At 30.9% G+C, this 72,089-nt stretch overlaps 5 protein-coding genes across 5 annotated transcripts; 4 read left to right on the top strand and 1 right to left on the bottom strand.

Moving 5' to 3' along the window:
• Positions 1-8,382: 8,382 nt before the first annotated feature.
• On the top strand, positions 8,383-10,711 carry LOC25501985 (bidirectional sugar transporter SWEET13). The gene is made up of 6 exons (XM_013591502.3): positions 8,383-8,587; positions 9,103-9,139; positions 9,224-9,437; positions 9,522-9,683; positions 9,771-9,890; positions 10,128-10,711. The coding sequence occupies exons 1-6, from the start codon at positions 8,542-8,544 to the stop codon at positions 10,314-10,316; spliced, it is 768 nt and encodes a 255-aa protein (XP_013446956.1). The 5' UTR covers positions 8,383-8,541; the 3' UTR covers positions 10,317-10,711.
• An 18,366-nt stretch (positions 10,712-29,077) lies between these two features.
• Positions 29,078-33,076, top strand: LOC25501988 (membrane-anchored ubiquitin-fold protein 3). Its single transcript, XM_013591506.3, has 4 exons — positions 29,078-29,225; positions 29,332-29,534; positions 31,791-31,961; positions 32,762-33,076. The coding sequence occupies exons 2-4, from the start codon at positions 29,405-29,407 to the stop codon at positions 32,815-32,817; spliced, it is 357 nt and encodes a 118-aa protein (XP_013446960.1). The 5' UTR covers positions 29,078-29,225; positions 29,332-29,404; the 3' UTR covers positions 32,818-33,076.
• Positions 33,077-34,460: 1,384 nt separating this feature from the next.
• Positions 34,461-36,702, top strand: LOC25501989 (membrane-anchored ubiquitin-fold protein 3). Its single transcript, XM_013591507.3, has 3 exons — positions 34,461-35,051; positions 36,230-36,406; positions 36,521-36,702. Exons 1-3 carry the CDS (start codon positions 34,922-34,924, stop codon positions 36,553-36,555), a joined length of 342 nt encoding a protein of 113 aa, XP_013446961.1. The 5' UTR covers positions 34,461-34,921; the 3' UTR covers positions 36,556-36,702.
• Positions 36,703-43,190: 6,488 nt separating this feature from the next.
• Positions 43,191-52,909, bottom strand: LOC25501991 (protein MICRORCHIDIA 7). Its single transcript, XM_039828777.1, has 19 exons — positions 52,294-52,909; positions 51,653-51,727; positions 51,504-51,538; positions 51,335-51,413; positions 50,729-50,821; positions 50,559-50,643; positions 49,971-50,046; positions 49,368-49,496; positions 48,366-48,464; positions 48,169-48,270; positions 47,723-47,887; positions 47,549-47,644; positions 47,093-47,144; positions 46,898-47,009; positions 46,316-46,796; positions 45,458-45,540; positions 45,264-45,348; positions 43,942-44,064; positions 43,191-43,589 (listed from the first exon to the last, which is right to left on the bottom strand). Exons 1-19 carry the CDS (start codon positions 52,724-52,726, stop codon positions 43,509-43,511), a joined length of 2,484 nt encoding a protein of 827 aa, XP_039684711.1. The 5' UTR covers positions 52,727-52,909; the 3' UTR covers positions 43,191-43,508.
• Positions 52,910-70,889: 17,980 nt separating this feature from the next.
• LOC25501993 (auxin-responsive protein SAUR32) lies at positions 70,890-71,664 on the top strand. Its single transcript, XM_013591514.3, has one exon. The coding sequence runs from the start codon at positions 71,015-71,017 to the stop codon at positions 71,444-71,446; it is 432 nt and encodes a 143-aa protein (XP_013446968.1). The 5' UTR covers positions 70,890-71,014; the 3' UTR covers positions 71,447-71,664.
• The last annotated feature ends 425 nt before the right edge of the window (positions 71,665-72,089 follow it).

Raw genomic sequence — 72,089 nt, forward strand, 5'->3', positions numbered from 1 at the left:
TTAAATTTATTCGGAGACAAGTCAACTAAGTCACTCATAGCTTTGCTAGAGTGGATTCGCGTCATGTTAGTTTCCATATTCATATTAGAATTTTATCTTGTATCTCTACTATTATTGAATGAAATACAATAAATTTCTTCTTATAAAAAAAAAAAAACTTTCGATATTAATTATACGAAATTTAGGCACACAATTGAATTCGCACATAAATCAGAGTAAGACAAGCAAGTACCTCTACCCTCCTTATAAATGAAGAACCCCCGTGACAAAGATTTAACATGAATATTATATCGAAATTATGTTACTCTTTTTTTTTGTCATGCTAACTTAGGTTCTTAGGGCACATGTTAAGAATTCCATTAATAATAAATATCTATTATAAAAAAATTAATCCTTAACTTCATGAAAAATAAATAGTCACAATTTCCAATACATAATTTTTATTTTGGATATCTTAACATGTATCCTAAGGACATAAGTTAACATTTTTTTTATTTTTTTTTATTGTAGATGGTACATTGATTCAAGGACGCACAGATTTTAAGTTTCCATACATTCAAAAATTATAATGATATTCTCAGAAAAGTCTATTATGGTCACAAATATAAGTGAATAATGTTTGGGCGCACACACATTAAAAGATTTTTTTTTTTAATAAAAAAAATTGTTATAGTAAAATGATTTGGTATTTTGAGAAAAAAGTTTTTTATATGTGTGACAAAACACTATTCATTTATGTTTGTGTCCATGCAAGAATGCCTCTGATATTCTCACACATTTAGGGATAAAATGATTGTTCACTCCTTGACAAAAAAAAAATTGTTCGCTGTTAATATTTGATTTCAATCACTCAAATATAAAGTAAAATGTAAAAATATTATTAAAACAAAAAAGTAAATGTTTCCTAAAACTACTTTAAGAAAGGGAAAAAAACATTAAACTTCAAAGTTCAAACAAATCTTTTTTTTTTTGAATTGATGTCGACCATGTGTTTTATAATGGTTACTAGGTTAAATATCCATTCAAAAATTATAATGACATTCTCATACATTTTGGGATAAAATGATTGTTCACTCCTTGACAAAAAAAAAAAGATTGTTCACTGTTTTTTTTTTCACTGTTAAAATTTGATTTCAATCACTCAAATATAAAGTAAAATTATAAATATTATTAAAACAAAAAAGTAAATGTTTCATAAAACTACTTTAAGAAAGGGAAAAAAACATTAAACTTCAAAGTTAAACAAATCGTTTTTTTTTTTTTTTATTGAATTGATGTCGACCATGTGTTTTATAATCTTTACTAGGTTAAATATCTAACATCCTTTTTGGAGAGGAAATATCCAACTACTTACATAATTTAATATAATATTCCTAGCTTTTATGCGAAGGTGGTGGAGAATATATATAAAAATGGTGATATGGATAAGGGACTGGTACACTTTTTGGAACAATATATAATATAACTTTTTCTTTAAAATGGAAATACGATTGCGAAATTACTGAAATAATGGCTAAGGCAAATTGCCACAAAACTCCAAGTTAATTCACACGGTGACACACACTACTCATTAGAAATTGAGTACTACTATTAGTAGTAGTAGTAGTAGAAGAGTGACTGAGATACCTAGGTCAAATTGCAAAGGTGTTCTTGTTTAAGCATGACAGCATATTCTCCATCATCAAACTCAACTTTCTTATCCACCGTTCATTCCCTTCTTTATTCCAAAGGAGTTAAGATCACAACCATCAAATGCGATTACACATCAAAAGGAATACTACTATAGTTAGTTAGCCAGTGTCATGAATTTTACCAATGGATATCCCAAAGAGTATCTCCCAAAACTTTTCGAGAATATTCATGTAAAAGTAATTAATTCATTAAATTAATGGAGGAGAGTAGTGGATTAAGTCTCCATCCATTGTAAGCTCGAAACATTTACACCTATGAAATTCGTGAATATATAAAAATGACCCTGATTTTGAATGACATCGATCGATTTTATCATTTTGTTAACTTGTAGTTAGAACTAATTTGACGATAAATGATGTAATTTAAGGATTAATTTGACAATAAATCATATACAAATTAATTGACGAGCCAACTTGCTAGACATAATTCAAAATTGAAGTTTTTATTTTTTTTTTATTTTTTTTATCTATTTGCAAATTTTAAGATTGTACATCTTTGACTCTTGCAAATTTGTGATTTATTCAATTTTTCAATATAAAAATCTTTTCGAAGCAAAGAAACTCAAAGGACTTAAAAATTGATTCTTTCATCGGCGTTGGTCTAGAGGTCTGTGTGATTTTGTTTCATTTTTGTTGGGTTATCCGTGGTGTTCGTTTGTTGTTGGATCATTGTCGCTGTCGGCTGTTTGGTTTCAAAAATCTAAAAGGGTTTGTTCTGATAACCTGAAAAGGGTTTGTTTGGTTACTGGCATATTAGACACATTCCTCGATTTGAGTTCTTACGCGTCTGCTTGAAATCCTTGTGCTTGGTGATCTGACCTTTTCAATTCTCTGATGTTCCGTATATGTTAAAATCTAAAGATTTCTATACGTTAGGTATGCCTCCACTTCGGTACCAACTTTTTTCCGTCTCAATCTCTGCGACTATTCATAGACTGTTAATGATCGAAGAATTTTAATACTTGCTTCATTATTCATGGAGTTGTTGGCACATGACTTTTGACACTGTATTGGCGTTCGAACCATTCAACATAATTAAACTCTTATGTGTTTTTGCAAAATTCCAATCTTCATCTTTTTGTAATTTGGTTTCGCGCCCGTATACGGGTTGTGTAACACCCCGTTTTCCCAACTTAAAAATTTCAAACATATTATCACAGTAAAACATCACATAAACGGGATATCACACTTCTTAAAGTCATAAAAGAGATAATTAACTAATTATCCTCGTCAGCATAAATCTTCAACATATTAGCAGCGGAATTAAATTCAACATCATAAAAAGTCTTGGCATGCAGGCCTCATCAAACACCTCATAAATTCAGTTCAAACAACTTAATCATAATTCAATAAATCAATACGTAAAGGAATAGAAGCATGCAATCAAAGACCTCATCCCGTTACGTATCAGAGCAACCTAAGACTCAGTGAGGAAAGGCCACCCACGACAGCAAACACAACAACCTATTCTCGATCACCTGCAAGTTACAACTCCTCATAAATCACATAAAATCACCTCAATCATACAAACCTCTTAAATCACACATATATCATATAAATATAATATAAACTCATCTTAATAACTTCTAGACTCAATTAAATAATTCAAAGAGGGCGTTACAGGTTGGCAGGGTTGCACTCGTGATGAATGATTATTTGTTAGAATAAATTAGGGTTGTTCCACTTGATCTAATTTATTACGATGTATTCTCGTTTAGGTTATACCTGAGTCAGGTCTCAAGTCCAGAGTCTTTGTATCTTTTTCTTTTTATTTAATATAATTTTTCTTTTGTTTAAAAAACAAAAATTCATTCTAAACTACAAAATCCTTTGTAAACATAAACAGTCTCATCAATAACTTTAACACATACTAGAACTTTTACCCAGGACAAAGGAGAAATTAATATATAGCAATATGATCCATTATATAGATAAGAAAACAATTCAACATAAACAATACATTTATTTTCTCATGTCAATTGCTCTCATTCAATTCTTCAATATGTAATGACAATGGAGCCTCTACTGTAATCATCTCATTCTTCAATTTATAACAACAATAGAGAGCTTGCAATAGTGTCATTTGAGGGAAGTAACAAAAACTCCTACAAATTAGGGTTAGTATTAGCCAAACCTAACAAACTAGGGTTAGTATTAGCTGTTAAAATAAAGGATTAGAAGAGGAAAAATAATCTGCAAAAATCAGAAAATAAAAATATATGGAGGAGAAGACATGCGAATTAGGGTTTAGGATTTGATTGGTATATAGTTGATAAATAGTAGTAAAATTTGTTGCTTGCTAATATATTTGAGGGAAGTAACAAAAACTCCTACAAATTAGGTTAAATTGTTGCACCTAATAAAATTAACAAATAAGGATAAGGATATTTCCTTAAAAAAGAAAGTGTACAAAAAAATTTCAAAAATAAAAAATTTTAAAAAAAAAGTATAAAATAAAAGGCATCAATCGTGATCATTGATATGCTCATACAAACGTGCATCATCAAATAAGTGTAGAAAATATTTCCTTCAAAATATTGATAGGAATGAAATTGGTGCGATGCATTTTTTTAGATGGAATTTGTTAGGTTAAATAATTACAAACCTAATAAAACAAATGAGCGGGAAAAAATTAGGTTAAATTGCTACATACATAAAAAAATTAATACATAAGGATGCATGTAAATAACAACAAAATATTTAATTTTTAGAAAATATCATACTTTTTTCAGTTTTACATTTTTTTTTAAGAAGTTCTACATTTTTAAACCATCAATATTACTCCTCCGCAGAATATCTATATACGGTTATGAATGAATCTTTTGCAACAAAATATCTATACAGTGTTGGTCCTAAAAAAAATACCCTCTCTGTTTCAAAATAAATGTCGTTTAAAGTTTTTACACATATATTAAGAAATGCATTAATTAAAAGAAAGAGATATGTTATTTTACCAAATTATCATAATCAACTATTAGTTTGTTTTTCATTAAAGAAAAAATAATACTTTGAAAGTAGTGTATATAATATTAATTGAAGGTACAATTGTCCTCGTGGGCATAACTCAGTTGGTTGGGACAATGCATAAAATATGCAAAGTTCGGGTTTCAAACCCCAGCCACCACCAAAAAAATTAAAGGTACAATTGAAAAGAAAAAATTATTGTTGCATTGGAAACTAAAAGTCACATTCATTTTAATTAAAATATTTTTATTTTTTTACTAAAACGGCAATATTTTGAAATAGAGGGAATAGGGTAAAAGTGATTACAAGGGAGCATTTACAAGGATCCTAACCCTAACTGACCCCTACTTATTTTCTAAACTAACACAGACAGCTATATCTTCAAGATATATGTATTTGCCTATTATACATAGTTGTCTGTGTTAGTTTAGAAAATAAGTAGGGGATCAGTTAGGGTTAGGATCTTGTAAATGCTCCCTTGTAATCACTTTTACCCTATTCCCTCTATTTCAAAATATTGTCGTTTTAGCAAAAAAATAAAAATAAAAATGTTTTAAAATGAATGTCACTTTTAGTTTCTAATATAATAATAATTTTTTCTTTTCAATTGTACCTTCAATTTCTTTAGGTAAAAGTGATTACAAGGGAGCATTTACAAGGATGAACCCTAAATTTTCTAAACTAACATAGTAATAACTGCACGTAACAATCCTTAAAAAAATGGTACACGTAATATATTTTGTTGTGTTGACCAACCTAATAGAACAAAACGTATAAAAATAAATAATTGCACAAAAAATAAACTGAATTATATAACTAAACTATTGTTTCTTAAAAAAAAAAATATATCTATTGAAAGTAAAACGTATAACTAACTTAAGGAACTAGGTTGAATTTTTTTCATGATTTTTACAGGCGTATTTAAGCCGTTAAACTATGGCTTTACGCCAAAAAAAAAAAATAGAATTTTTCGACTATGGACAAATTAATTATGAAGTTTTAAAGTGTCAAAAAAACTCAAAAAACAAAACAACGGAAATTTCAACTTAGAAATCAAATTTTGAGTTGATTGTTTGCAGAGACATATTTAAATTACATAAAAATATCTACAAAGTTTCATATCATTTTGAAGACGTTTCGATTTATTTTTATTTTTCAACCAAAACATACAAAATTGCAATTTTATTCCGAGTAAGCGTATACTCACAGCTCAAATTTCATTCCCTAATTTTACGGGCATAGTTAGAACATCATAAGAACCTTCAACATGACATTCTGGAGTTTTTGAACGAGAGACGAATTAATTATAAATTATTTTAGAAATTCATAATTACAGGGAACAAAAATTCATAATTAATCTATCCCAAGTCGGAAAAATCTAATATATTATGTAAAACCATATTTTAACATCTTAAACATGTATGGAAAAAATTATGAAAAAATTTAACCTCTACATCACTTTTTTGGACTACGCATATATTATAGGGTTAAAAATAAGAAGAATATCAATTTACAAGATTAGAATATGCGTTATTTATTTTCAAGTGTCATTTTTCAGTCATTACGTATGTTACTTGGTAAATTTAAACAATTAACCCTTTTATAATTTAAGATCTTGATTTGTACGTGGGTTTTTTTTTTTTTTTTTTGTTTACAAGAGAAAATTTGTAGGTTTGTATAAAATAGAGTATGAATGTCCTCGTGAGCGTAGCTCAATTGGTATGGACAATGCATAAAATATGTAAAGTCTGAGATTCAAACTCCGACCAAAAAAAAAAAAAAAAAGAGTATGAATGGTTCTTCTTAGCATTTTGTGCTTGTTAGTACTTAATGTTTGTTAGTTTCGTTGTTAAACCTTCTAAATCAAAATAAAATCTCTAAAACTCATTCTCTAAATTAGTATTAAATAGCAAATGAAGAAATATAACTAGAAAAGTCACTTTTTTTTTCAAATAAAAAAGTATTGTCAACTTACTACACAATTACACAAATTAGTGTATTACAATTTTTTTGACATATTAATGTATTATAGTGAATTAATCCTTTTGTATCATTGTGATCTTCTTTAGAGATAAATCTCTACAGTTGTGTATATATAATATTTAATTCATATAGGAAAAAAAATTAATCCATTTGAGGTAACATGTGGTCATTAAGAAGCAAAGGAACCTCTCCAAAAGAAAAAAAAAATAAAAAAAAAAGAAGCAAGGGGAAGCATATCAAACATTAATAATAATCCAATATGAAACTCCTCAAAAAAAAAAAAAAGTGATATGGAAGTTTACATCATTCTTCGCATTTTGAAACTTTTTGGTGGCAGGCTGCCCAATTATTAAAAAGAAAAAAAAAGAGGAAAAAAAAAGAAACACGTTTATTCATAGAAAATATGGACGTAAATTAAAGAGTTGTGGGAGTTCATTTGCCTGTCGCTAACCATAGTTCACAAGCTGGACCCGGAATCATTGTTCAAATAAAATAAATATTTATATAAAACAGAGATAAAAAAAAAATAGAAATGTGACGATTATTACATAAAAAAATTATAAAAAAAGTTATGCTTCCCTCATTGTCCCAAATGACAAAATCACACCAAAAGCAAACAATATGAAGCGGGATCATCTTAATGAGAATAGTTGTGTTTTTTACGGGTCTTTTTTACCTCGATAAATAGATTGGTTATTTGGTTACACAACATCTATTTCATTACCACCACTCCTATTCCTACTCATTCTCATCCTAAGATGAGCGTCAAAATAAAGCAAAAAAGTGCTATCCAACTAGGCCAACCTCTTCGACCCACCCTGGATCAGGAGATAAATTGTTACCCACAATATCGTTCTTAAACTCCTTCAATGTTCCAATTAATACGTACAGATTACACCGAAATAAAATTCCATACACTCAAAATCATTCACATAGTAATGATATGCGTAACCAAATTATTTAAGTTTAAGTGGTTAATTGACGATCGTTTGAGAAACCTTGAGTTTAAATTTTAGTTGAAATAATTTTTTGTCAGATTTTACCTATCTTCGAGTTGAACTCTAGATTATTGTAACGATTTTTCCTAAAAATTGAAGGATTAAGAGAAAAAGAATGTAATTATATGTGTGATTTGAATACATTTATATTACATACGAATGTTATTTTTATCGACGAATTTTACACACTCATATAAACTAAATTGTAGAGAAGAATATAGAAAAAGGTGTATATGATGCCAAAATGGATATCGAGGTAACCACCGTAACATTTTTAAGGTAAAAAAATCCGTATAGGAGAGTTAGAGGAGTCACAAGAGCACCCTGACCCTTTGGAATAGGAAGGAGGCAATGGAATTGGTTACACAAGTGTATTAGCACCTTGTATGAGCTGTAAGGCTTTAAACCACTTGGTGGGTGACACATAAGAAAGAAGATTGGTGGGCCCAACGTAATTTTGTGTATTGTAACTAGTAATGGCACGAGTTACCCCATGAGAGGGGTGTATGTTGAAATGGTTTAAACCAAATGAGGTAAAAGAGTGTAATAGGGTAAAAAAGTGTATTTGGACAAAGTGAATGGCATTTGGGATGAACAACTGGAAAGTAGTTTAGTGTTTTAAATTAAATTAAAGGTTCAAAAAAATAAATACTAAAGGTTCATTGATACTTCGCAATTTCGTTTGCAACTTGACCATGCTCAACTAGTGAGTACTTTTTTAGCACTATAAATACACTCTCATTCTATGCATATCGACTCGTGGAACTTAGAGAGAGAAAGAAAGAGAGCTTTTGAGATAGCTTGAATTGAGGGTTTTCACTTTGAGATAGAGAGATAGTGTTTGTGTGACACATATTTTTAACTATTCCAAAATTTACAAATAGTTTTATTATATTCAACAAGAAATGGCCATGACTCGTGAATCTTGGGCTTTTGTTTTCGGCATTATAGGTAGAATATACCACCAGCTCTAGCCATAAGCCATGCATGTATTATTGCTTTTCAATTTTTTTCATTAATTAGTGTTATATATACACTTTAAATTTTAATTTAATCCACTTCTTTCTTTATCACCCCCACCCTCATTTATATCATCATTTTCTTCTTCTCCTTATTCATCAATATCATCTTCTAGTTTCTTTTTATAAGCGGTTTTCTTCATCTAGTTTGTTATGCTTGTTGGATCATATACATCAAATTTAACGTTAGCTTTTGTTGTCCAAATATTCTTCTTAGAGTAAAAATTTATTTAGTTATAGAGCATGTTAATTGGAAACATATTAACATATTATATATATATATATATATATATATATATATATATATATATATATATATATATATATATATATATTGCATGGCGATATGTCATATTTTTATTTTCAACTCAAATGCTATAGTAAACAATAATAAAAGTAGTCATTTGTTAACAAGTGGTGATGGATATTTCTTGTTTGTTTTTACAGGCAACATCATTTCCTTTGCGGTGTTCCTCTCACCATTGTAAGTAACCATTTTGTTTTCTTGTAAATTAATTGAACAAAGTGAAGTGAAGTGATAATTTACTAAACGTATATATATTTGCAGGCCAACTTTTTACGTAATCTTCAAGAAGAAATCTGCTGAAGGATTTCAGGCACTTCCTTATGTTGTGGCACTTTTCAGTGCAATGCTTTGGATCTACTATGCATTTGTCAAAAGAGAATCTGCTCTTCTTCTCATCACCATTAACACTTTTGGAATTGTTGTTGAATCAGCTTACATTATAATGTTCCTAATTTATGCCCCAAAGAAACAAAGGGTATACATATTTCTTTTAAGCTCATAAATAAGTTTACACTAATTTTAAAATTGTACTAATTTATTTTTTTTTCATTTCTCACAGCTTTCAACCATAAAACTACTTCTCTTGCTGAATGTGTTTGGGTTTGGAGCCATGCTTCTATCAACTCTCTACCTTTCAAAGGGAGCAAAACGTCTTGCTATCATTGGATGGATTTGCCTTGTTTTCAACATAAGTGTATTTGCTGCACCTCTCTTCGTCATTGTAAGTATTCTTAATTTATTTTTTCCCAATTAAATGAGCAAATGATAATTAAATAAATAATTTTTATGATGATTTCCTTCCATGCAGAGCAAAGTCATAAGGTCAAGGAGCGTTGAATACATGCCATTTTTCTTGTCCTTCTTTTTAACTATCAATGCTGTTATGTGGTTCTTCTATGGCCTTCTCCTCAGGGATTACTATGTTGCTGTAAGTCAATATTCATAATCCACTTTCCCTTTAACTTTATATTTGATAATGTTGAAATAATTTTAGAAAAAAAGAAATTAAATTTGAATGTGCTTCATTAATGTGGAGTTTCCATGAAAAGAAACATCTAAGTGCTATATGGACCCCTACCAATTTTAATTAGAAAAATTTACATATAGGACAAGTTATTAAATAATTAATTGAATCTTTTCTTCTTTTTGGATGATATATATGCAGCTACCAAACACACTTGGATTTGTGTTCGGCATAATTCAGATGGTGGTGTATTTGATATATAGAAATGCTACACCAGTGGTAGAGGCACCAATGAAGGGTCAAGAGTTGAGTGGTGGTCATATAATTGATGTTGTGAAGATTGGAACAGATCCCAATCGTGCAGGTGGAGGTGCCGGTAGCAAAGTCTGATTTTAACATGGGATCCATGACCGGGAAAATAAAAATTGAAAAAGAAAAAATCTTAACCTAAACTATCAATTTCATATAATATTGTAAAATGCAAGAAGGGTGCTTAGTCTCTGGTATAAGTATTTAGCTTTATTAATTAATGTAAAGGTGTGTGATTTAAATTCGGTGTAATTGGCAAAAAAAATGGTCATATAAGCAAGCTATATAGCAATATTCCTAAGCTTTGGCCATGTATCATATCACTCCCATAATTGTACTACTACTACTACGTGTAACATAACGTAGTATATTCTCTCTTCTCTTAGTGTATCCCTCAGTCAAACTCATTTCAAGTTCACTTTTCCTTGTATACGTAATCGATGTTCCAGTATTAATGAAAACGAATTGTTTTAGTATTTTTGTTGTTTGGTACTATACAATGATTTACGTGATAGCTACACTTCTATTTTAATTTATATTTTTTTTAAGAAATATTTTAATCATAGCTATCTATACAACAAGTTAAGGAACACTCTTAACAAGCTCAACATATTTAGAGGCCTAAATCATGAGATTTTTTTTTATGTAAGAAAAATAACATAAAAACAACTATATGCATATCCCCAATTAGATATTCAAACTTGCAATCCCAAGGTAGGACAGTCCGTATCTGCGCCTAACAAACTGTGAGTTAGAAGTTATGGAAAATATCACTTGGCTTATTAGTGTCAAATAATTGTATTTTTTTTATTATTTTTTTGTTTAGAGGCCAAAGACCTTCAAAAAATGTATTTTTCAAACACCTAAAGTAAGGATTTGGGTTACCTTATGCACGGATCAGTTTAAAGGACATCGAATGAATTTTAAAAAGAAGATTTGAAATTCTTTTTTTTAAAGAGGTCGAAAGTTCTAACTCTGAAAACTAACATAACTATTTTTTTTTTAAGTAACCTAACATAACTATTAACTACTACTTATACTAATATATATGTCTATTCATACATAAAAATTATGTCAATTGCTATAGTCATCAAATCATCTATAGTTAAATATTTATCAAAAGTAAATCCATGATGTATAAATGTGAAGGGATGGGTACTCTTTGCTTTTTCATGTGTCATATACAAAGGGACAGATAAGCCCTCCCTAAAAGTGCTTCAATTTAAAAACAATTAATGTTCATCTTGATAACGGCATCGTTCTAATTAGAAGAAAAAAATAGCGAACACTATATTATTAAAGGATACTAATCTAATCTAGTCAAATCCCATTCCATCACAAAAGGAAAAGTGTTAAAAGCAATGCCATTATGCTAATAATTAGAAATTAATTAAATATTGAACATCTGGATTAGAACGCAATACAATGAAGATTGACTCTTAATTAAAATTTACTTACGAACGTTTGCTCAAAATATCAACCATTTGAGACATATAAGCCAACGTCAAAAACAGAATAAAAGTGCTGAAACGTGAATTGTTTAATGCCAAGGGAACCCACATGTTTATTTGTCTTTTCTTCCATCTCTTGCATTTTTTATTATAAAAAAGCACTTTTTCTCCTTTTTCACTATTGTCTAATCTACCAGTACCAGGTAGAATAGCTTGTTCTAACTGAAGTAGTAACCGTTACGATAGTGATTGGTCATTTGTGTAATTAGGTAATTGTTTGTATTGTACGTGTCCTATAGATTAATTAGGTTTAGTTTTTGGTAGGAAGGTACACATTTTTTAATCAATATGATATTAAAAACTGCCAGACAAAAAAAAATCACTATGATAAAATTGATTTTTTTTTTTCTCCATTAAGATTGTCTTGATATTTTGTATGAAATTATTATATACATAAGGTATTTTTATATGAAATAAAATGAAACCCCACCACTTCATATTTTGTGGTAGCCTCAATTGCAAGGTAGACATATCGTAGGTCTCAAAATAAAAGGTACATACTACTATAAAAAGAGCAAAGGGACGACAAAGGTTAGCTAGGATTTGTATATATTCTATTATTTAATTTACTTATCTTTCTATCAATTCTTCCACAGAAAAAAAAAAAAAAAAAAAAAAAAGCTTGATCAACCTTTTATGTATGTGTTGTTAATTCGTTTTGTGCTTTTAATTAAATGTCGCGTTCTGATGTAGAGACGAAAATTATGGATGATTTGTTTGAAATGGTTCAATTTTGTTGATTTATTTATTTAAGTTATATATTTTTGGAAGATAACCACAATTAATAAAGGGAAATGGTAGGCGGAGGAAAATGCACTAACGCAATATTGTGAAAGAAATGGGCCAACGCACCATAGGCATTATAGGATGAGTATGCGTCTCAAGATAAGTATTTGAAGGCTTTACGCAAATAAGTGAGCCAAAGGGTTGTTCTAAAAGTTGCCTATGATTGTGTTGAAAGATAACATTACCATGCATGCACAATACTTGGTTGGCTTGTTCCCATGTTAATTCAATCCTATAACGGATGTGCCACCATGCATATAGCTAGGTAGATGTAGATAAGGTGTGATGTAATAAACCACTTGTTAGGGTGTACCTTTAAAGACCTCACTTGGATTAATTATTTAATTAATCAATTAAATGAGTTGATATTAATAATTTGGACTATATATTATATGGATACAACAACAACAACAATAATTAAATCTTATCTCACTAAGTGGGATCGACAATATATTATATGGATGATCCGGGATGAGTTGGTATGTTCTTGGTTAGTCTGTCGAAAGGTCACTTGCCATCATCAAATGAATGCATTATACATAACTAACTTCTCATATAGGGCTTAACCCTAGCCACCACCTTTATCAAATAGAGGATCATAATACTCTAACACTATCTTCTATTCTCCAAAGACAAATATGGATTCAAAATACACATCATTAATTATTCTTATATATTTACTTAATTACATCTAAAAATAATCTAAGTTGTTAGGCGAAAAAACTAAGTTAAGAGTTAGAAGATGCCCATATAATCAACTGATGGATCAGTCGAACTATGGACAGGTGAATACAAAGGATTACGAAGGTCATGGGGTGTTAGAATTGATCAAAGGCATGAGGAATTGAAAATGATTGGTACTCAAAGACTCATGTTTTTAGCTCGAAGTAATAGAAATGAATACTATAAAACACTGTGAAATAACGGAAATAAGATCAAACGTGTAGGGTCCCACACACACACCTATCAACGGTAAAAAAAACACATTATCGTAAGAGTTTAGTCGAATAACGGAAGTCAGACTAGTCTTTGTAAGCCACATTCATAGCCAATAAAATTATGTGCTCTAACACATTATCAATAAATACCCCGTATAAATTTCATCTTAGACAAGCTACTTAATTAATAAAACTTTAATTTTTACTCACAATTTAATGTTTTTCATTTTAATTGTGTTTTTCTTAATTAAGTAGTTCTCGAAAACCCCAAAAGTATGTACTTAACAACAAACTCTTTAGATGAGTTAAGTAGCTTACAGTCGAGGGACAAAGTTCTTTACTTAATGTAATCGCCTGGAGAAAAATATACCACTATTAAGAGCTATTAGTCGAATCTTCAACTAACTTTCAAGTTCGATAACAATATCTACTGAAAAAAGTTAAAATTACAAGGAAAATCAAAGACTGAAAAAATAAAATCGTTCATCAAATTTGGCATCTCTAACGCTTTGCAATGAAATTAGAGATGAATTTATTTTCCTTTTTCCATCTCTAAATTTCTGTTGATATTCCAACTCTTTCTAGTAGTATATATTGTATCGATTTATACATAGTCGGCTCAAAGATAAGGTCATCAAAACAACACTAAATGATTAATAGGAACGCTTACAACCTTTAAAATTGATTGAGATATCATACACGAAATGTAGATTCATCTTACTTTTATTCAATTTGTATCCATAAAACCATTAGGATAATATTAAAATCATTCACTCTCCTAAAACCTCATTAGAGTATTTGTCAACTTGTATCCATATCAACTCTGTCTTCTTAATTAATTCGCGCTTTATATCAATGTCAATCAAATGATCAATGTTTATTACATGGGCATGGGGGGGTGCCAATTTCGACCACCTAGACCTAGATATGATTCCCCATTTCTCTGCTTTTTTATACATACGTACTTTTCAGTGGCTAACATCAAATGTATTAGCCAATGATTGCCCCATAATGGTGTCCTAGATATATGTATGATTTGGTTTATTATATGGTTGATTTGATTTATCGGAGACTGGTGCTGTACCTTGTGTCATGCATCAACTTTGTGGTGGACCTTGCTTAGCTCATTCTTTAATTCAATCATATCTTACTCTTCCTACTTTTTATTGTCTTTTCTCCTGTTAATAACGATTAATCATCAGTTCAGTTGCCAATTGCCAAAAAATTATCTTAATACGTGTTCTTTTCAACTCTATCATTTTGTGCCACATCACTCATTGAAGATTTTGTGTTCCCATCTTGGTCTTGATTTATTACCAGAATGGGGCAATTAAGTCCGCAAATTAATAGAGTGATACTGACTAGTACGTACAATATTGTGTGTACCCGCAACCAGAAGTTAAGTTGGTGGTGAAAATTTAGATTGAGGAAATTAAATTTGCTAATTTGTGTTTTCTTATCAGTGCGGTTTTTGCATACAATTTTTGGTTTATACTTTCCATTTAAATCAAACGCATAATTGGACGAGCTCTTCAACCCTTTGTAATTAGAAGATGAGATGAGTTTTTGAACTTTTATCATTGAAGCAAAATATGAATGAGTTGCATAGATATGACCTAGAATTGTAAGGATCTTTTGTCAATATAGTGTAAGAAATATGAAATACATTCCTTAAAAAGAAGACCATTAATTAAAGAAATTCTACTTTCGCCACTAATTTTAGTGATTATATCAAAATTTTAGTTACAATATAACTTTTTAATAGTGTAACTCATAGGTGGATTTTCCAAGTCACATTGAGCACCAAACCCTTAGATATTTCCTTACCTTCAGCTGGCATGCATGATAGCCACGCCACAACCCAAGCCATATTAATCAAGAAACTGTATGCTAAACAACGTACATAGAAACACCCCTAAAAAAAACGTACACAAAAAAAGTCACACCTAACACTAGATAGATAGAGTTACTGAGCCCTTGAACATTACCCTTCTCTAACTATTTATTAGTCAAGGAGAGTAGGATCCTTTGCCAAAATAGCTTCCATGAGAAGCCAAACTACCTTATTTAGAATCCCGTTGAATAATATGCACCATAATCTCTTTTGCAGATGCAATAAATTTGAGAGATAAAAGTATGACTTTTTAGTTGATAGCAAGACAAATTTGTTAGCTGGAATCAAAGTTTGGACTTCATTTTTAGTACTGATCAACATCATCTTGACAATATTAATAATATCAGTTAGCTACATATACTACCTCTGACAACGGATAAAAGGTATGATCTAACTTAGAACATACTTCCATATATTATTGCCCTCCCAACTATTAAATCATAGAGATGGCAACATGGATTCGGTTCGGTCCGATATATTATCGACCCAAAAAATGGCAAACATGAAAGGGTGAATGAAAGTATTTGATCTCTCCAACCTCACTCGCGAGTCGAGTTGAGGGCAAGGCAAATCATCCCTTCGACCCGATTATTTTTATAAAAACAAGACTAATAGGTCTTTACCCCCTGTAAAATAATTTTTTTTTATTTACCCCCTTGTAATTTTTTTTTGTTTTGATTTACTCCCTAATAGGCCAAACAAAAACGAAAAAATTCTTGAAAAAAAAAATCATTTTTGTTTGACCTATTAAAGAGTAAATCAAAACAAAAAGAAATTGAAGGGGGGTAAATCAAAACAAATATTTTATAGGGGAAAAACCTAAAATGACCTATATTGCAGGGGGTAAAGACCTATTAACCTTAAAATAAAAAATAAAAAAATGTTTTTATTTTTCACAATTCTTTTAGTACATGATATAAGCTGAATATATATAATTGCTTGCCGAATACTACTAGTACAAAGTGTACAACCTTGTTACATGATATATATAAACTGAATACGTACGTTGTCCTTCATGTCAGACTTTAGATACAACATTTTGTCATTATTATGTTGTATAACATCGTCACGTAATTAACATGATCGATGCAATATTTGTTACTTGACCAGAAACTCTAATTGAGCTTCCTCTTTAAAAAATGGTCCATACTTTAGAGTGGAGACAACTGTTACAAACATGCCTTAATGAACTTGACTTGCATAATTTGCAACTCACACCAATTATGTCGGCAAATGCAAAGCATTCACGTTTTAATCAACAATAGGTCTTGTTTGAATAGAAAAAGTTAACACATAAATGCACTACGAAAACATTATGTATAGTCTCTTCAAATGGAAATTTAACATCTAATCACTCTCTTCTATACAATTCCACCACACAAAATAAAATATAAAAGCAACCACAAAACTAAAGGATATTAGGGGAAAAGAAGAATAAGGACCATTTTGTTCTGTATCCCATGAATATTTGAACAAAATGAGTTGGCTCAGCCAGCAATGATCAATTCAAAGCACACCACTTGTAAGGCAGGGTTTGATTGCCACTTCTTAGTTAAAGAATTAAGACACACATATAAATTGAAAAGATTCAAAGATAAAATAATTGAATAATGTGATTAATATATATCTTTTTCATTTATATTTCTCAATTTATGTGAGTATGTCCAAACATTTTTTATTTGTATATTTATTCTGAAATAAGACTTTGTCGACGGTACAAGTTACTACCTCCAGTAATGAATATAAGATCTTTCGAGTTTTTTTTATTGTCCTTTTCAATAAGACTTCTTTCAAATTTTAAAGTGTATTAGTTTTTTCTTGTCAATATATTGTTATTTGTGAAGCCCCAATACTTCAAAATGGATGATGTATCGTATCCCCTGCGTATCCTGCACCGTTACCTGCCCGATACGTATCCGAATATTAAATTTTATTTTTTAAAAAAATAATTATCCGATACTTTTCGATACGTCCCGGATACGCGGATGATACTTCTATTTGTTCCGATACGCACGGATACGTGTGTTTTTTTATATTATTTTGATTTCTGTTTTTTTTTTTTTGTAATTGAGTTAGTAGAGTTATCTTTGGATGAACCAGATTTGGAAGCTGGTTTGTATCTTGTTGATGGAAATGAAGGAGAGGAGATTGAGACGACTAATGTTAACTAAAATAACTTAACTCTTGAGTACTGATGTGTTCTTTTTTTGATATAGTGCTTTTTTTTTAGATCGATATAGTATAGCACTAACAATGTTCTCTTTGGATATAGTATAGCACCGATGGTGCTCTTTTTGGTATATATTGTGTATGTAATTGACTAATCACCACTCTCTTAATCGTCAATATTATTTATATTTATGTTGATGTGCTACGAGCCTATGACTGGTTTCTTGTGTTTGTTAATATATTTGCATATTAAAAAATGATTATAATATGACACCTAGTCTAACATTCCTTGTGCTGGTTAGGATTCACTATGATTTTAATAAATTTCATTTTAGCTAGTATTTTTTACGTAGTCTAGCATTCCTAAAAAATTAATACAATAATCAACTTTTATTAATACATAGGTAGTATTTTTACGCGTCACTTCTAAAAAATCGCATATATATATAGTTTTTTTCTAACCATAAAATTTACGTTTTTTTTTTAAGAGTAGTGATATTTGAACAACCATTTGATACAACTTTTATGATAACTTCTTTTTTCTCTCTTTTCATTAGTCAAAAACAATGGAGAGAGAAAATAAGAGAATAACGTGAGTATGAGAGAGAAAGTTGTCACAAAATAATTGTACAAATATCATTTCTCTTTTTTTAAATGTAGAGTATGTATAGAGAAAATCATTTTTTATGTGTGATAACCCTCTGATTCTCATTGGATAGCAGTCATGGTAATCTGGAGTTAAGTATTGTAGTCTCTTATAACGATAATTCTATCAAACCACACATTTTATGTTTTCTTTTATACGTGCACATTTTAAGGTTCAAATCAGAGCTTTGACAGTGCAAACAGCTCTGCATAACTGGACCTCCAAAATTTTGGTGTCCAAAATATATATTTTTTATATATGTATTCATGGAAAAAATGATTATATACTAATAACACGGTAATAATTTTAAATATGTAGACTGGCCGAGTGGTAGTATTCGGTGTTGGTAATTTTATGATCATGTGTCCAACTCGCAGGCTTTATCCTCTTTCCCTTCAATTTTATTTTTCTTTTCAGCATGATAGGGCTTCATAATCATTTTTTTTTTCTTTTCAACAAGATAGGGCTTTAATTTGATAATACTGCTATTCACCCTGCACATTTTACTCGCGCCTTGCAGCCATGCCAAAAATGTCCTTGTGCTAGTTAACTAGCGCAAGTGTCAATCAGTGCGCCACTTAACATACGTTGCGTGAGTTAACTAGCGCGCGTTAGTTAACTTGCACTATGTGCTGTCTTAAACAAGGCAGAACACCTCATTTCCTCATTTCTCATCTAAAATCTCAAAAATCTCTTTCAAATCACCCAAATCCAAAATTCCTTCAAGTTCAAATCAAACAACACTCCAATAACAAGTAAGTTTTCATGATCAAACACCATTAACCTTTTATGTTTATATGTTATATTTTTATCATAAATTAGAAATTTTTTAGATTTAGAGTTTGTTTAAATTTTGGTGTTTTTGGCAAGAAATCATACAATGTTTTCATGTAAATGACTTGTGTTGCTTAAATGTTTAGATTTTCGGGTGTTTGGATGTTTGCATGTTAATGTTGTAGTTATGAGTTTTAGGGTTTATGTATAATTTGCACTCCAAGTGTTTTTTTGAATTGTTTGAATGAGTTTTTCATTGATTGTTTTTAATTTCTTATTGTGTAGATTTGAAGCAATGGTTGGGTGGATCGACGTTCATGCACAATTCAACGGCGGAGAACCGCAGAGGTTGAAAGTTCGGTGCCTTGGTGTAACGTTAAGAGGTCTAAAGGATGAAGTCGCTGAATTCAACCAAAGAGTCAACCCAGAGACACAAGGAAGGTGGAACACGTTCGGTATAAACGTCTAACACTCGACGAGGGGAGGGTATCATTCACTTGGGTGGAATTAAAGAACGACGAAAACGTGACGAGCATGTTTTGGGAGCACAACATGTTCCAGTGGATTGATATGCGGGTGACGTTGCTGAGATCAACTGAAGATATCATCAACAGCTTGATTCCACCAGAAGATCGTCATTAGAGGGTAAGGTGCATTCCAACTACAACAATTCTCTTACCTCTGAAATGGGGTAATTCAAACTTATCAAACGGCCAGGACTCAAGCATTTCGCTCGGCATTCATGTTTTTCCTTTGAAAAGATTAAATTCTTGTTATGCTGGTTTAGATGAAGGTATTAAGTGTCAAGGAATGAACCTCATTTCGTTGGCACTTGAATACCATCATCTAAAGCAAGCCTAACAAAAATTTATTCTTTTCAAAGGAAAACATGAATGTCGGGTGAAATGATTGAGTCCTGTTGTTTGGCAGGTTTGAATTTACCCTATTCAAAGGTAAGACAATTGTTGTTTGGCAACGGCGGAGAACCGCAGAGGTTGAAAGTTCGGTGCCTTGATGTAACGTTAAGAGGTCTAAAGGATGAACTCGCTGAATTCAACCAAGGAGTCAGCACCAGAGACACAAGGAGGGTGGAACACGTTCGGTATAAACGTCCAACGCTCGACGAGGGGAGGGTATCATTCACTTGGGTGGAATTAAAGAACGACGAAAACGTGACGAGCATGTTTTGGGAGCACAACATGTTCCCGTGGATCGATATGCAGGTGACGTTGTTGAGATCAACTTAAGATATCATCAACAGCTTGATTCCGTCAGAAGATCGTCATTAGTTAGGGTAAGGTGCATTTCAACTACAACAATTCTCTTACCTATGAAATGGGGTAATTCAAACTTACCAAACGGCCATAACTTAAGCATTTCGCTCGGCATTCATGTTTTTCCTTTGAAAAGATTAAATTCTTGTTAGACTGGTTTAGATGAAGGTATTAAGTGTCAAAGAATGAACCTCATTTCGTTGGCACTTGAATACCATCATCTAAAGCAAGCCTTACAAAAATTTATTCTTTTCAAAGAAAAACATGAATGCCGAGTGAAATGTTTGAGTGATGTTGTTTGGCAGGTTTGAATTTACCCTATTCAAAGGTAAGACAATTGTTGTAGTTGGAATGCACATTCCAAGTACAACAATTGTCTTACTCTGGATGGGGCAATTCAAACTTGTTAATCGGCAGGAGTCCAACATTCGATAAGCATCTTGAATTCTGATATTCAAGTGTCAAGGAATGCACCTCATTCTTTTGACACTTGAATACCATCATTCAAGATGTTGATCGTATGTTGGAGTCCTGCTGCTTAGCAAGTTTGAATTTCCCAATTCAGGGGCAAGACAATTGTTGTAGTTGGAAGGTGCATGTAATGTTTTCAAACTTGTTAATCGGCAGGAGTCCAACATTCGATAAGCATCTTGAATTCTGGTATTCAAGTGTCAAGGAATGCACCTCATTCTTTTGACACTTGAATACCATCATTCAAGATGTTGATCGTATGTTGGAGTCCTGCTGCTTAGCAAGTTTGAATTTCCCAATTCAGGGGCAAGACAATTGTTGTAGTTGGAAGGTGCATGTAATGTAATGTAATTGTTGACATACATGTCGTTTATGTAATGTAACGAAACCTTAATTAAACTTTTTATTTGAATTCACGTTGTTGCAATTTTTATTCGAATTCACGCGATCACAACTTTTATTTGATACGATATTATTCATTAAATAAATACAAATATAAATAAAATGAAATGAACTAAATTAATATTTATTCATTAAATACAAAATTAGAAAATAAAATAAAATATAAAATTAAAAGGAATGAACAAAAATTGATGAATATAACAATATCATCTCATTTTATTAATAGAATTCATACAATACAATAATTGATACAACAATTTATTCGAAATCACTAAATCTACTTATTTTCTCCCTCTTTGGGTTAAAAGATGACCAATCATCTTGGGATTAAAATAGTGAGCAGCCTTCATGGGGAAAATACATCATCAACCCTTGGGTAAAAAGTTTATGGAGTAAAAAAAAACAGATTTAAACTTATCCTAAATAGTTTACTTTTTCGCTTTTCCTTCTCTAAAAAAATTCAGCAAGTTTTAAATGTGAGCTTTTCTCTATCTATCAGCAAATTTTGTAACTAAAAAATAAAATCAGCAAATTTAACTATCTGTAATAATCTCATTTCAAAATTTGACTGTGGGTAACCTTTTCTTTGTTAATTTTGAAATTTTTTCTTTAATTGCAAATTTTTGGAATGCATTTTTCCAATGATTTTAATTAAATTTTACAAAAAAAATTTTTGTTTTGAAAAAAAAGGAGAGTTTTCTATTGATAATTATATAAGTTATCAATTTAAAAATTGTTAGGAATAAAATGAGAAATGGAAAATATAAGCAAAAAGTTTATTTGAAAAGTTGATCTATATAGTCTAAATTACATACATCAAATTCTCAAATATAAATTTGTTATATTTCTCATTTCGAAAGTAGTATACATATTTTTTCTAGGGGGAAAGAAAAAAATATACATAGATGGGGTGGAGGAGTATATAGGGAAAATTTTCCAAGTATAGTATCTCAATTAAAAAAATGCACAAAGTATAACTTTATTGGTTAACAATAACACTTTGTTAAGCATCATAAAAAAAATACTTTTTTTTAAAAAAAAAAAACACATTGTTAAGTCATATATAGCCTTCTAACAAAGTTAAAATTAATTGTGTGAAATAATTTAATTAAAGTTATGAAGAAGTCATACAAGTCATATATAATTTTTGAAAGAAAGGTCAAAAATATATTATTAAAAACTTGGCAATCAAAATATAAAGAGTGCTACGAGTGAAAAGTTACCGAGTCAGCAATTACATAAATAAAACATCAAACAACAGCACCAGTGAAAATTATGTTAGAGATAAAGTCATTCCTAGACATGTGAGTAGTTTAGTGTTCTTTGAATTAATTATCTAACTGATATCATAGTAGTGTGGTTATTGTTGGGTCACGAAGGGAGCCCAAGGGACCACCCACATTAAACATGAGCAACTATATAAGTGAAAAATATAGCACATTTTTATTCAAAACCTTAAGATAATTGGTTTATAGTTGGTTTATAGGTTCTATTATTTATAAAGTGTTCAACCTCCACTTTTCTAACAAATATAAAATATTCAACCTCAACTTTTCTAATTGATGTGGAACTTCTAATTCACTCTTGCTACACAACAATCTTTCCGACATTAGGCAAGAGCAATCACACAAGTGAGAGAGACACCACACTTTTATCCAAAATCTTAACGCAATGGATTTACGAGTCATCTTACTTATAAAGTATCCAACCTCCTTTTTTCTATCCAAGTAAAACTTTTAACTTACACTTGCTACACAACAATTAGGTATAACGCTATTGCATTTTTGTTTGAAGACCATCAATATATATTATTTTCTACATAACTGAGTTTAGCTTGATAGCCAAAAGGCTTAATACATTATGCAGTTAGTTCTTTATTTTATTTTAACAAGTTGTTCCGTTTACTGTTCAAAAGTGTAAATCATTAATATTTTAAATTTTGGTACAAAGAAGTAGGCGTGGATAAAGAAAATAGGATAGTGTCTATAAAATAGGATAATATAGTCTCATAAGTTCTAGCTCAACTGGTAAAAATGCTGAAATTGTTAGGCCAGACGTCATGACCGGAGTTCGAACCCCGATACCTCCACTTTATGTGTGTGAGTTTATGATGGTTGTACGATGTTATCTCTCACCCGCTCACGAGATGCCTCTGTCGAACCCCAACGAATCAACTTTCGGCCGCCGCAATAACTTCCTGAAGCATGTAACTGCACTGTTCCAGATTGCTGTAATGACCTACGCCACCTATGTCTCATTTGTTTCGATTGTTGTCGACAAGCGTTTGAAGGAAGCACTCACTCCTGCTGCTGATAGTTTGAAGAGAACCATTGCAACCACACCAGCTGGAGAGTTTTTTATCTACTTTTTGATAATTTTGAATACTACTTTTGTTGTTGTTTATGTTGTAATATCATATCTCAATCGGGGAAACATGATACCATCTGTCGTCATCATTGTATTTAATATGATGATAGATGGGTTTCTCTATTACGTGTGTTCGGATGCTGCATGAGTTGTTGTAGCTTTGGTTTGGGTTATTGTTTATCTTGCAGGCCTTTTACTATCGAAATACTTCAGACGCATCATTGTGAAGAGGTTCTAGTGCGTTGAAGTAGTTCGTAATCGTATTGCAGTTTGAGCCATGTAGGGTAAAAGTTGGCCACAGACGTCCACAAACCTAATATGTAGACATGTGGAACTGTTGTTGAAGGAGGTGCATATTGCAGTTTTTTCCTTTTATGAAAAAGATGCACTATGATGTTAATCCTTTTGTCCATCTTGTTTGACTTAACTTTGATACTTAATCTCAAGGTTTAGCGATAAATTTGACTGAATTGTTGGTAAATGTTCAAAATTGTTGGTTGTTGTGTTAAATATTGTTATGAATTTGTTCTATGCCAGATTTTTATTTGATTGTTTAATATATAAATATATATATATATATATATATATATATATATATATATATATATATATATAACCACTCTTTCTCGTCTTCAAAGAATATGAACTCGTATCCACACACATCAACTACGTTTTAACTATACAATGGAAAAAAGAAATGCTTAATGCAAAGATAAAAAAGAAATGCATAACAAATAGATAAATAAGACATCACTACATGATATATAGTACTATATATTTTTTTATTTTCTCGACAATGAGTTCTTAAATATATAATATTGTACATTAGCCAAAGTTTTTTAAACAACAAAAAGAATTTGAGCTAATTTATGGAAGAATCTGACATTAAGCTATTAGTTAAACACTCGTTATACTATTAAACAACATTAAACACTTATGAAAAATTAACACAACCATTATTTGTATAAAAATTCATAGAAATATCAATTTCTCGTAAAAACTCATATCCTTAAGCTTATTATAAACATTAAACACTCAGTCTTAACTTAATATGACATTAAAATCATAATAAACATATTAAAGATAATTTATATTATCATATCAGCGGTAATAAATTTGTTACTACCAAACTTGAATTCTAACAAATTGGTTCTCATCCCAAAAACTTTAAATGGTGACACAATTAGCCAATTCAGACCGATTACAATGTTTAACTTCAAATTCAAGATTATTTCTAAGATTCTTGCTTATATTATCTCAAATTTATATTATCATATCGGTGATAATAATGCATTTATTACAACTTATGTGTATGAGTTAAACCATTAATCCATTATATTATTTATGTCGTACAATACTATCATCATTTATTTGTATTGTCATATATATTTTTTTGTTTTGAATTAATCAACTCATTGAAAACTTTTTATTAAATACTCTAAAATTCGCACATTATTTTAGTTGTAGAACATATATTAACAAAATCATTATAAAGTTTTTGTTATAGTATATTTATTGTAAAATTTATTTTCTAATTATTGTTTGAATATTAAATATATTGTTGTTGTTATTTTTATTATTATAAAGTTTTAACATAATATGTGTTAAGGTACTTGTTCAAAAAAAATATATGTGTTAAGGTAAAATTTTGATGTAATATGTTTATTGTAGAACCCATAGTATTTGTATATTTCATCATTCTGATAAGATCATATATCTTTATTTGAAGAATAACAAAAAACAATAACGTTGTTCTATTTCCTCATACTGACAAGATCATATATCTCACTTAACAATGATATGGCACCTGTTATTATAGCTGAAACTAAATTTAGAAATGATATGGTTGACATATTTGAGGGTCTCCACCCGACCAATAAATGCATACTTGACTTAAGAGCGGCAATCTATGTGAAGTACGAACAAGTACAAGACGAAATCTTTCATCAGTTTAGAAAGGATGAGATGAAGGAGATGGATGTGAATCAAATTATTAAGCGGGAAAAATAGTTATACCGCAGAATAAAAAAATGTTATGAGTATTACTATAAGAAATTTAAAGATAGTCAACTGTTAACTAGGCAAATAATGGTACAGAAGGCTACGACTATTTTGATTTGACTGCCACGGCAAAGGCTAGGGATAAAGCCAAATTGTATATAGAAGTGAAATCGACGAAATCGACTTCAGTAAAGAATAGAAATTGGTTTATTCTTTCTAGGAAGTGGTTTAAACTTGCTCAAGAAATTATGGAGAACTACATGATCGCCCATGTTCTTGTAGATTTAGATGAGAAAGACAAAAATAAAAAATCTATGTTGATAGAATACTTCAATAATGATGTAAGTGAAAAAGAGCTAGATCTGTGCATAATTAGTAAAAATGTTTGTGAGTCAGGAATATTGATATCTTACAATTTAATTATTTTAGTTCAATATGGTGATTTCAGAAATAATTTATAAACTCTACTTCTGAATCTGTTGCAGCCCCGATGGTGGTACTATAAGAGGCCTCTGATTCTGAAGAATGTTGAAAACAAGATTAAAATTATCTTTAGTACATGGTTTTGCTTGTTTTCTAAAACTGATTATTAACCCAATTTTAAACCGGTTTTTAGTCCAAATTTTTAATTCAAATATTGTTTTGACTCAATTTCATAATTCAAACCGGTTTGATTTTTGCCATAAAAAATTGGTTTTCCAAATTGTTCAAACCTTACTCCAACATAAAAATTGGAGTTATAAATATGAATCATCCAAGTTATAAGCGAGAAAATTCATAGTTATCATAAACATGATACATTGCAAATCATATTTATGTGAACATCTACGTTTTAAACATTTTTTTTAAATAATCCACATCTTAAATATAGCAACAAACTAATAAATATTCCCCTAAAAAAACAAATAAATATTAATATTCAAATCAAATTTAAAAAACAAAAACTAAACAAAACTTGACTTTAAAGACGGTGTGAAGGACAACTGACTTTAACCTTGGATTAATTTCCTCAACGATATGAACTCATATCTACACACATCAACTACGTTGTAATTATACAATGGAAAAAAAATATTTAATACACAGATATAAAAGAAATGCATAACAAATAGATAAATAAGACATCACTACATGATATATAGTACTATATATTTGTCTATTTTCTCGACAATTATTTATATAAAAATTCATAGAAATATCAATCTCTCGAAGAAAAAAAACTCATATCCTTAAGCTTATTATAACATTAAACACTCGATCTTAACTTAATATGACATTAAAATCATAATAAACATATTAAAGATAATTTATATTATCATATCAACGGTAATAAATTGGTTACTACCAAACTTAAATTCCAACAATTTGGTTCTCATCCCAAAAACTTTAAATGGTGATACAATTAGCCAATTCAGACCTACTGCAATGGCTAACTTCAAATTCAAGATTATTTCTAAGATTCTAGCTTATATTATCTCAAATTTATATTATCATATAGGTGATAATAATGCATTTGTTACAACTCATTTGTATGAGTTAAACCATTATATTATTTATGTCGTACGATACTTTTTTTTGAACAAGCTTGTGTCGTACAATACTATAAATTAATATTATCATATCAGTGATAATAATGCATTTGTTACAACTCATTTGTATGAGTTAATCCATTATATTATTCAGGCTTAAATAGGTCTTTCGTCCCTGCAAATATAGGTCATATGAATTTTCGTCTCTGAAGTAACTAATCCTTCCAATCTGCCACTGCAAATATTAATCATTTGACTTTTGGTCCTAATTAGGTTTTTTTTGCTGAGATGGGCTGTCATTAGCGACGTGGTGCCCATGTTGCAATTGATGATTGGGAGAGGTGGTTGGCTTAAATAGGTCTTTGTCCCTGCAAATATAGGTCATTTGAATTTTCGTCCCTGAAGTTACTAATCAGATGTAATTAGGACCATTTTTCAAATGATTAATATTTGCAGTGGCAGATTTGAAGGATTAGTAACTTCAGGGACGAAAATTCAAATGACCTATATTTGCAGGGATGAAAGACCTATTTAAGCCTATTATTTATGTCGTACAATACTATAGTCATTTATTTGTATTGTCATTTTTTTTAATTAATCAACTCATTGAAAACTTTTAATTAAATACTGTAAAATTCGTCATATTATTTTTGTTGTAGAATATATATTAACAAATTCATTATAAAGTTTCTGCTAGAGTATATTTATTGTAAAATTTATTTTCTAGTTATTGTTTGAATATTAAATATATTATTGTTGTTGTTATTATTATTACAAAATTTTAACATAATATGTGTTAGAGTTTTTTGATGTAATATGTTTATCGTAGAATCCATACTATTTGTATATTTTATCATACTGGCAAGATCATATATTCATGTTTTAGGAATAACAAAAAACAATAACGTTGTTCTATTTCCTGATCCAGCAAACCTTATTCACGGGCTGCATGAACCCCAAGACTATCGGGTAGGGAGATACATCGATAACCAACTCACATCACTATATCATGCTATAGCTCAACATGGCATGAGTAATTTCCTTGTTGTCAAAGTTGATCCCCAATTTCTTTATGTATTTTGGGGTTGATCGGTCCATGCACTCACAATGAAGAGTCGTCGAGAGTTTGTCCACCTTCACATTGCTTAAAGGGTTCCACCATGGATTCAAATTAACGATGGTGCAAACCCACCAGCGCCGTTTTTTCAACCAGATTTGCTAGCCATTGTGCATAGTGTATCAACACTCGTGATTCAAATTAAAATCACTTTTTTTATTTTTAAGTGTTTGTTTAGGATTTTTAGAAAATTCCTTTAATAAAAAAAGATTATTTTGATCATAAAATGAAAAGCTAATCTCAAAATCTATTTTTTTCAACAAGAAGTAGGTAACACATATACAATTTTTTTTTCGACAATAACACATATACAATTTAAAACTCATTTTTGTTAAATGGATTTTATGGATAGTAGGTAAACAAAAATGACTTCAGATTTTTTTTTAAATCTCTAAATTCTTTTAACATAAAATCTATTTTTTTTAAAAACCGAAACAAACACACCTTGAAATAAACCCAAAATCACGTCTTCACGAACTTAGTTCAGTTGGTAGGGGACAATACATAATATATGTAAGATTCGGAGTTTAAATTCTATCAAAAAAAAAAAAAAAACCAAAATCACGCCATTATTACAATCCCAATTCAGAGTAACGGTACCGTTTGTCTTAACGTGAACAGAAGAACGGTGTCCGTGGACCGTGTTTTTTTGACTGGGTGTTCAGTGCCTACTACAACCTTGTAATAACTTAATTAAATAAATAAATAAATAATACTTTTTTTGTTAAAAAAATAAGAGTAAATGATACATAGACACCTTTTATTCCCATACACCCTTGTACACCTCATGTATTAGGAAGAGAGAAGAGGAGAGAAAAGAGAAAGTGTGCTTGTGCGGGGTCCACATGACTACGTGTCAGATTTTTGTGTGGATGTCAAAGGGTGTATTGCCACCTAAGGGTATCTATGTATCATTACTCAAAAAATAAATAATATTTTTATTATTGTTTAAATTAATTTTGTTGTTGAGTTAAACAGATACCACCAACCGAAGAAGAAAAAAAAGGGAAGAAAATAAAAACATTGAACGGAGCTAGCTAGCAAAAAATCGAAGTCAAAACAATCTTTGAAATGGTTTTACTGTAATCAAAATCAAATCAAACCCAATAAGGTAATATTCGATCTCTTTTAATTATACTACTATACAGATCTTTGATTTTGCGCGTGTATATGATTCAATTAATAAAAATCATTTCATTTTCGATTGAAAATTTTAGGAATCAAAAGAAAGATAAGATTAGGGTTTGAGTAAGGGAAGAGTTGAAGAGAGAAAAATCAAAGTGAATTGAAATGCCGGAAGAAGATTTGGTTGATATCAAGTTTAGGTTATACGATGGTTCTGATATTGGACCGTTTAGGTATTCATCTGCTGCTACTGTTGATATGCTTAAGCAAAGAATTGTCTCTGATTGGCCTAAAGGTTTGTTTTTTTTTTTTTTTTTTTTTTTGTGTTCAATTCAATTTTATTAACTTTATTTACTGTTTTTATTTTGGTTAGTTTGATTGTTGATTAGGGTGTGACTTTTTTTAGTTTTGGAACTTGTTTGCTTGGTTTAATGAGTTTGATTTACATGTTTGTCTATGAGATGTTAGTTTTGTGGTGAGAGTTTGACTTTAAATGTGTCACTTGAATTGATAATAATTTTTTCTTGCTATTTTCTCTTAAGTTGGATTTTCATATTTATATATGAAGTGGCCAAAGTAGGAGTTTCATTTTGAGTTTCGACATATTTATAGATTTTTGTGTTCTGTGTTTTTATTAGAAGATAACCAAGAATTTGGGGCTGTTGGATTTTTATGGTTGTGTCAATATGTGGTGTTGTTCATGGCTGACCCAAGAGTAAGGCCATAAACACAATCGTCTTAAGCCTCCAAAAAGATTTTAAAAAAACATATTTAATGAAAAGGTTTCAGATTCTATTACTTTCAAAACTAAAATCAATAAAATCTCACGTAACATTAATATTACCTCAACAAAGATTAAATTGATTGCTTTTTTGCTAACTCACCGAATTAGGATCTTTGACCCCGAGTAGGCGCCTCAAGGTATCCTGACGGCTTAGCCCCTTTGGGCCTTATGGGACTAATTCTCAAGTCGACAACGTCTTAAAAGAGAATCAGGTTCTTCTCCTAGAAGAGAATCAGGTTTTTTCGGGGTTAGACTGCCTCCCAAATGGGTGACTCAGAATCAAACCTGGGTTCTTTTCCTAGAAGAGAGTCATCCCAACACAGTGTTGGTTAGATCAAACTGATTACATTAGTTTAATAATGACTTTGTATTTTAAAACGTCTTAAAAATAAAGTTCAAACAAAAATTAGTGATTTTACTAAAACGCTATTATGAACTTTAAAAACTGAAATCACAATATTGATGATATTAAGAAAATCTTAGTTGTCTTGTGTTGAGCAAAATCTGAACTATGTCAAGCCCATTTTAGGTTTCTGCGTTCTTTTTATTGAGGACCGTATATTGTCTGCTGTTACAACCGTACATTCATAGCTGACTATTATGATTTATGATTGTTATTGTCATCAATGTTGCAAAAATACTTACTTTTTCTATTCTCGTCTGTGTTAGTTTCATGGGTAGGGGAATGTGGGTTTATTTGGTTGTGAAGACTGAATAATGACGAGAGGACATGGGTTTTCCATCATAATTTTCTTTTACACAGAAACGCAAGCACGGAGCACTTGGTTTTGCTTGAAACTTGTCTAAATAGAATAAAAGGTGATTAGATGGTGATAGTAACCATGTCCTTTTAGGTTTCTGCGTTCTAGACATGAAAGATTAGAGGGGAATGGCAAACAAAAGGAGTTTAAGATTTTTTGAAACTCAGCAATGGAGATTGTGACAGAATTAAACCATGAAAGATTATACTGCTCTGCTGCTATGTCAAAATTACACGGAAAAGGTGGAAACGAGAGGCATGCTATATCTCACAGATGATGAAATATGTGTTTGATGCAAAATCTAAATAATGAAAATCTGTGCTTGATACAAAAACTAAGATGTATAACGGTATGGTGCACAACACTGTCTAACATTATTAACGGTATATTGAAAGCTCAAACCAATACGATTCCTTGCATAAAAAGGTTCTTATAATAATAAGAACCCTATTATTTTAACGTTGCATCTGTCTTTGACCCCTTCCAATAATACATGGAATATAAGTTCTTTTTATCTCAATTTCCAGTCAACCCTGTTGACTTACTGTAAAATGATTGAGGACACCTGAATCATAGAAGGAATGACAACCAACATTAACTAGGTCTCCAGAGCATTTGAGAATCTTTTTTAATATGAAAAATATGTTCAACATGCTCGTTATAACATTTGGTGTATATAAATTGTCGTCAAACTCTCTGCAAGGAAAATTTTGGCCCTTCACTTACTCAGTTCAAACTACAATTTGGTTGTGTTTTTAGATGAATAGTAGAATAAACTTGATTTTTCGTTTTAATTAAGTTTATATTGAGTGATATATTATGGCCATATGATTGCTTATTGTTAATTCTAACAGGTTTTAAGCATCTACTTATTCAGTCAATTTGTTATGACGATTACTCATGTAGCTCCTTTAGGTTTTCTATTACAACTTATTGAGGATTATGTATACACGAATTCTCTCATGTATTCTTTCATGGTATTGTTGTACTTTTCCCCATAATGTAGGCAAAACGTTCCTGCCAAAGTCAGCAAATGAAGTGAAATTGATTAGTTCTGGTAAAATATTGGAAAACAACAAGACTGTTGGTCAGTGTAAAGCACCATTTGGTGATATTGCGGGTGGAGTTATAATCATGCATGTTGTCGTACAGCCATCTCTAGCAAAATCTAAGGCTGGTAAGATCCATAGTTTCTATTGTCAATGCATCTTTTTTTAGTGACATTAACATGTAATTTGGCCACCCGTCGATGAAATAGATGAGGTAGAAATGGCTGAAAAACAATTCGCAGCGACACTTGTAGATTAGATGAGTTAGCAGCCAGCTTTTCCCTTTAGAAAACTCTTTTTTCAATATTTTTACCTTGCGTAATAGGACTTTGTTACTCTGAGCAGTTCAATAAACATTCTATAGAAGTCGTTGAAATCCCAAAGTAATATAGGACTTGTAACCTATGAAGCACAGACACTGGATGCAACACTTACACAGACACAGATTATAATTTTGAGAAAATGAATTAGTTAAATGTAATCACAGGCCTCGTTGTCGGATGCCAACACATGTCGGACACCAACACATGTTAGACATTGGACACACCTTTGACCATAAGTGCCGGTGTTACAAAGTTTGTAACCGATAGACTTTTGAGAAGTTATCTGAGGCATCTCGTCAACTAAATATTTACATATTTACTAAAAAAACACATTTGTCCAAGATAAAACCAATTCTAATGATTTCTAACTTAAAACCATACATGTTTGGGGGAAGTAGTCCCACCTTGTAATTTAATTGTCTGATAGAGGGTAATATAATATGAACATAATAATGGTTGAAGGAGATACCTGGGTTAGAGTCACCATAAAGTATGAAGCATGTTATGGGCTATGTTCTATTTTGCAAAAATCCTACAATATCTTTGATTTAAAAGGTTGAAGAAATTATGAAGTTTGATATTTGCATTTTTCTTTTACTCAACAGAGAAGAAGGTTGATGATTCATCCAAGAAGGTTGTCTGTTCTTGTTCTATAATGTGAAGACAGTTTGTGAGTTGGAGATGCTTTCATCAATCACTTGTGAACCACAGAAAACCATCTGCTTGATCAAAATACTTCTATTTTCGGCATCCCTGTGTAAAATACGTATACAAGCAATTATATATTTATAGAAAAGTTTGGGTTAATGGTGTGACTTCTGAAGATGATGTCATTCTTTTTATTACAACGTCTAAAAGGATTGAAAACAATGTAATCATTGATTGCTACCATTATGCATGACGTTTTCACTTTGCATTTTCGTTCACGTGTCTGATAACATATGCATTTTTTTAATCATATGCATTTGAAAGTGCGTAAGTACTACTGTTGTAATTTAAGTGTCGTGGAAAAAGAGTAAAGTCGTTGGTTTTTTAATTTGCTGAACAGCCACTGCACCCTAAGAAAATCAGCCAAAACACACCGAAAACAAGCCACACGACACCCATCTGCTCTGAACAGAATCGCAGCGGAAGCGAAACAGAAAAACACCAACCCCTGCTCAAAAGCACAGTGACCCAAATACAACAAAGGTAACCAGAAAAACAACCTGCTGGTCATAAACACACCAAAGCAGAACCGAAACATCTGCTGATAAACACCCTTATATGAGGTGTTGCCGACCCTTCCAAGTTAAAGAGAAACTTGATCAACCAAATCCACACCAGACTGATATGAGCAAAACCACAACCCACCAAAGTATCTGGCGCGGTGGAAGCTGCCAGAAACATCTGGTTGAAAGCAACCTCAGTTGAGGTGGAAAGGTGGTGCGGAGGGATAGCTTGTTGCACCACCACAAGATCCACATCTTGAGGGGTGTTTGGACGTCCTTTCGAAAAAACCGCATAGAAAGGATTAAATTTTAGATTCATCTTTCAAAACATGCAGACATATTTTAATATTTCCTTTTAAAAAGACATTTTAATATTTTAGTATTATTAGTTGTTGGTTTTCGTTTGTTTTTTTTTAAGACTTTTCTTCTGAAGAATGCTTTGTTTTTTTATTCAGACTTTTGTTTAATTCATTTTTTTACTATTTCATATATTTTTAACATAATTCATCATTGTCATTATGTAATTCCATAATATTAACATTTAGTATATTATTATTTGTTATATTTTGCATTAATTCTATTACTCTTTTTTTGGTTCAATAAATGTTATTACTTTGTTCCGGTGAACATAACTCAGTTGGTAGGGATGTTGTGATATGCCAAGGCCAGAGTTCGATCTTCGTGATATGCCGAGGTCAGGGTTCGAACTTCGTGTTATTCACGTTAAATTTGAATTTTTAGCCATTAGTCTAATAGACAAAATTTTTTTATTACTTTACGTTGTATTTATAATATTAATGTAAATAAAAAAATTCACAATTGTATAATAATATCCTACATTAAATTTGTTTTTTACAATTTATTATCATGTGCACAAATATATATATATATATATATATATATATATATATATATATATATATATATATATATATATATATTTTTAATAAAATGGTATTTGGAATTTATAAAATTAATAAAAAAAATCTTTGATCATTGCAAAATATATAGATTTTTGACAACTAACAATAGCCTGGTTCGAGTGGTAATAGTATTGAACATTTTAAACAAGTTGAAAGAAGTTGATTACTCTTGCATATAGCCAAGGTTTGAATAGTAGATTCATACAAAATGTCATTTATTTTCAATTTTTGTTTTTGTTTATAAAGGAGGTTAAATAATTAAGCAACAAAATGGGGCACATTGATTTCGCTTCATGATGTATATTTTGAAAGGAAATGTTCCAGTCTGGAAGCTGGAATAGAGAATAAATGAATCACATCAATCAATGAGAGGAAGTTCTTTCTTGATTGTGCCATTCAAGTATAACATCATCGTGCAGGTGATTAAATCCAATAAGGTAATATTGGATTATACTATATCTCTTTTTCATTATTATCATTTATTACTATCAACCATTATTCTAGGAAACTACGTATCTTTGATTTTGCGCGTATATGTGATTGAACTGTAAAATTATATAATCATTTTCCAACAAGGATTATTAGGGTTTGAGTAGGGGAGAGAAAAAAAAAAAAACAAAGTGAGTTAAAAATGGCTGAAGAGGATTCGGTTGAAATCAGGTTTAGGTTAAACAATGGTTCTGATATTGGACCGTTTAAGTATTCTTCTGCTGCCACTGTTGATATGCTTAAGCAAAGGATTATCTCTCATTGGCCTCAAGGTTAATTTTTCTACACTTTTATGTTTGATAGAATTTCAATTTTATTTACTGTTTTTGTTTAGTTATGATTGTTGATATGTTTTTGAGAATATTAGTAGAAGTGTTTCTTTACAGTTTTAGAAGTTGCTTGTTTGATTTAATGAGTTGGATTTACATATTTGTCGAAGGTAAGAGTTTGACCATGTAATTATACTAAGAGTCAGAGTTTCAAAGAAAAAAATAACTAATTTTTAACTAATTTTTGACCCAGGGTTTGTGCCCCTCCCTCTCTTTTGATGGTTTCATTTGTTCTTAGGACGCTAATTTCACTTTTCAATCTTTAGGTTTTGTTTCAATTTGTTTGTTGTGTGTTGACTTTCACTCTTCACTTTTGTTCTTACATTTCACTCTTCTCTCATGGTTGTGATCTTATGGTTTAGAACTTAATTTGTTGTGATTTAGAATTTATTTTCTTCATATATGATATTTTTGTGTGTGTTTGTATACATTCAGTAGTAGTATAAGATCTTCCGATCCATGTTATGATCAATGATTTACGATCTCTTAACCTCCTATCGATCTTTTGTATACTCTCGAGTTTTAAAACATTGGACATAACATTAATATTATCTCAATAAAGATTAAATAGATTGCCTTTTTTTTGCTAACTCACCGTATTAGGATCGTTGACCCCCTGTAGGCGTCTCAAGTATCACTACGACTTAGTCTCTTTTGATCTTTTATGGGACTAATCCTTGAATCAACAACACAACATTTTATTTTTTATTTTTTTTATTTTAAAAGGGTTCGACTACCTCCCAAACATGCAACTGAAACGGGTCATTGAAGAGAGTCATGTTGCCATCTCTCGTATCTGAAATCATGATATTGATGATATTAAGAAAATCGTAGATGAGTAAATGATTACGGTAGATTCTAGATTTTCATTCGGCACTTATTGAGGTGTCCCAGGTTTTAGCTGATGATTTTTGAGGTGTCTCCTTACCTCGACTAGTAACACGGTAGTTATTCCCTTCTTTAATTTTGGATTTCGGCCCCTTTGTATTCCAAAAATAAATATAAAAAATCTGAACTGCGATCATACAATCTAAGTCAATCGTACATTAATAGCTGACAATTATGATTGTTATTGTTATCAATGTTGCGAATATGCTTACTTTTTCCCATAATGTATGTAGGCAAAAGGTTCCCACCATTGCCAAAGTCAGCAAATGAAGTGAAATTGATCAGTTCTGGTAAAATATTGGAAAACAACGTGACTGTTGGTCAGTGTAAAATACCATTTGGTGATATTGAGGAGGAAGTTATAACGATGCATGTCCATCACCTTTCACCTCTACCAAAATCTAAGGCTGGTAAGATCCATAGTTTAATTTCTATTGTCAATGCATCTTTTATGGGCTATGTTCTATTCTGCAAGAGTCCTTTGATTTGAAGTTTCATATTTGCATTTTTCTTTTCCTCAACAGGGAACAAGCTTGGCTGTTCTTGTTCGATAATGTGAAGACGATCGAGTTCGAGATGCTTTCATCAAACATGGAAGCACTTGTAGCTTCGAAGATGTTTTGCATTTTTATGCTTTCTAACCATTGATTGCTTTCATATTCATATGCATTTGATAGTTCTTAGTACTACCGTTGTCATTTAATTATCGTGGAAAAAGAGTTATTTCATGGTATTTTTTTTTTTTTTATTTTTGTTTTGGTTTTTCTAAAGTGAATATAAAGTGGTGAAATCAATGGATATTTAGAGTTATAGAGATAAGTAATCTCAACTCCATCTAATTCTCTAGCTTTATTATTTGATAACTATGGTGACATTGATTCATTTTATGGATAGACTAATCATTAAGATAAATTATTTACTTGAATTAAAAAGTTAAAAGAAAGATAGAAACAAAGTCATTTAAAGATATACAAACTCAATCTTATCTACGTACAAATCCAATCCTATCTGCATTAAAATCGAATCACTTTAGGTTCGTCTATATTTTTTTCTTACTGATCTAATGATTTTTTGTCTCATTTATAATTGAAAAAGTTACAAAAGTTTAAGATAGTAGTACTTATTACTTGAGTGATTTTTACCTTCGTTTAAAATATGTAACTCAAGATCATTTGCAACGTACAGAGGAAATAGATAGTGGATAACTGAAGGTATTGGCATACTTAAAGGAGATAGTGGCCCCATTAGCAAGAGTCTTACCACCATTAACAAGACAATCATTATACTTGAGGCGTTTGAAAATATTAGGGTTGATAAGACGTACAGAGCCGAACTTGCCACAAGCAACATGAATGTCAAAAATGTTGCATCCTCTCAAACATGTATTTGATATTTCAACTGTGTGTGTTGGAATGCCATTCATTGGGGCTGTGGGACTTTGGCTTATCGTAATAAAATACTTGCTGCATTGTTTACCAGCTGCATGAACAAAATTAAACTTTGAACTTACCACATTTTATTTGATGTGATGAATGTGAGACGTTGTTACATGTTTTTGGTTTTTCTATCATGCATAAATTTATCAGTATTGCTAAATGATGCGAAATATTTTCGCACATATCACACGATGGCTTGTGTCTATTGATGGAGCAAGGGCAGGCTTGTGTCTCAATTCTCAAGAATTGAAAAAGAACTAAAATTAAAACTAAAATATGTGACTCGGTGTTATATCATTGCACCGTCAAGAGTAATCATGATGGCTTTAAGGTTTAAATGATTTTATTTTTATTTTAATTTCAAAATTATAATAATAATAAGAGTTAAAATATCACGAGATTTTAAGTTTAATCCTTAAGAAAAATTATTCATTTTTAGTCTCTATTTATACTTTATGGGGACTATATTGAGGACTAAAAATATCCAATTTTATAAAAAATTATTAAAATAAAGACTATTCTTAAAATTGCAATGTTATGGAGGACTAAAGTTGTCAAAAAAATGGAGGATTAAAGTCATCGTTAAAATTTCATAGGGACTAATTTAAAAACTTGTAATTTTGTTGTGCTAAAGAGGTTCCACTGCCATTGTTAATATATTTTATTTTTTATTCTTAAAAAAAAAAAACTTGTAATTTTTTAGGAACTAAAAAAAGTAATCTTAATAATTCTAATAATATTAACAATAATTTTTTACAGGATAAATGTGGATTTGTAAACCCCTAAAAAAAAATGTGGATTTGTAAAAACAAAAACATTTAATTGTGCCCACGTGTGATATGTGCGAAAATATTTCATGGTATTTTTATTTAATAAAGGTTAAGAGTTTTATTCGTAAAAACAATCACCTTGATGAGTGCCATATTTTCCATGATTAGGGAGTGTAATTAGCTTCTGGCTGCGAATCCGGACCCAAAGCAGCAACATCCTTAATATAATCAAACCCACAACTCAAATCTGTAAGATTAATATATGAATGAAATCATTAGCTAAAGGAAACAAAACACAAGGAATAGAAAAACCAAAACTAAAACTAAAAAACTTAGATAATATTATATGAAAAAGAGAAACTATAAAGAATTGAAAAATGAGATAGTAATAATAGTAGTAATATATGATAGGAAAAAAAATATTTCATTAGTATTGTAAAATAATTTGTAATTTGTGACCTCTAAAAAAACTTGTAATTTATGGTAATATTTTTGTAATATGACTTATAATTTAAGATACAGTAGGCTTCTTAAAAAAAATTAAGATAGAGGAAGTATTATTAAGCAATTGATCACCTGCTATAATAATGAGCGACCCCAATAGGTACAAGGACAAGGTTAAGATTGAACGTGATTCCATTGAGATACAAATATAATTTAGAAATCCTAAAACACGAGAGATTATTATTATCTAACTAATTGGACATATCAATATATTTGATGAAAAATAACAGAAACACACATGGTTTATATAAAACAGGATAACATATAACGTTAATTAATTAATTAATTAATTAAAAACAATAACTAACATATTCAAGGGAGATAAAGAAACATGTGTAAAAATGTAAAACAGAAGGAGAAATTGATAAAAGAAACGTAGAAGAAAATATTGAGTTTTTTTTTTTTTATAGAACTATAACAACTTATATATAAGTTTTTATTTTGTTACAAACTTATATATATTTTTTAAGGAAAACTTATATTATAAGTTTTATTACTTGGAATGAATTCTTTTAACTCTATTAATTTTTATAAAAAGTTAACCCTCCGATTTCTCACTTAAATTAAAAAATGTTGAGTCAAAAGTTAGATAACCCTCCGATTTAAGAAAAAGACAGGTAACCCTCCTATTTTTATAAAGTTAACTGTTTTATATGTTTTATCAGCATCTAAGGGTATAACGGTTCGATTTGGATCGATTTTTAGCAAAAAAAATATGTTTGAATTGATGAAGTCTTCATCGGTTTGGTTTGGTTTGATTTTTACTGTTTTTTGAAAAAAAGGACTGAACCGAACTAATCAGATTGGTTTGATTTGGATCAGTTCGGTTGATTGGTTTATTTGAAAATACAATTAAAAAAAAATCTTATTCTCAAAAATTTGTATTTCATACATACATACAACATACTCAAATATATCATGGAACTTTGTTTCCATATTTTCTTTTCCACGCTCTCTGTTTTTTAAACAACTTTGTATAACTAACATGAATAACTAACCGAGAGATGGACAATCTTAGTGGTAATGAGGAATTATGGGTTAGATGTGGCTGGTGGTTAGGGTTTATTTTTTAATAGAAATAAAATAGAGTATGAGTGATGAGATGATGATGGGAGAAAGTGAGTGAGAGTATTTTATGTTGGGATTTCATTTTAAGCCTAATCATAAATGTGTATGAGGAGAGATAATGTTAGTAAAATGAAGAGTGGGTTAGATCGAGATCGGTTTATCGGTTCTTTGGATCTAAAAATAAAAAATTGAGAACCGAGCCAAAATAAATTGGTTTACATTTGTTTGGTTCGATTTTGAACTCAACTAGACAAAGTCGGATACTTTCTCAGTTTGGTTCGGGTTGGGTGGGTGTATTGACTTGGATACCATTTCTTGTTTTTACTTTTAGTTAATGTAATACGGTGACAACTAGGGTACTCATGGAAGAATGGTGGGTAATTTACCCCAACCAATACACATTAGCCACATAAGCACATTTTTAAGTGGTATCCATGAACTATCTTGACCTCACCAACAAATTGCTCATTTTCATTGGTTGGTGGGTAAGTTACCCACCATTCTTCAAAGGTAATCTAGAAAAAACGATGTAATACACAAGTTTATTGGTAGCACATCCGCGGAGGTAACTTACCCCCAATTTTGCAAAGGATAATCTCGGGAAGAAAAAAAAACCAATATATTTGGTGATTACAATGCATGATAAAAGATTATTTAAGAAAAATACCAATCTATCTCATTCATTTATATACTGTTTCAAGATATCTAATTTCATATGCAAGTGCTAACCTATGGTACCATTTTATGGAAAACCTTCCCACAAAAAAAAAAAAAAAATACAATAATTCAATGGTAATTTCTATTAGAAAATGCTAACATCTGCACTTAAAAAGTCCATGTTAATGAACTTAATAGAGAGATATTCATCAAACTAATGTTTTTTCAATACAAAGTTAGTTCAATGTCCCTTAACATGATCATTTGGTATTCTTCTTAAAGCAATTGCAACTAGATGAAGTGAAGAATTTTGCAAAATCTAACCGATAGGAAACATAATTGAAGATCAATTGCAGCGTACAGAAGAAACAGATAGTGGATAACGAATCCTGTTGGCATACTGAAAAGAAACAATGCCTCCATTTTGAAGAATCTTGCCATTATTAACAAGACATTCATTTTTATTGAGGCGTTTGAAAATTGTTGGTTTGATAAAATGTGCAGAGCTTAAACCACCACAAGCAACATGAATGTTAGAGATTTTGCATCCTCTCACACATGTATTTGCTATCTCAACTATGTATGTTGTAATGCCATTAATTGATCTAGCTGAACTTTGGTTTATCTGAACAATAATCATTAACCAAATAAAACAAAACAAATTGATTGCAACACAAGCAATAAAAAAATTCTATGTGTTCTGAGAATTTATATTAATTCATTGATCACCTGCAACAAAAAGGAGCAATCCCAGTAGGAACAATAACGAGGTTACGATCGAATGTGATTCCATTGAGATACAAATCAACTTAGAAATCTTAATACTGATTATGATTATTATCTATCTAACTAATCTAACTAAATAGATATGATGAAAAAGAAAAGAAACTCGCATGGTTTATATAAAAAATAGGGGTGTTCGCGGTGCGGTTTGGTTCGGTTTTGAGGGTAAAAGTGATCCAAATTGCAAGATAAAAAAAACATGCCGTTTGGTTTGGTTCGGTTGACTTTAAAAATAAAATTTGAACCGAACCAAACCAATGCGGTTTGGGTTGGATCGGTTGGTGCGGTTTTTTCGTGACGATACAATTTTTTTTTCAACATTAAAATTAAGTTAAAAAACTGAAACACAACATATTTCAGCAATGTTTTAAATTTCATCAAATATTACAATTTCATTTTCATTTTACAATGTTTTCAACAACATAGACCAAGTTAAAAACATGGACAAAATGTAATCATATTTTATAAGAAATGAAAAAGACTAAGATTTTATCATTCTCTAAAATTTTAAATAGCACATAAATACGTTTTTTAAATAAAAAGCAAAGAAGGAATCTAACAAAAGAAAAAATATGTCATTTTATAAAAATTTCCATTGAGTTTCTATAAGTATTTGTCTAGATGAGATTTGTTTAATTAAAAAATTTCTTATGTTGCAATTTGGTTTGGTTGGTAAAATGAAAACCGCAAACTAAATAAAACTATGCGGTTGAGCAAGACAATGATCTGATTACATCCGAACCAAATGCGGTTTTTTGCAGTTTCATTTTGGGTTGATTTGATTTGCAGTTTTTCTATTGGATTGGTTCGGTTTTAAACACCTCTAATAAAAAAGGTGACATAAGAAATAACGCTAGGACTATAGTGATAAATGATAACATTAACGTATTCTCCTTAAAAGAACAGCTACATATTCAATGTCATTTACGTTTGTCCTTCGTTTTGAGTATGTGACAAAGGAATACATAAAGCAGCATAATATGGATTCTCTCAAATTGAAACCATTTTTCTCAATTGTTGCATCTACAGGAAGAAAAGGGAAATGCTAACTTCTCAATTGTTGATGGTGCATAATTATTATGGAATTTTTATTTTTTTCTGGATTTTTTTATGAACGTTGGTGAAGAAGATATGAAGATGATGAAGAAGTTGAGTGACGAAGATGAAGAAAAGGGAAAAAAGTTAGGCGTTGGTTGTACATCGTAGGTAAAATAGACATGCGTGATCTAATGTCATCTTTTAAAAAAATAAATATCAAACAGTTTAAATTAAAATAATTAATAGGATCTACGGTGGACCACTTTTAAGGTTGGTCTAGATTAAAGTGAATTGTCAGTGATTTATTTGAATAACTGAGACAAACATAAGGGATCAAAACGTTGATTTTGTGAAATATGGGACGAAAATAAAAACTGAAAAATTAATATTATTGTTGACTGTCGAAAAAATTAGTTTTATTGTTCTGAAGTTATATAAATCATATATACTTAAACAAGTTACACCGTTTAAAACTTAAAATTTTCAGCTTTTCATTTTGCATTTCACCCATAAACAAGGTAGAATGGAGGAATATGAACAAAATTCTAGTAACCTTTAAGTTAAGTTGACTTGTCTTGGAACCAACTAGTCTTATTCTTTTTAGTAAAAAAAAAAAAAACTAATCTTATTCTTATATCGTCTCGTCTTTATTGAATGCGTATTAGATTAGAGTATTAGACTAATGCATGATTGGGTTCAGACCTAAACCGATCCGATCTAAGTTAGGACCAGATTCAGGTCTAGCCAAAGAGGGTTTATCACACTATTTTTTTCAATAAGGTGATGGATACTGGATAGCACACTGATACTAATACTCAACGATAAGCATTTAATTATATAAATTATATATCAATAAATCACAATCGTCCAATCATTTTAAACACATGCAGATGGTTGTATTACGTTGGCAAAATAGACCTTTTAACAATGAAAGAAGATTAATATTGAACTCTTAGTTTAAGTGAATATAGTTTCTACAGTTAAGGAAAGATCCAACTATTCCAAGAATATTGTTCAATTAGCCAACAAGTCATTACTATCTACTGGGCCAGAAAATTTTAGTGTTAGTAGTAAAATGTCAAGCAGAAAACATATACAGTAATATTATTCTAAATGGTTTCATCCTACATATCTCTCTCTAGTGAGGAACTTCCTAAAAAATTAAACTAGCAAACCAAAAAAATTAGGCTCCCAATGCCACCATAGATGCACCACTCGGAGGCCAAATGAATGCAGTTAACAAGGCTTTCATCGTTCTACTTTGCCATTTGACTTGAAGACTTCCTTTCAAGTGATCTAACCTTCTCAAGCAGCTCTTGGATGGTATTTGATGCTTCCTAAAACAAAAAACAAATATTGTGAACAACAATACTAAAAAATAAAAAACATTTGATTTAAAGCATTTGTAGTGCTGAGTGTTAACCAGATTTACAGACATTCAATGAAAATCTACTATTTTATCATGTCACCTCACTTTTGCAAGAGTATTTCGAAACGAATAATATCACATGGAGAATGGTAGTTTCTCATTGACACTTATGATGTATGCCCATTAAACTCAAAATTTGTAGCACTTTTTAATTGACTAATTTACATGCACTAATGCTGTAAACAATTTTACACATGACACGTAGATATTTGTAGATTAGATATTTGGAAAAAAAGGGGCATAGGATAAGAACGACAAACCTGAAGCTTCTTTCGCAAACTTTTTTCTTCAGCATTACGTCTATCCCTCTCTTCGGAGAAAACATCAATAAGAGTTTCTTGTTCCGTGTTCAAGTCTTCTAACTTCTGTTCTGACTCACGGAGCTGATAAAAAATAAATTTTAAGAAATATGTTAAAATTAACCAAGAAAAAGCAAACTTAGTTGTTACATGAATCTATCAGGTGCCGTATTCAATGTCCTCAAATCATGTTTCGATTTAATCTAGAACGCTATTTCTATTCACCCCAACCATAAATTGGACACAACTTGTAAACAACGTAAGCATAAGATGGCGTAAATGGTAAACAGAAATATGAAAAAAGCTTTGGGATCACATGGTGTAGTTACAAGTAAAATGAGTGTATAAAAGCAAGCTCAACAATATGCGCCCTAGCATTAGCTTCAGGGTGAAAATTGAGATCAGACCATATTACATATCACGCAATTTAGCCATTCCTAACCATCTAAATTGTTGACAAAATTTGATGTCAATTGTGGTTCTAAATAACACAACTCAATATGGAAATGACTTTTTATGGTCGGTTTGGTTCAGAGGGCAAGAGAGGAGGGGAGGGATTTTAGATATGTGGTGTTTTGATTGGAGTAGAGTGGAGAAGGATTTTAACGGAGGGGAAGAACGCGCTTACTTTTTCACCATTGTTATATATACTCCCTCCGTTCCAAACTATATGTCACTAGCAATTTCACGTAGAATAAGAAATGTAGTTAATGTTGTATAGAAAAGAGTAATTGTGAGTTGTTTTACAAAAATATCCTTCACTAATGGTATGGAAAACATAAATTAAAAGAATTGGAAAAAGATAAAGTAATAAGTAGTAAGGGGCATAATAGGAAAATTAACATTAAAGATTAACATTAATGATTCCTTGATATATTTTAAAGTGATGTGTAATTTGGAACAAACAGAGTTTGCTAGAATGACATAATTTAGAACGGATTGAGTATTTAATATCATATTTAATATAATCATGAACCAACTTGGGTTGGCTTGGTGACCTTGAGTGTACTCCTCCTCAAGGTGGCAATAAAGGTGGGCTAGTTTAGCTTCTTTAAAAATAAAAAAAAAATTGTTACAATAAATCATATTTAACTTAAGGATATTTAGTCCAATTTTTGAATAAATTTCTCTACGCATTTTGTTTGGCCATCTCGCCTTTTCCTATTCCAACAGTTGATTGCCCACAATGTAGAAAAAAAACGGTACAAAAGAAAGTGAAAAAAGGTGGGTGAAAGGCTGAGATTAAGGCAGAATTGACAGCATAAAAGGTCATTTGCTCATACCTGGGTTTCCAGAGATTTGCACTTATCTTTCTCCGCGTCTAAAGCTTGCAATACTTCACCTATTTCTTCCTCTTTCTTCTCTAATCTAGAATCCAGAAACATTTAAAATGGAGAAGGATAAGAGTGAATGAATTATAATTATATTCAATCAATAAACCAGTATATACGGTTAGATTTCTAAAATTACAAAATACCTCTCCTTCAACTCGTGGTTCTCTTTTCTTAGCTGTTCTAGAGATGATAAATCGGCCATTGGTTGCTCACGAACATCTTTTCCCTGAAATTCAACTACTGATTCTGTGACATTTTCAAACATTACAAAACAAGAAAATTCTCAAGATACAGTGTCTTTTAAGCTCATAGCCATCTTGGCCATTGTCACAATACAGTTTTATTAATCAGTTCTACCAAAAGTCATTTTGAGATATCTATATTGTTGACAATTTCATTAAATTAAAATCATGAACGCCTTGAATTACACATTATGGCTGATGGTTTACCTCATAGGATATTATCAAAAAAATCCTCCAACATAACATCCAGTACAATTACACTAAAATGCTCTACAGATTAAACTTATGTGTTTAAATATCCTAACAGCACTAGTTATAACCTGGACATTAAATAGTTTAAAATGCAAACCGCATACCACAATGAGCTGGTATCTGTTTCAGCATGCTTGTGTATCTAGAGTATTGTGATATTAAGACATATAATCCTCAACTCTCATTGCTTAATGTTTAAAATGACTTAAGGCCACTAATGTTTAAAATGACTTAAGGCCACTGCTTTAACCTGAAACCCATGTTCTACCCACCCCCTCAGAAATAAGACCTAAGCTCTGCAGGTTTGGATGTTAAAAAACACCTCGCTTTTACTTTTGATGTTTTAATTTTCTGGCACTCTTCATTCATTCGTCTGGATAAATGCAGCACATTTACTTGGAAATTATAAATTACCAAATCCACCCTTAATCAAGTTGCAAAACATAGATGTATACTAGCAGAAACAGAGAGACAACAGAGAAATAGAGATATGGCAATATGAACAACCTTTGGGTTAGATCCTTGTGTAGACTCCTTCCCAAATGACTTTCCAGCACTGGATATCTTTTGACTATCACCCTTTGCTTGGTTCTTTGATGAGACATTACAATCTTGATCACTTTCATCATCAGCATATGATGATTGTTCTGATGAACTTTGGTTCCTACTTATAGGGGAAACTGATGAGTGGCCATTTCTGTGTTCACTGTATCTTTTTGTTTCTGTTCGTAAACGTTTCTCTTTCAAGTGTGAATCGTCTGATGTGAATGTTGTTGCCTTGCCATTTGTAGCCGAACTTTTCCTTTTCAATTGAGATGATTCTGGAACAGAATCGGGAGATGCCTCTACAAAACAAGTTACATTGTTGAGCAAGCATGATATGAAAGATTCTACAGCAAATAAAGTCCACAAACCTTTACCAGCAGAACTACCGTTTTGCTTTCTATTTCGATGCGAAGTATATCCAATTTTATCGCAGTTAGCTCCCCTAAATAAAGTACAAAAAAACAAATTGGTAAAACAGCAACTCATAGTTTATGCAGGTAATATATTGATTCATGAATAACCCAATGACAAATAAAGAATCACCAGTAAGTTTTCTGCATTTGTATAAGCCGTTGCTCCAGTCTTGATAAAACTAATGTACGTTCAAAGCCTTGCTTGTCATGGGCAGGTTCAACAAAGTTGGCTTCCAACACACCTGTAAATACAAATGACCATTATGTTAAATATGCATAATCGATTTGATAAGAGGACCTCAAAAGAACAAAGAAAATGCCCCACCTATGACCCCACGGCCACCACTTCCTGCTGGATTCCAGATCCTCCAGAATGGCTGAAAATCATTAAAACTATAAGTAAGCGTAAGTTCCAATTACAAATACAGAAATATCAGAACAGATCCCAACAGACACAGAAGATTAATAAACCTTAACAACAACACATGAGACAAACTGCAAAATGATGATGATAAGAAAACAGTACAGATTATTATTATATATTGTTTCCCGCAAGAACAATGATAAAATTATGCAAGTATATAAAACTTGTGTTCTAAAGTCACAAATGGCATAGTAGATTGAATCAGCATAGACACTCTGAAATGGTTTTTTCTAAATAATCACGCATGCACTTAAACCACATAAATTTTAAAGGGGGCAGGGGCGGGGACGTAGGGATAAACCCTAAAAGGGAAAATAATAGTGTTCCTCATCCTTTGCTAATCATAATAAACTCTACCTTGATGAGTCGATTCTTATGATAAACATTAAACCCTGAAACATCAATATGATGTTTTGCATCCTTGACAAATCCGATAGTAACAGTAGCAACCATCTGTCACAAAAATTTCATGAAATCACACTGCTGTACAGGTTATGAAAAATTACTTCAAATTAATTTAATGGACAGTACATTTGAATCCTTTAGAAGCCCGTCAGCAACTCCAGATTGAGGCCTGTACGTGACCTCCTGAGAATACATCATATCATTGACTATATTGTGATGCAAAACATCTTTCCCACGAAGAATAATTCGGAAACCTTGAGGAATCCTCAGATATAAAATTGAAGCGTAACTCTGCATTGACAATGATAAAAATAATATTATTAATAATAGTGAGAAACATTGTAAAACACACACATACACAGACACACAAGTCAAATACAAGCCTATACTGAATATGAAATTGGACTAAAATCTGTTTGTTCATTATTTCAAATAGATTTCTTCACAGATTAATTCTCTATTTTCAACTTCTGGTTAATTTAAACGTACAGCAGACCAGGAATGTGGGAATCAGATTAATGTGCTATTTTTCTTAAACAACTACCAATGACAGTTACTTGTATAGTACTTACCCTCAGTGAATGTCGATAAGTTAAGAAGTGAGTGGAGTTGGGATAATCTTGGGCCATCTTTATGTTTTTCTCATCTCGATTTACACCTTGTATTTGAATATCCTGAAATAAAAACAAACAAAAATGTACATGGAATTTATTTAGTAAAAATATATTTTGGAGGGACAAGGAGCATGTGTATCAGTTGGTGGACATACATGTGGATCTTCATCAAAATTGAGTTCCAGCTGACCTTGGTCATCCTCCCAGAGATTGTATATAATTACCCGTGTACCTTGGTTTTTCAACAGGTTGAACTAAAAATTGGATAGGAGTAAGAACAACAGTTAATTGACATACAAACATATAACTTGATGACATAGTGATATTGAGTATTAAGGACAGAGAAAAAGAAATGTCAAAACATACTACTCCCTCCGTTCCTAAAAAGTCAATTTTGCTTATATTTTGATACGGAGGAAGTATTTTTTTTTTCATTTTTATGTTATTACCTCCCAACTGAAGCCATTGCAAAATATAAACCAAATATTAATACTAACGGTATTAACTACCTAATTTTTTCCTCAAAAAAAACTACCTAATTTTATTTACGTTATCTGAACCCCATCTGCACACACCTCAAATTGGCCCGACCCAATTTTTTAATGAACCTGTATACTCTTTTACTAACTTAACACATGTTTTTAGTTTGTATACCCTATTAGCTGTAATCTTTACATTTTTACTTTTTTCAATCTTTGTAACTTATCATAACGTTTATCATTGTTTCCTTCTTTTATTATTACTCACAAAATACCTATATATCTTAATAATTGTTATATTTTCAACTATACAACAATTTATCCGAAAAATATCATAATTATATCTATTACAATTACCATTCAAAATTTAACAATATAAACATATTAATTGCAAAGTTCCAACTGCCAAAATTGTCCTCGACCAACCAGTACCTGTGCGGATGCACGGGTATGTTACTAGTAAATTCCATAAAGATGTAAATCAAGTACTTAGTGGAGATATTGAAAGTTGTGACTATTTAGTTTTAACTCCACTAGTCATTGTATTGATTGTATTGATTAATCTTCCTTATTAATTAGGGGTTAACTAGGAGACTCCTACCTATATAAATGTACACTCTCACAACATAATATCATATAATAAACATATTTTCAGTTCTAATACCCCCCTCTAAATACCTGACAAAGAAGGTCGGCCTCATCAGAAAATGGTGACCACTGAACTACTGTTTCAACATTATTGTTCCAGTCATCCAGAGAAGTTCGCAACATCTTTTTCCATCCCTGTCCATCTTTTTCGTAGTCCAGCTTTTGTTTTCAGCATAAGCAACAATTAGATGCATAATAGAGAATAAAACTTCGAATGATCAAATTCAATAAGAAAACACTTAGTCCATGAATGTCATGTCTAGCAGAGAATTAACGATTAATCTTGATGCTACTAAGTGAGATATCAAATAGTAACTTCAGATTGTCCACGTGAGCTTAGCTCACTTGGTAAGGGATAATGCATAATATATGCAGGTGTACGAGGTTCGAACATCGGACACCACCAAAAAAAAAATAGTAACTTCAAATTTATGTAAAATTTACAGAAACAATTATTGAGATAGTGGGACAGGGACCCCTTGCCGGACCCTGCGTATGTTGGAGCTTTAGTGCACCGAGCTGCCCTTTTGTTTATAAGCTTTTAATCCAGAAATGAGTTTTGTAAAACATGTACTCAGTAAAAACTTATTTCGCAATGCAAGTGTTACACTGGTGTAAGACAGAACAAATTACCATGGGCACTACAATGTCTTCCTTCCCTGTATTCCTCAAAAATGTATAAGACAGCAAGCCTATGCTCCGTGTAGGCCTAATAAAAATTTCCAGGTCACCTAGTTAGATACAGAAGCATGCCAAGAAAAGCGAGGATTATGAAATATGAATATAATAGAGTAGACGCATAAGCCAGACAAGGAGAAGCACGCCTAGTTCGGAGGTGAATTGGGTTCATTGTACAAAATGATGAAGATATAGAGGGAGAAGTAAAGCATTAGATTCAAGTGGGGTGGATAAAATGGAGGAGAGCCTTAGGGGTTTTATGTGATTAAAAGTACAGCTCCAGTTAAAAGTAAAGTTTTATCGACCAAAATTGAGAAACCTGAGAATTTTGTAAACTCATGGAACCTCCATAAACTCAATAATATCCACAAAAAAAAAAAATACAAAACAAAATTAAATACTATGTTCAAAGTAACTATCTAACATTCTAGTTAAGTAACAAATTCTAAAAAACTAATTCAGAATTCAATTCTCCCTATATGCAGAGCACATCTCAAACTTGTAGGCAAAATTGAATGAAGCAGTGAGAAAAATCAAACAAACCTCTTCCCATCTTTTCCTTGACAACAGGAGAACACAATAACATCTGCTCCAAGCCTCATGGTACTTGTTTTAAAGCCATTTCCATCTATCACATGAAGACGTGAGCAAGAAAAAATCAGTATGCCCTCTAAAATGAAATACTTAACAATTATCTTCTATTAAAGATTTACATTGTCCAATTGTATTTGCCATCTTGCTTTTCTCGGAATATCCCAGTGACATGCATTGACGTATTTTATCAGGATCCATCCCACCGCCGTTATCTGAAATAAGAATGAACGATCAAACTTTGAAATTTTTTAATGCAGAAACAGAAAATAAGGCAAGCACGAAACAATTTTGTAAGGTTTATATTATGTGCAAGTTGTGCTACGTAAAGTTCGGTTCTGTTATTCTGTGTTGCCAACTAAGTTAGAAGCAACTTAAGCTTGCATAGTCAGGTTATGAAAACCTGTCATTGCCCGCCGTACTTCATAACAAAATATGACAATTTCAGAAATCTAATGATTTCTGTAACTTTCTCTCTCCACATTGGTTCTTATCATGGTATCCTGTCCAGAGCTTATTGTTGTCGTTAACAAGTCGTTTTCTGGGCCAAGATCTTTGATATTTCACGTGCACTTGTTCACTCTCTAGAGTCACTCTCTAGATGTTCAGTCATCTGCGTGAGGGGTGTGTTCACTCTCTAGATGTTCTAAGAACACTATGAACTATCACCCTTTTTCATTTTCGTTCCCATAGATTGAAATAAGTAAATGATTGATAGATTAAAATACCTTCTACTAGCAACATCCTGGAGCCATCTTTCTTACTCGCAAGCATATCTACATTTACATATGTGGCACCATTACAAACCTGAAGTCCAACTCAAGTAAGTAAAGGAGGAAAATAGTCACAAATTCACAATCAGTGCTTTATTGAAAAGATGTGAAAAGCAAGGCATACCTCATCCAATGCATTGTCCAAAAGCTCAGCAAAAGCTGCAGAAAAACAGCAAAGGTTAATGGTGATTAGTCTCTAAAGGCTAGGCGGAATAGAAGTTTACTCAAAATTATGTAAATGTCTAACAACGGTTACAAATATGCTCGGTTTACCTCCAAGAGCCCACTTATGACTTGTGGCATTAGAATGTAGAAACTTCGGGTGAACCCTGACATGATCCATACCAACTGCAGATTTTACAAGAAATGTCAGTCTACTGTTGCATTCTCAAGAGCATGATCTAATTCAAAGCACCAGGCCCCCTTGTGTTTGAAAGCCATACAAAAAACCAATTTTTAACCAAACTCCGGATTATCAGGCCCCCTTCCCCTGGTAAGGGGAGGGCTAACTAACACAGACACCAAAACACACACAAAAATTACAAAAGGAGTAAAAAAACAAACCAAAAACATAAAAACAAGAAAAATATTTAGAACAATTGAAGATAACTTGCATTCTGAAACAATGCCATATAAGATCCATACAAAATTTCCTTTCTCAAAAGTCTTCCAAGAATAAACACTAACATGCATGATATGGATCTGTTTGGCTGAGTCATCAAATCAATTGTAAAACTGAACCTTCTAAAGTTATTGTTACCTAAAGAAAATGCAATGTGGTAAAATTCATTCAAAAAAAAATGCAATGAAACACAAGATTCAAATCAAAAGTACGACAAAACAACATAAAAAAAATAAATAAATAAAAAAACATAAACAACAACAAAAACCCTAGAAGGGAAAAAAAAAGTTACCGGTTGAAGATTCGAAGGCACGAGCAGGAGAACCACCATAATCACCGGCTTTCCAAAACTGCTTACAACCCTTAAGACTAAAGCTAACACTTTTATTCAACCGGTTCGATGTAGAAGCCCATTCAGGCGCAGGCAAAGACAAAACACCATTATTCACCGGCGTCGACGCCGGAGAAGGAGAAGGAGCAAGAGGACTGAGAAATCCCGCCGGTAAAATAGCACCACCTTTGTCATTAACCTTTCTTTTCTTAGAAGGACTTTCCGCCGTAGCGGTAGCAACAACCGAATCTAAATCAACATCGGAATCGGAATCACTGAGTTCGATGACCGAGTCAGGTATCGGAGCGGGTGAATTTGAGTTTCTTCTTTGTCTTCTTCTTTCAGAAGTTGTGTCGAATTGTTGTTGTTCTTGTTTGACAGAAACTTGTTCCATGGTTGTGGAGAGGGATACGAGAATCGAGAATATTCTCAAAGATTTAGCAACGTTTGAAAAGTGAAACTGAAAGCGAATTTTCGACGTTAGAAAATAAAACGAAGGTTGAACGATTCGTAATGAAAACCTTTGATTTGTCGAAGAAAAACAAGCGAATTATGGTTTAGGTTTTAATAATGTTTGGGTTGCTTCTAATAAAATTGGGATGCATTTATTATCAAAAAAAAAATTATTTAGTTGAAATTTAATTGTTTAGGTGGTCAATGGAGTGTATATATGGGAAATTAGGTAGAATATGTTGAGACTATTTAGGAATAGGATTTTTTACATATAAAGATTTGGGAGTTTTTTTTAGGATTTTGTTTTATTTTATTTTATATATAAAGATTTCGGAATTTTTTTTATTCTATATAGAAAATAAGGAAATCCATAAGTCAAAATAAGTTAATAATTTGAGTTAAGTCATTAGTTTTGTTTTTTTTTTTACTATTAAGAAAGTCAACGGTGGATAAATAAATCAAATAATTTATAATTGTTTGGATGAAAAAGTACATGTTTGCTAACTTGAACCTTCGTATTTTTGTGATACCTGCTCTTATCAAAATATAAGCTATTAATTCATATTAATTATTAGAAAACCATTTTTATTCATATAATTACCAATCATAAAAAGACAATTAACACATATTAATGTTAATTATTGAATAATTATTTTTTCCTTTCGACTAATCATTAATAATATAACATAATAATTAACATTAATAGTCTTCATATAATTGGAGAAAAAATCAATTATATTAAAAAAGAACAATGTTACAACAACCATTTTATTATGTGACAACTTGTGGAAAAATTAAAATTACAAAAAAATGTAGGTTTTAACACAAAAACCAAAGCAATAGAAAGAAGAAAAAAATGAAAATATGATGTAAGTATGAGAGAGAAAGTTGTCATAAAAAGGTTTTAAAGCTCTTTTGGTCCATTAAGTATTTAATTGGTATCGCTTTGGTCCCTTAACTAAAAAAAAGATTGTTTGAGCACTTTAAGTTTTTTTTTTTAGTCTCGTTTTGGTCTCTTCTGTTAGGTTTTCGTTAGGTTTAATAAAAAACGTTAAGTGTGGACACGTGTCACCTTGTCATTGGCTCTGAATTTTTTTTTTACAAAAAAAATATATACTTATTTTATAAAAAAAATGTATTTTTTTTATATATATTTTATTTTTTTGTAAAAAATTCCTAGAACTAATGACAAGGTGACACGTGTTAACTCTGGACACGTGTCACTTTGTCATTGGCTTTGGGATTTTTTTTTAAATATATATATATTTTTAAAAAATATTTTTTTTATAAAAAAAAAAAAAAAAAACTCAGAGCCAATGACAAGGTGATACATGTCCAAAAAAAATTTAAACCCTAACAGAAACCTAACATAAGAGATCAAAACGAGACTAAAAAAAAACTTAAAAAACTCAGACAATCTTTTTTTTAGTTAAGAGACCAAAGCGATACCAATTAAATACTTAAGGGACCAAAATAGCATTTAAGCCTCATAAAAATTATCACAAAATAGTTATTCAAATATTATTACTAATTATTAAAAAACAAGCCCAGAAAAAAAAAAAAAAAAAAAAAAAAAAAAAAAAAAAACAACCTTCATCATCACATGTTTACGAACTTTTCTTACACTTTCACACAACTTCTCTTACAGGTGAAGTATAGTATGGGAAAGCAGAGTTGTTTCCTACCATGGAAAAGTAAATTTTAACCATTAAATTAAATGAGGAACGCACTCTTATTTTATTCCCTCAACACTAGATTATTTCCTACACTATCTTCATTCTTCCATCTTCTCTCTTTTATGTCTCCATTCACCCACCACCACCACAACGCAGTGTTTTCTTCAACAGCAGTATTACCTGCTATTGTCTCTACAGCTCGCATGTCAGCCGTGCCATATTCTCTATTTGCTTTTTTCCGAAGCATTTTTCTTCACTGCCTCTTTCCGACGTGTTCATCCACGCTTATTTCTACAAACTCATTAAAACACTCTAATTTGTTGTAGGAGTAAATAGTCAATTACCCCCCTGAAATTGTAAGTTTCGTCAATTACCCCTTTGAAATTAACAAAACGTCAATTACCCCCCTGAAATCGCACAACGTTAATCAATTTACCCCCTCCGTCAAATTCTTCTGTTAGTGAATATGAAGTTTTGCAAATACCCCCCCTGAAGTTGTGCACTTATGTGCAAAATGCCCCCCAAACTTAAAAACTTATATGTTTTTTTCTTATCTTGATTCAAAAGATATTAAAGACAAACAATTAACAGTTAACTTAAATATTTAAGCTTAAAATAAGAATATATCCTCTAAAAATAACGCATGATTAATAACTTCATATTACTTTAGCAAATGCATGTTTAGTTCAATTTTTAAGATAGAATAATTTTATTCAAACTTATCTTAAGAAACTGTTAGAATTAATTATTCATGAGGAATGAGTGTCTCTAGCTTACTTTGTTATGAATTTGCGTGTCTCTATCTAAATAAGTCATAATTTATGGAGAATTGAACAACCAAATGGCATAACATAAACAAAATAAAATAACAAACCCCTTTAAGAATGAAAGAGCCATGTAAAGTATTAAAGTTAACGTTAATTGCTTGTCTTTAATATCTTTGAGTTACTGATAAGAAAAAAATATATAAATTTTCAAGTTCGGGGGGCATTTTGCACATAAGTGTAAAACTTCAGGGGGGTATTTGCAAAACGTCATGTTTACTAACAGAAAAATTTGACGGATGGGGTAAATTGATTAACGTTGTGCAATTTTAGGGGGGTAATTGACTATTTACTCTTTGTTGTAGTGTTCTCAAATTCAATTCATTTCAATCGTATTCGGTAAATTAAGACAAATCAAAAGAAAGATGCGATCGTGATATTTGTTGTAGTGTCTACAACTTCATTAGATATGAAAATTCATTAGATTTGGAGGATAAATAAATTTAATTATTGTTTGTGATTTAATCATCTTTTGCAATTCAAGAAGAATTGAAGAGTGTTGATGAGAGCTTGGACGGAAACAGTGGCCTTATGCTGGTGGTGGGTGAGTGACCATGGAGGAGAGAGAGTGATGGTAGAAGATAGTGTGGAAAAATATAGTGTTGAGACTTGAGAGAATAGGATTAAAATGTGTTCCTCATTTGATCTAATGGTTAAAATTTACTTTCCCATGGTGGGAAACAACTTACATTTCCCATACTAAACCCCACCTCTCTTACACTACACTTTAACTTCTCTTACACTCTTAGAGTTTCACATAACTTCTCTTACACTACACTTTCACAATCAGGTTTCTATAAGTCACATCAAGTCACTATCATTTTGTTTAACTTAAATCAAATATATTTTAACTCAAATCAAATCCACTTTTAGCCACATCATGTTTTCTTATTACCAACTCTTGTAAATATCAAATTTCAATATGGATTTCGTATTAAGATCATCCTCAACGGGAAGAGTCTTAAACTTTTAAAACTTGATACCTATCATGCACCCTTATTGAGGAAAAAAGTTGTTGGAGTCTTATAAGATTCAAGTTCTCATTTAATACATTCAATCTTAAGTAGAACTTATGATTTTTTAATATTAAAAAATTGAAATAAAATGATGTAAAGTTGTTGATGGTGGATCCAATTTAAGAAATTTGTGTTTGATATTAGGTTTGAGGGTTTTAATAATGTTTGGGTTGCTTATAAAATTGGGATGCATTTATTAACAAAAGAAAATTATTTAATTGAAATTTAATTGTTTAGGTGGTCAATGGAGTGTATATATGGGAAATTAGGTAGAATATGTTGAGAATGTTTAGGAATAGAATTTTTTTATATATAAAGATTTGGGAGTTTTTTTTAGGATTTTGTTTTATTTTATTTTATATATGAAGATTTGGGATTTTTTTTTTATTCTACAGAGAAAATAAGTAAATCCATAGGTCAAAATAAGTTAATAATGTGAGTAAAGTCGTTGGTTTTTTTTTTTTTTTTTTTTTTATGGTTAGGAAAGTCAATGGTGGATATACATACCAAATAATTCATGGTATTATTAACCAATGTCCTTAGGGAAATTGTTAAGATAATCAAAATTAGTAGTTTTAAGTTGGAAACAACAATTTATAAATTTTTTACAAGTTGATTTGATTACTTTTTATCACTTTCCAACACAAAATTTCCATTTTTGTTCCTTTATCCAATGCCCAAAGGGCACTCTTAGCATTTTTCAATAATTTATAATTGTTCGAATGAAGATGTGTACACTTGTTAACTTGGATATTCATATTTTTGTGTTACATACTCTCATTGAAATATACGCCATTAACTCATTAATTATTAGACACCCATTTTTATTCATATGATCACCAATCATAAAAAGACAATTAACACATATTAATATTAATTATTGAAAAAATAGTTTATAGGTCAGAATAAGTTAGTAATGTGAGTAAAGTCAATGGTTTTATATTTTTTACGGGTAGGAAAGTCAATGGTGGAAGACAAACAAATAATTTATAATTGTTCAAATAAAAATGTGAACACTTGCTAACTTTTTTTGACAAACATTTGTTAACTTAGACCTTCATATTTTTGTGATACATACTTTCATCGAAATATAAGCTATTAACTCGTAATAATTATTAGAAAATCATTTTTATTCATATGATCACCAATCATAAAAAGATATTTAACACAAAATTAATGTTAATAATTGAGAAAAATATTTTTTTTCCTTTCAAATGATTTGTTACTCTCATCAAAATATAAGCTATTAACTCTTCTTAATTTCTTTAAAAAAAACTCATATTAATTATTAGAAAACAATTTTTATTCGTATGATCACCAATCATAAAAAGACAATTAACACATATTAATGTTAATGATTGAAAAATATTTTCTTCCTCTTAGATGATCATTGATAATATAACGTAATAATTGACATTAATATCTTATACACATAGTATCTTCGTATAATTGGAGAATTTTTTTTATTGTATTAAAAAACAAGCTCAAAACAAAATAAATTTCAACTTTCATCATCACGTGCTTACTAACTTCTCTTACACTTTTTCAATCAAATCATTTCAAGTCTCTTTCAGTCACTTTTATTTTGTCTAACTTAAATCAAATGTATTTTTTGCACACCATGTTCCCTCGTTACCAACTCATGGAAATATACAATTTCAATATGGATTTCATGCTAAGATTGGAGTTCTACAAGACTCAAGATCTCACTTAAGACCAACAATCTTAAGTGGAACCCATAATTTTTTAATATTAAAAAATTAAAATAAAATGATACAAAGTTATTGAGAGGGGATCTTATTTAAGAAATTTGTGTTAGAACTTAGGTTGAAGAGATATAATGTCTATTAGGTACCACAATTAAAAAATTATAATGAGTGATGTGTACAAGTGATACACATATTTATGTACCCGAAAATGGATGTCTTCATTGTAGAAGCTCTAACATATACTCGTCTTAATGATTTTATTAAAAAAAATAGAATATATTATGTGTTTTTGTAATAAAAATCAATTTATTTTAAAAAGAATTAGTTTGTTTGGATATAACTATGTAAAAAGGATTTTTTTCTCATTAAGAAAATAAAATAGAATTTTTGTTACAAAAATACCACAATTTTAAGACCAATTGTTTTCACTCCCCTCTAAAAGGGATTTTTTACAGAGACATAAAAGAGTAAAAAAATATTGAGATGTCAAATGAATAGAATCAGACATAATTGTGTTTTATGTGAAAATTAAGTTTTCATAATTAGTGAATAGACCGTGTATTTTCTGACAAATGAGTTTCATAATTAGATAATAGATTATCAAATTTTATTGGAGATTGCTTTTTACTCTAGATATTTAGAAGTGAAAAGTGAGTTATGATGGAAAAATTTAGTTGGAAAGTGATTGTTTTGATTGTGAGGAAGTTTGTTTGATTTGGTATAATTCGTCGTAGTTTGTTTTAATTAGTGGATTTTAAAGAGAGAAATAATAGGAGTTTTAGCAAAAGACATTAAAAGATATAATTTTGATGACGTGTTAAATAATTAAAATGGGATGAGGTTGTAATTTTTATCGTAATTAAGTTTCATGAAGCGCATGTAATGAAGAATACTCTTGCAACTTATGAATCTGCCTTAGGTCAAGCCATTAGTCTCCCAGAGTCCAAAGTGTTTTATATCAGCAGTGTGCAGGAGCCCTTGAAAGACATTGTTACTTCTTAGGTGTCTGTGTGGTTATGGGTACAAACAAGTATCTTGGTCTCCCGTCATTGGTTGGGCGTAGTAAAGAAGCAACTTTTGGTTTCATCAAGGATTATATTTGACATAAAATAAATATATGGAGCCGTAAATGTTTGTCAAAAGCAGGTAGAGAGACAATGATCAAATTTGTTTTGCAATCAATTCCTTCCTACATTATGAGTATTTTTCTTCTGCCCAACAAATTAGTTGATGTTATAGAAAAAATTATTAATGCTTTTTAGTAGGGAAATGGCGGGTCCATGGGACGAGGTATACACCGGTTATCATTGGAAAAGTTATATGTTCATAAGAACCATGGTGGCATGAGATTTAAAGATTTAAGATCCTTTAATATGCCAATGCTTGATAAAAAATAATGGAAAATTCAAACATAAAACTCCAGTCTAGCTGCACGTTTATTTAAGGCTCGTTATTTTCCTAACAACGATTTTGTAGGGTTAAAGCTTGGGACTAACCCAAGTTATGTGTGGCGAAGTATTTTAGTGCAAAGATGGTCGTTAAGCAAGGGGTGAGATGGAGAATAGGCACATGTGCGAATATTCCATTGCTTGGTGCATCGTAGCTGATAGACATACTGTTTTTTACAATCGAAAGCCCTATGTATGCGCCATTGGCTCATGTGAATGTGAAGGATATACTTGATCAGACACCAAGGTATGAAACGCTCCTTTAACCAATACTTTGTTTGATCAAAACACGACCAACTAATTTTGAAACCTCCTCTTCAACCTTTGGTTAGTGAGGATAAGTTGATTTGGGGATGAGTAAACCTAAATAAATATTTTTGTTGTGTGATTTGATCTTTGATTATTGATGAAACTTATTGAATTATTTTTTTCTTATCTCCATCCTTAATACTTTTATTCAATCATCAATTAATTGATTTACGGTTTATATTGTTAAACATAAGTTGAATTTATGAACGCTTTGAGATAAAAAATTATTGCCTTTGTAGTCTAGGAATAGATGCAAATCCTTAAAACCATTGAGAATTCATGTTTGTCCATGTTTAATTCTAATCTTAAATTCACCAAGGAATTAAGGGTTATTTAAAATTAATTAATGGTTTTGTCACAAAGGAATTAGGACAAGAGTAATTTAGAGAATTCAATAATAATTTGATAGAGGGATTCAATAGTTATAATAAAATCACCAACTCAGGTTGGAAATCTTGTGAAACTCATCCCTGACAATTATATTTATTATAAAGGTCAAACACAATTTTAAATTGCTTAATTTTCATTATTGTTATCAAACAAACCCAATACCTTTTTGTTTAGTTAAGTCATAAATATTATTTGATAGTATAACACGATCCTCGAGCTCTACACTCAGTCTCACCGTTTTAATTTTACTGCTTGCATGATTTCATACACTTGCAAAAATCGTCATCACGTACACTGCAATCCTCCTCTTCAAACGATGTTTCATGTATGTTCTCGTACCCTTAATGGACTTTCTATACACGTGACAAGCATTATAAATATGTTTGATGGTAGTTGAAGTTTTACTATTCTTTTTCCTTAAATTGGTAAGAATCTCCCTCTAATGAACATTTGACTCTGTCAACTCACGAAGGTATCTACTTTCATTTGGGTTGAGACGTCTGACGATTTTGCGACCTTTCACCACATCCGACGTCTCATGGTTGTGTCTATCATCACCAACTTTGAGGCTGCAATCACCAACAATCAACAAATACATCTCACACGAAACGAACACTCACATTTCACCAAACCAGATATTTTGCGTATGGAAAACTTCTTGCACTCGTATATGAGGCATATCATTGTAACAAATTCATTTTTGTCATTTCCACCTTTATCTGATTTATCAATAACAGTTGAAAATCCTAACTTCCTTGCTTCCTCTTGAACCCACTCCAACAAATTGTTTCGCGTAACAAACTTTTGTTTGGTGGTAAACTGTTCTCGATGATCAATAGAAACAACATATGGAGGTGCAACAAGCAGTGGAGAATCATATACTTTTGCATTGCCGAAAGGAATATAAACTTTTAGTGCGCGATCCTCGACTTTGGCATTTCCGGAATCATCTATAACTTCTAATGAAACAATCGACAACACAATACGAGGTTCAATGCCAGGTGTCAATTCATGGTAGGCATCCATAGGAACATTCATTATTGAAACAACTGAAAAATCGAGCAGTTTTTGTACTGGTTCTGTTTAGATTATAAAATTTGAAATACATTGATGGTTTTCAGATTTTATAATCTTAACTGTGTTAGTTTAGTTTGGTTGACATGATCAAAAGAAAAGCTCCTAGAAATTAAATGAGGGAGGTTTTATATGAACATTACCTTCGAATTCAGACGAAAATGATGTTGTGAACGTTCCTTGATGACCAAATTTATACTCCAAGTCACGTTTCGTACAAGATGATGTGTTTTTGGAGGTGTGGTGATGTTTGGTGACAAAGGTGGTGAATTTCTACTAGGATCTGGACAAACCTTATATATTCAAAGGTTTCAGATTGTATCATCCGAAAGTATCCCCGCCTTTTAAAAAATGGAGTTTTCAGATTGTACAATCCGAACAATTCAAATAATTGGCGGATTGTACTTTCCAAAGCGGATTCTTACCAGATCTAAGCAAGGATGAGTCTCAACCATGTTGGCCTTCGGTTTTTACGTTGTTCGGATTGTATAGTCCTAACAACATTCAAATTCTAAAATCAGAATAAAGGGTAATTTTGAAGAAAAAAAATAGGGCACGCGAGAATACCATAAGATGGGAAAAGTAATAATTTTTCTATATGCACCCTCACCTTATAAAACAAATTTTGGGCCCCCTACAACCATAAACCCTAGGCCACCACACCCTCGATCTATGTTTAGAGTCGCCTTGATCAAGATCATTGTGACAGCGTAATACAAATCAATAATCAACATTTTTTTTAGTGAAGGAACCAAAATGCTTGTTTCTCCCTCTTATATTAAAGAACAAAATAAATTGATTCTTTATTTGCTTATAACAAGGAATGACACAATTTAAAAGGAGTTAAATGGTCCAAACGTGCCACATGTTCTTACACAGGTATATAATAACAAACACAATTCATCTTCTAAAAAAAAAAAACACAATTCATCTTCTAAAAAAAAAAAACACAATTCATGGCACACACTAACACTTGAATAATTTAGATTTAAATATGGTTTTAGTCCATTCAATCATAGCATTTTGGGTTTCAGTCGCTACATTTTTTTTTTTAAGATTCAGTCCAAGCAAATTTTAAAATAGTTGTTTTTAAGCTTTGGCGTCATATCATTGTCTTACGAGGAGTCTGATGGACTGAACACTTTTGATTCGAGATCGGGAGTTAGGTTTTTTGACTCAGGTACTTTTAGGTTTTGTTGGTGGCTCCCCCATCTTACCGGAAGTTGAGTTGTGGACACATCTGATCGTTTGAAGCAACATATCATTATCGGCTGCTTTATTGATCTCTGTTGATGGTGTCGTATATTTGTTGTGTTGTTGTTTTTTTGCTGGGTGTTTTTAGGGGCTTTTATTTTTCTTTTTGGTGTAATACTTAGGATTTAATCCCCTATATATATATATTTTTTTTTTTTTGCCATTCGAAAAAAAAAATCTTTAGCGTCATACATATCTACAAAAACCATGCCACATAATTCAACAAGTTAGAACGTCAAAGACTAAAAACAACAACTTTTGAATAATTTGCAAGGATTGAATCCAAATAAAAAAGAATTATTGAAACTAAAACAAAAAAAACATCATAATTGTACTAAAATCCTATTTAAATGAAAAATTAGATAAGTTTTCACTAGTATGATTGTGATATAAAAACAACATCAGATTTAGGGTGCGTTTGTTATGATTTTTTTATTAAAAAAACCATTTCTGTCATTTTGAAGTGTTTATTTATGATTTTTAAAAATCATTTTTTGTCATAAAAAAAATTGATTGTATAATAAAATCTATTAAAATTAACTTTTCCCAAAATCTATTTAAAAAAATTAAGGAGACAACACATGAACCAATTAAAAATTATTATTTTAAATGCTTATTATATTTTAGTTAGTAAACAAACATAATTTTGTCAGAGTTTTTTTTTTAAGAGGTGCGTTTATTTTGGTTTTTTGTTTTTATATAAAAACAAATCACTATTGTCATTTTTTAGGTGCTTGTTTGAGATTTTTTTTTTTAAAAAAATTGATCAAAAAATGAATATTAGGATTAGCTTTTCACATAATTAGTAAAAAATCATTTTTTTTTAGTAAACAAACATAAATGACTTCAATTTTTTTTTTAATCTCTAAGTTTTTTTAACACAAAATCTAACTAAAAAAAAACACGCTTAACTCGAAAACTATTATTGATATTGTTACTTAGCCGTTTAACAAGTACCGTCGTTATGCTTTTGTTCAAGAGTTATTGAGAATAGATTGAGAGGTGCATTTATGGTGCTCTTAGATAAGGGAACCTTAGAGCATATTTTTTGGCAAAATTGGATGCCGCCAACGATGACAAGTTCAAGATTTGGAACTCCTCTCCAAAATACTTGAATTCTTTTATTTTAAGTGACTCCTTGTATTAAGAGAGTGAAAATTGAATGAAGATAATGATTTTCACATTAATGAAAGTGAATGTAGAATGTAGAATGAGTCATATACAGTTATACACCAAACACTTTAATATGGTGGCAACTAGGCTACCCATGAAAGAATGATGGGTAATTTATCCCAACCAATACATATTAGCCACAAAAACACATATTCATGAACTATCTTGACCCCACAAATAAATTGCTCATTTTCATTGGTTGGTGGGTAAATTACCCACCATTCTTCAAAGGTAATTGAGAAAAAACGCTTTAATATTAATACAAGGAGTCACTTTAATACAAGAAAGCTAGAATATTGTAAGCTATAGTAGATGGCAATCACTAAATTGTTTGAGATGCAAGTAATGTCCTCTATATATGTGTATTATCCAATAGCTTGAAGATTCTTTTTCTTTTCTTTTTTTTTCTTTCCTTTTTGTTAAGCATATGTACCAAAAAAAACTTAATTCAGATAACCTGGAAAGTTTGAGAGATTCTAGAAAAGGTTAGCCACTTGTGTATAAGGAAGGCTTTAAAAAGTGTTAAACGCCCCCCTTATGCCTTAAACCATCTATCTATACACTATAAACCAATTAATCATATAGACACTTTTTTTTTTGGTCAAGAATCATATAGACACTTTAATATTAATATAAGATAAATCCGAATTTAGCATCACCTTTAGTTGAAACGCAGACATGTATATCTAATCATTCAACTATTTGACCAATTAAAAAGCTTGTTCGCATTTGTTTAATGTCGATAGAAGGACATGTACCAGGTTGTTTTCAACTATGAAAGTGATAGATATTCAATGTTCCAGTTTGTACAAGGCAAGTATCATCGTATAACTTATCTCTTATAAGTACTGCACTTTCGAAGTACAAAGGGGAAGTTCTTATTTGTGGATCGTAGAATTTTCAATTACCCGTCAGAAACGACAGCTCCAACTTCCTCCTCACTTTCTTTTTTCTTTGCCTGTTATTATTCTTGATATTTTAACAAATAACCTTTGAGACAACTTTGTTGTTCTCCCTTTCCATTGGTCAAAAGTAATAGAGAGAAAAAGAGAAAGAGAGAATAAAAATATAATGTGAGTATGAGAGAGAAAGTTGTACAAAAGTTATACCAAAATAGTTGTACAAATTTCATTTCTCATTATTCTTTGACATTTTTTTATGGGTAAGAAAATTTAGAGAGGAATATAATATATGGCTATGGTTTCTCTTCCGACACTACCAACTAAGGTGACTAAGCAAGCATGCTCACCATCTCTTTCTAGAGAGGAAAACAAAAGGAGGTTTTCACTAATCACGTATTGTTTTATCAAGGAGAATGGGGATAGTGAAAACTAGAGTACTTTAAGAATTAATTCAACTTTTGTTCATTAATTAATGTATTATTTTCCACAAAGCAAACTATTTTAAAAGATATTTCAATATTCCTAAAAAAGGATATTTCGATTTTCGATATACAAATTACTATTTCACTAATCAAGTATTCTAGAAAAAATGCTAATGAATATCTTCAAATATTAATTAACAAGTAATCAAAAATAGATTAAATTATTGGTCGTATTCTTACAAATTATGGTTGGGCCTGATTACATCCTTATAAAAAGAGTTTGTGATGTAAGGATGCCTACACTTATAAACATATATTCAGATTATCTATCGGTCAATGTGAGACTCTTAACACATCATTCACATCCAACACTATTGAGCTTAGTGCACGAATATAAATAGTTAGTGGCTCGATAACGAAAATCTGATAGTAGGTGACCCAATTAATTTTGAACGAGGATACCATCTTAATGTGCTTAGTACGTTGATGTTGAACGAGATGTTTGGAAAGATAAACTGCATTTCCATCACCGTAATAGACTAAAGTAGCCTTCATGACAAGACAATAAAGCTCCAAAAGTAAGTTCCTAAGCCAACAAGACTCGAAAGCTACATTAGCAACATCAGTGTACTCGACTTCAATACTAGATCGAGACAAGGTTAGTTGTCGTTTTGCAGACCACACTACTATTAACATGTATAAATGTTACATAAAACTGCTGTTTTTTTGTTGCCAAAATTTTAAAAACTTGTTGTCATACATGTTAATATCTGCTTTGAGTTTCGTAAATGTGACATTAGATGATTGTACCTCCTTTTTTAAGCAAATGGGTGCAAATGTTGAACCATATTATGCAACAAATTACATATATAAAATTAAAAGTGAGAGTATAACTGGTCGTCAGAGATAAAATCATACCTTGTAAAAGCAAAAACAAATTAACTAAATAGGTAATATAATATAACCCTGAAGGGTAAAGAAATAAAAACCTGATAAACAGATTCAAATTTGGAGCCAAACACCCACACATAACATGCACAATCCCACAAACCTACGTATGGACGCTAACCCAAATTGTAAAAGTATATAGTATGTGAACTGATGAGCCGACAACTCATTGCAACAAAGCAGACAAAAATAAGTATCAACAACTATCAAACGAAGGGAAACACCATCCAAAAAGTGAAGCCAAAACCCTTTTGAGCCAAAGAATTCCAATCAAATGTGTGAGAAGGAAACCAACAATTGCAGCTACAAACTGAACCACAACACCACATCAAACATGACCAAGAAAACCCCTTAACAAGTTGTGAATCTATCCATATTAACCAAAACTCAGGTTCACAAAAGAAAACCAGATCGAAAATGGGGTATGTCGAACCATATGAACAAAAAAAACAACGAATCCAAATGCAGTAAACCTATAAATGCCTTAACAAACCCAAAACCAAACCTAGGAACATAAACAAGCTGATAACCCATAAAATATTGAGCATAAATATGCCAACAAAGTCCGTCGTAGATGGAAGCGTGGGCGACGACGATTTCAAAACAACAACAACGACCCAAACCCAAATGTAGATTCAGAATCACATGATCTAAGCAAGCGTGATCAGAGAAGAAAGGGTGGACGACCACAAAGGCGATGCCACCAGTTAACTTCCAACACATAGTGTTAGAAACGACCATAACATGTTTTTCGTTGGACACCACATGGGGGTTTGATGGTAACACAAACAAGAGGATCACAACCACCATCAACCATGCCTACATTGTGAACAACTTATTTGGATTTTGGAAAGGATGGTGGTGGGTGAATGGGGTGTCTCATTTTAGAGAGAGGAGAGAGGAAAGTCGGTTAAGAGAGAGATAGCCTTTTATAAAAACTTGACATGCGAGCCTAACACTCGAAACATATGTGAGTCAAATATCATGAAAACTTGACAAAATCTTTTTACAGCATGAAACCAGCAAACAATGTATCGAAATTAAATCTTGCTTTCACGTACAAATGATTAATAATGTCATATATTTTAGATATATTCTTTTATTTAAAAGAAGATTATTAAAAATTTAGGGTGATGGGATGCTCTGGTGCGAGTCAAGAAAGGTTGTAAAGCTAAAATTGCACATACGAATATTTACATTTATCCCCTTCTAAAGATACTAGTAGGGCTCAAACACTAGAACATCCAAACTCAAAAGCTTGATTTTTTACCATTAGACCAAACTCTTGAAGTTAAAAAATAGGGTTAATAGGCTTTTACCCCCCTGCCATATGGGTGACTTTTGGTTTACCCCCTAGGAAAAAAAAAACTTGGAGATTCCCCCTTGCCATTAGAAGATTCTTTGATTTTCAACCCTGAGGCAATCTGACTGGATTAATGAGCTGATGTGGCACGCTGACTGTGCAATGATGAGTGAAGTGGCACTGACACATCATAATTTTTAAATCTTTTATTTTTAAAAGTATGTTAAAAATCTGAAACCCCCAAAATACCCCTAATGATAAATTAAAAAAATCATTTCTTTTTCTTCTTTCTTTTCTTCTCTAGCGATCCATCCTTTTCTCTCTTCTTCCCCCATTGTTCTCATTCTCTTCTCTAGATCCCATCCTTATTTCTTCTTCCTTCCAACTTTTTTTTTGACAAAAATTATTTTCTATTTTTGTTTATTCCATTCAAATTTCTTTTAATAAAAAAAAAAAAACTCATCCTTCTCTTCTTTCTTCTCTCCACCGTACCCTTCTTTTCCTCCTTCCTCTTCTCTTCATCCTTTTCTTCTTCTTCAACAACTTCCCCCATCTTCTTATTCCTTCTTCAATTCAACCCAAAATCTTTGTTCTTTTCTTTTCTCTTCATCTTTAATCTCATAAATTTAATCCAAACCCAAAAATTTGTTCTTTTATTTTCACGTTAAAAATTTGTTCAGTATAAAAAAAAAATTAAACTTTTCTAGATCGGCTGTGTTGTTGTTATGCTGAAAGTTCCGCGAAATTGGGTGTGAAATTAAAAATGAGGATGAGGGTTTTTCAAAAGTTTTGTGTTGTTGTGTTTCTGGGTTAAGTTTTGGCAGCAAAGGTTTGTGTTTGTTGATGATAGGTTTATTTGTTGATGATTAGGGGGTTGTTGTTGTTGTTGATAGATTTGTTTGTTGATGATTTGGGGTTGTTCTGATAGGTTTGTGTTTGTTGAAGATGTGTTGAATGAGTTTGTTGAAGAATTGTTTGTTGAGGAGGATTGTTAAATAATGTTGAAAAGGTGAAAGTGGGTTGAATGTTCATGATGATGAATGTGGGTTGAAGGTTGTGTTGTTGTGCTGGGTTCTGTCGCTGGAGAAGAAGAAGAGAAAATTAATTTGGATTTTAATTTAACATTAAGGGTACTTCAGGTATTTAATTTCTTCAACATTATTTTTGTTAAAAAAATTATTATGTGTGCCACGTGGAATTTTAAAAAAAAATCAAAACTAAAAAAAATAACACATCAGCGTGCCAAATCATCATATTAATCCAATCAGATGGCTTGGGGGTGTAAATCAAAGAATCTTCTAATGGTAAGGGGGAATCTCCAAAAAAAAATTCTTCATAGGAGGGTAAACCAAAAGACCCCCAAATGGCAGGGGGGGTAAAAGGATTAACCCTAAAAAATATTATTATTTTTTTTAGGAAAAAAAGATATCTAATTATTCAATAGTAAATCAAGTTCTATAATGTTTCTGTGAGCTTAACTCAGTTGATATTAATATTGTATAATAGTAGTATATACATGGGCCGGGGTTCGAACCCTTAAAGAGGGGCCTGAAAAGACATTCTTTAGGGTATGTTTGGTTTGGAGAAGAAAGTTAAAGGATAGAAAGTGAAAGGATAGATAGTAAAAGGAAAGAAAGGTAGAAGAAAGTGAGATGATTGTTTTGGTTGTTTGGTATAAAAGAAAGTGAATAGATTGTTAGAGGAAAGAAAGATATGTATATTTTTAAAATGACAATTATAACCTTAAAAGGTTTTAGTTAAATATATTTATTTTTAAATTAATTATGCTATCTAAAAATTTAAATATATTTTATTAATAATTATTAATTTACATAACATTTGTTAATTTTTTTTGTTAATGTCATTATGCCAAGAGAAAAAATTGTGGAACATGATCAAAAGCATGGGTTGTCTTACCATTGTTTGCTCGTTCAACAAAGTAATATTAACCATTATAGTAAGGGTATTTTCGACATTTTACCAAAAAGTTGGTGCTTCTTTCATGTTTCCGTCCCACCTCAAACTTTCTTTCCTCAACTTTTTGAAGTGCTACCAAACAGTGGAAAACCAATCTTTCCACAAACTTTCTTTCCTTCTTCAATCCTTCCTTAATCTTTCTCTGGATCCAAACAAAGCCTTAAGGACTTTGAATAGTAAATTTTTATGGTAACTTGTGCATTCAAAACATCGAAAATTGAAATATTAAACATTTTCAATGAATAGTTTTTTAATTGAGAATCTTGAACGAGTGCTCTTAGACCATCCCCGCTAATAACTTTATACTCATTCCGTCCCTTTTTATACGACCACTATACAAAAAAGTTTTGTCCCAAAATCTAAGACTATTTACAACTTTTAGATGGAATTATTAATCTTTTTCCAAATACACCACTCATTAATATTATCAATATACCTTAAAATATGAAAAATTAACATTAAATACTTCTATAGACAAATGGTAATAATAACATACATTTTTGATAAATTTATTATTACTTTAAACACTTTTCTTAATATCCATAAAGTTTGTAAACTATATTTCTATAAAAAAGACAGGGGGATTAAAAAAATAAATAGACAGAGGGATTACACCGTTAATAACGATATATAATCACGTTTCAATATTAAATTATGTGGGACCTACAAAGAGAGAGAATATGCTTATGTGACATCATCTTGTCAAAATGAACAAACAATATTTATACAACTACTTTATGATAAATTTTTGACAACTTTCTCTCTCATACTCACATTATATTCATATCTTCTCATTTTTTCTCTCTCTATTATTTTGCGCCAATAAAAAAAGAACAAATGAAAGTTGTCATAAAAAATGTCACTAATAGTTGTACAAATATCAATACTCTCTCAATATATACCATCTTAAATATCTCCCCAATAGAGATATCTATACGGTAAATGATTAGAGCACTTGTCAATAAAAAAAAAAAACTTCTGAAATCATAAATACTCCCTCCGATCCTATTTACAAGAGAAAATTGACTTTTTAGATACATTGAATAATGTATGTATCTAGTCAAGAACCTAAACCAAATACATAAATTATTTAATGTATCTAAAAAGTAAATTTTCTCTTATAAATAGTATCCGGAGGGAGTATAATTGATTGCATATGTATTTATGATTAGAAAAGTCAAACTTATGATATGACTATTGTAATTGACTGAAATTGAAGAATTTTTTTTACCAGAAATCCTATTGTGCTTACCCAACAATACTATACCCGACTTGTCCTCTATAGATATTTTTTTTTGGTTAACTATCCTCTATAGAAATTTAGTAAAGGAGATTCATTTCTATTTAAAACAGTACCAAAGAAAGTTAAAAGAGATCATGTTTTTTGACCAAGCAGAGTCGGTTTTCCTTTATACATTGAAAACTGAGTAAGTTTATAACTACTCCACTTTCCCAATGTGACCATATTAGTACGAGCTTACTAGGTAATTCATAAAAGAATATTCAAAACCCAACCGCACATGTAGATTGACAATTAAAATTAAAAAAGAGGAATATAAGACCTTAGTACAAGACCAAATAAGACCATTATATTACTATATAATAGGGTGGGACCGTGTGAGACTTTAGTACATAAGGAGCTTAACCTGTTGGGTAGTCTAAGAACCCTTTCATACACATTAGTACTATTATTATTCAACACCTTCATTTCTAATCTCTCTTGCTCTTCCCCTACGAACTAGCAAGATATATATATATATATATAAAACTTTATATCTTGCTTAATTGTCGTAGGATAAAAGAGATGGATTATGTGAAGAAGTGTAAGAGGGTATGGGGAAGCAACAATAGATTATTTCCAGAAGAAAGTGGCAGTGGCAGCTATGGGAAATTACCAAAAGAGAGTCACAAAAAACAAAAGGATAGTACTAAGAAGCCACCACATGGTTGTCTTTGTGTCTACGTTGGACCAGAGAGACAAAGATTCGTAATCAAGATCAAAATATTCAACCATCCTTTGTTTAAAACTCTTTTAGAAGATGTTGAGAATGAATATGGATATAGAAATGATGGTCCTCTATGGCTTCCTTGTGATGTTGACTTGTTCTGTGAGGCACTTGTAGAGATAGAAAGTGCTGAAGATCATGATTTGGGTTTTGTGGGTTGCAATTTTCCAATTGTTCACAAACACAACCCATTTCTCATTCTTCATTGTCTTGTCGCTCCTCTAACCTGAGTTGCGTTGCCAATTACGAGATTTTGGTATAAGGTTGTAAAATCTAAGATAGATTTAAGTGCATGATAAAATTCCAAATAGAATTTAGTTGGAAATTTTTTGTTCCCATCTTCTTTATACATTTTTGTTGAACGAAAGATAGAGAAAATGATATATACATTTTTGTTGAACAAAAGATAGAGAAAATGCTAGAAAGTGAAAAGAAGATAAGATGATTTTTTTTTTAATGACAAATGTGAATGTGTTATTTGTCATGTTAGCGTTCTCCTTGTCAAAATTTGAATTTTGAAGTTTTAACTCCATCATCAACTTTAGCTTAATTCAATCGAACTATCCAACCTCTAAAAAATGAAATAAAATAACAACTGAAAAAATATGTGTGTTTGTTTTACATATAAGAAATATATATTGATTTATTAAGTAACATAAATATCTTTAAACAAAATTTAACTATAAAGAAGAGAAAAAAAAAAGAATTTCTTTACAATCAACATTATTTACAGACTATCTTTAAAAAAAAACATAATTTACGGACTATAAAAAGAAAAATAATGAGAATAAAAATAAAAATATGAGCCGTAACAATAAAATAAAATAAAATATAGAGCATGATAAAAATTTCTAATTGAATTTATTTCTTTAG

The sequence above is a fragment of the Medicago truncatula genome, chromosome 8 (assembly GCF_003473485.1).
Source record: "Medicago truncatula cultivar Jemalong A17 chromosome 8, MtrunA17r5.0-ANR, whole genome shotgun sequence".
In the NCBI taxonomy this organism is placed as follows: domain Eukaryota; kingdom Viridiplantae; phylum Streptophyta; class Magnoliopsida; order Fabales; family Fabaceae; genus Medicago; species Medicago truncatula.

Excerpts from the sequence above, each read along its gene's own strand:
- LOC25501993 (XM_013591514.3), top strand. The coding sequence starts at position 71,015 with ATGGATTATGTGAAGAAGTGTAAGAGGGTATGGGGAAGCAACAATAGA.
- LOC25501991 (XM_039828777.1), bottom strand. The coding sequence starts at position 52,726 with ATGGAACAAGTTTCTGTCAAACAAGAACAACAACAATTCGACACAACT. Across the intron at positions 51,414-51,503 it reads TGGACAATGCATTGGATGAG|GTTTGTAATGGTGCCACATA; the intron begins GTATGCCTTGCT and ends GTTGGACTTCAG. Across the intron at positions 50,047-50,558 it reads CAAGGAAAAGATGGGAAGAG|GCCTACACGGAGCATAGGCT; the intron begins GTTTGTTTGATT and ends AATTTTTATTAG.
- LOC25501988 (XM_013591506.3), top strand. The coding sequence starts at position 29,405 with ATGCCGGAAGAAGATTTGGTTGATATCAAGTTTAGGTTATACGATGGT. Across the intron at positions 29,535-31,790 it reads TGTCTCTGATTGGCCTAAAG|GCAAAACGTTCCTGCCAAAG; the intron begins GTTTGTTTTTTT and ends CCCATAATGTAG. Across the intron at positions 31,962-32,761 it reads TCTAGCAAAATCTAAGGCTG|AGAAGAAGGTTGATGATTCA; the intron begins GTAAGATCCATA and ends TTTACTCAACAG.
- LOC25501989 (XM_013591507.3), top strand. The coding sequence starts at position 34,922 with ATGGCTGAAGAGGATTCGGTTGAAATCAGGTTTAGGTTAAACAATGGT. Across the intron at positions 35,052-36,229 it reads TATCTCTCATTGGCCTCAAG|GCAAAAGGTTCCCACCATTG; the intron begins GTTAATTTTTCT and ends TAATGTATGTAG. Across the intron at positions 36,407-36,520 it reads TCTACCAAAATCTAAGGCTG|GGAACAAGCTTGGCTGTTCT; the intron begins GTAAGATCCATA and ends TTTCCTCAACAG.
- LOC25501985 (XM_013591502.3), top strand. The coding sequence starts at position 8,542 with ATGGCCATGACTCGTGAATCTTGGGCTTTTGTTTTCGGCATTATAG. Across the intron at positions 9,140-9,223 it reads GCGGTGTTCCTCTCACCATT|GCCAACTTTTTACGTAATCT; the intron begins GTAAGTAACCAT and ends ATATATTTGCAG. Across the intron at positions 9,684-9,770 it reads CTGCACCTCTCTTCGTCATT|AGCAAAGTCATAAGGTCAAG; the intron begins GTAAGTATTCTT and ends CCTTCCATGCAG.